The sequence below is a fragment of the Papaver somniferum genome, chromosome 4 (genome assembly GCF_003573695.1).
Source record: "Papaver somniferum cultivar HN1 chromosome 4, ASM357369v1, whole genome shotgun sequence".
Classification (NCBI taxonomy): Eukaryota; Viridiplantae; Streptophyta; class Magnoliopsida; order Ranunculales; family Papaveraceae; genus Papaver; species Papaver somniferum.
Genome location: NC_039361.1, coordinates 120,062,376 through 120,134,464, shown reverse-complemented (window position 1 = coordinate 120,134,464; position 72,089 = coordinate 120,062,376). Strand labels below are relative to the sequence as shown.

Genomic DNA, 72,089 nt, shown 5'->3' with positions numbered 1-72,089 from the left:
TCAAAAGAGATGATTTCTTTACTTAATTCCATAATGATTTTTTTTTGTTTGGTGTTAAGAGAAAGCCCAACAAATCCTAATTCCTTATCTCCAAAATGATTTTCTTTACTATTACTTTCGTTTGATATGCTATTTTTATCTCTGTTAAATTTGGTGTTTCACTGTTTTTACTCCTGCAAATTATTACACCCAACTGTATCGAGCGTACTGGCGCCAATGGCTGTTTTTATAACAGTTGACAAATTCCACAAATATTTGGGGATTTGACATTAAAATATAGTCTATTATGCTGAAATTCATTAATTATTATTCTGAGTATGATATCTAAATAATTCAAAACATTATGCAATTTACTGTGAACATGGCCATTCATATAGTTCGTATTGTGAACTAAAAATGTGTCTAAGATTAATGCCTATTCTAAGATCTGAGTTTCATCCGTTCCTTTGCCTATAGTAATAACCTTTACAGTAATTCGAATTACCTTTAAGTATTTAGAATAGTATATTTTTGAAAATCCAATGTATGTAGAAAGAAGTAAAGAAATTTATGGATTTATAAATCCCACTACCGAACTGATATATGTAATATATGGACAGAGTACAAGTTTTTGCCTTAATAGTAATGAATATTTTTTACAAGTGATAAAATGATAAGGAAAACCTACCTAAGGAAGAAGTGCTGCTGCATTTCATGTTGCCGTTAGGTACAAATTTTAAAGGTAGAGTTGATTAAAAGATCTGACATCACCATAAGTTTCTCAAGGTATTAATCTGTTGATGTGTTCACTCATGATATTCTATCTGGATTTTTGTTTTTAACTATGTAATTTTCTATTTTTTATTTTTTCAATTGTTGTTGTTGGTTTTGGTTTATTTTTTGCGAGAGAACTCAGAACCTCTCGACGAGGAAGGATGAAAAAAACTTGCAAATAGTTAACCATCTAGGGATTTCAGTATGATTAAGTCAGCTGATGTTGCTGGAAGAAAACTTCTGATGTAAGGAATGAACTCCGAGTTAAAAATGCAGAGTAAAAGCTTATACTATTTGAAGCCTTTCAAGTTTACTTTTTCTGCGAATGCTTTCGGAATTCTCGTCCAAAAATAACATCTCAATCTTTTAGTTTTATCGTTCTATCTCATAAAAGTTGTTTTTTTATGTGATTGTTATTTCTGGCCTTACTATGATGAGTTTGGATTGGGATCCACGAATCTACGATGAGGTTGGATGGATTGGTTGATTTGGCGTACGAGCCTTTTCCCCATATACATTATTGATACATGTCCATAATAACAAATAAATTTGAAAATGAGAGGGATTTAACCATCTCAATCGGGTACATAGGCATCTTGCAAGCAACCTACTTATCTCGAGTTCCATCAAACATGCCTGAAGCTTTTTCTACTGGAATATCCCTATAAAATTACAACCCAAATGATAAATAAACTTGGAAATATCGATCTTCGTACCTTTTACATATAATACATAGATGCTAGATGTTCGGAGGGAAAACAACAGAAAGCATGACCCGATGCATGGATGCAAAGATGAGTCTTTAGTTGGAATTATGAAGAAAAAGAGTATGAAAATGGTCCTACATGTTATTAGTCGTGATATATGTGGATCGGATAAAATTTCTTTTAAGAACGAGAGCGCATGTCAAGCACGTTGGCCGGAACCAACGAGGTTTAAATGTGGATGCTTTACTAGCATCATGATATGCAAAATTTCCGCTGAGCATCACATTAAATGAGCGCTGTCATGAATGACAAAAACAATTGTTCCATGTGTAACTAACGAAAGCACTCTCTTTGTGATAGCTATATTGGTTGCCATTTTAGTTGCCATGTTAACTTATAAAGGTTGTGCTTTATAAAGTCACTTCTTTTACTAAGTTTGTGCTCATAGTTTATAAACATACAAGCATTCGTGGAAGTGCCTAATTTGTTGAGAAAATGCTGCTGTAGGAGGAAGTTGATCTTTGAAGGTACTTGATGATGCCATAACGCTTTAACCGGACGGTTGGGCCAAATTCCACCAGATAATTCTCTTTAAGAAGCCAAAGGTAGAAATTTCTAACGCTGAAAATATTACATAATGAGGATTTCCAATAGACCAAAGGAGGAGATTCACTTAAAAAAGTGGGAGAATTGACAATAATCTAAAAGAGGTTCAGCTTCAGAATTTTCCAGAATTCTCTTTAAGTTCAGTTTCCAGTTATTCGAGTCTTCTTAATTAAGAAACAAAGTGCAAATTGAGCCATTGTTCGTTCCATGATAACAATTATTATTAATCTTAAACTGCATTTTATTCCAAAAACAATGATAACATGGAGAGACGATCAAAGTCCATTTCTAACAGACATAGCAAACAAAACAACTATAACTTCAACATAAACCAGAGTACGCAGAGCGTGGGACCAAAAAAAGTATATCCAGTTCAAAATGATTATTCTCCGCAAAAACTTAAGTTGGTTATTACTATGATTCCCTAATTCTTTTTTTGGCTCTCATAAACATAACTAATCAATAAACAATTAACATTCGGAAAAAAATACACGTGGTTATCTCAAAAAGTCATTACAAAAATCACAAGAAAAATCATAAAAATAAAAATATAGTAATTATGGAAGATTAATTATGTGGTTCGATTTTCAATGATAAATATAGGCCTGTCTCAAGAAACTTGAGATTGCTCTTTACTGATCAAACACGTATCACTCTGGTAACCAATGATGATGAAAACATTCTACTGCATAAATTTATTTTGCTGAGTTAGAGGATAATCCAATTAACTATGTAGATAATTTCTCACCATTATCTCTATATTTTGTTCTTACTTTTTATTCATTCTATTTGTTCTGTTCGATGATTTCCATGTGATATTATTATGAGGTTTGTGCAGAGACAAAAGAAACCAAAAGATCATTAAGTGGCCGAGGAAATCACTGCTCAATGGTCAATTTACCTTAATAAAAACCTAAAAACATAATCGATATTGAGGAATTTATAAAAAATCAAGCGTCTAAACAATATTTTTTTAAAGATATAATGTATCACGATCTCGATGATGCTTCTACTGAAGTAAACGCATATAATAATTGAATGGACTAAAAGAGACACGAGTATATAAAAACAAAAATATGAGGTCCAAAAATTTGGAGTATCACAAAATTTAGAAAAAGATAGAGCTGCATAATTTGGAATCAATTTATGAAGTTGGAATAAGTATTATAAGCTCCGCATTTTTCTTTAGTTTATTGTGTGTTTTGTTGCATTGGTTCTTTATTGATCTATTAGATATGCTTTGTCAAGGGTTATAACGCATTGATTATTTGTTTGTAATAAAATTAATTTAAAAACATGGATCAAATATTTGATCATCTTACAGTTCTCGGATGTACGTTCCCATATGCGTGGGTATCTTTGAAATAGTATGAAAATCACCGAAAAAAGTTTAAAGAGCAACAACTAAAAGCCCTTCTAGATATTGTGGTTTCGACTTTTAACGAAAAGTATAAACCTACTCTTTGAAATATAAAATTGCATTTCATCGGTAAAATATGCATCAATGCATCACCGTGGTTCTCAAAGGGAGTGAAAATATTCGCTCAGAAATTTAATTATACTGAACTAGAAGATATATCATTACACTATACCGATAATTATATTTTACTCTCATTTATATTTGGTTTTATTCTTTCTTTGTTATTTAAGTTTATTTTAATTCATCCTATGTTTGGTTGTTCGCATGTAATTCTTATTTAGGTTTGTGTAGAGAAAAGAAAAATCAAAAAATGACCATTAAACCAGAACACCACGGCAGGTGGGGAGGGCCGACCGAAAGAAAAATGAAACATCGCTGATTGCATAACGTGTTATACATCCTCTTTTTGTTGGAATTTTGAGGCATATACATCGTATTAGTAAATGCATAACCAAATTAATGCGCCTGAACCAAAATATGACTGTATAAACTGTTATGCATCCTTTATGGTGGCTCGATAATTCGTGATGCATCTTTTTTATTTTAATGATACTTTGAAGCATATACTACCTCCGTTTTAGAAAAAAAAACTCTCATAGTTTTATTCTTGCCTAAAAATAGGCCAAATTGAAAAAGTGAAAGTATCACTTTTCCTGATACTGGTTTAAAGTATCACTTTCATGACATGGGGTGAAAGTATCACTTTTCCTGATTGCACAATGGAGGGGTATTATTTACAAGTAAGGGAAAATAGGATATAAAGAATTATTTGAAAAGGCTTTACCAAAAAAGCCTCATTAAATCCAATCTTTTTATCAAGTTTCATATTTATGTTAGGTTCCATTTTACAAAAAAAAAATGGACATAAAAGGGACTCCCTCCCTTCGGGCCTTCCGGTCGGTAGGCTCAACTATACGGACCTGGATGACTGCTGTAATAATGAAATAATGGTATGATGCGGATCTGAATGACTGGTGTAATAATGAAATAATGGCTTGGTGGCCAAAATAATCAATAATATATAAAATAAATTTAAAAAAGCATTAATCACAAATTGCGTTATGTTTGAATGCGACTATGATGTTGGTTTGTGGAGATGGTTACACAGTGTTTTCAATTATCACTCGGTATCTAACTCGGTTAGTGAGATTATTTGTGAGAATTCTTCAGTATTATGGATTATCTCATATACGTAATTTTATTTATGTCGTGATAATAAGTGGGTTTTTGGTGTCATTGGTGGGCGCAAAACCAAGTGAAGTTTTAGGGGGTTATTATTTTTATTCAAAATTGTGTGGAAAAACTTAAACTCCTTATTTAGAGTCTGCTAATTTGGGATAATGCATGGTTTTATGGGATCTCGAGTCGATGAGCTATTAATCTTACGTTTTTTTTGGTGTCTTAACGAGAGCAAGGAGGGATCCGTGAATTATTTAGGTAAAGTGGAATCCTCCTTCGGAGAGATGGATTAAGTTTAATGTTGATGTGTCTTTCTTGGGTAATGCCCAGGAGATCAGGATGTGGAGTGCTTCTTCGTAATCATTTTGGTTCGATCATGGGATGCTTTGCTATGCATTTGGTTACGAATACAACAGTTACGACAAAGTTATGGGGTGCCATTCATGCTTTAAAAATTGTGCAAGAACATAATATCAGGCGTATTTGGTTTGAATCTGACTCCATAATGACTATTAAAAAGTACTCCCTCGGTATCACATATATATAGGTTGAGGGACCAATTTTTTTAGATTAAGAAATTTTTATTGATTTTATATATTTCTATACTTTTTTCGTTTTTACCCTTAATTATATTTCCAATGTTAGAATCATATACTCAATGTGATGATTTCCAAGCAAATAAATAGGGGTAATATAAGTAAAAAAGCGTTTTGAAATTTGGACTCCGCCTATATAGTGGTACAAGAAAAAAAATGGAAATTCAGCCTATATAATAAGTACGGAGGGAGTAAGATGTTAGTTTCATGAAGATTCAGGGTTCACTGGGAGAATTGCTTATGATTTCTCGAAATAGTTCATTTTAGGTTCTCTCATACTTACAGAGAAGGGAATGCTTGTGCGAATTTGATAGCCAAATGCTCACTACTGGTGGAACATGGCTCTGAATTTTTTAAAGAATGTAATGAAGGCAAACATACATTGGCATTTCAAATACAAGGAACCATCAAAATCAAAAATCACTACCATCAGAAAGAATGATTTACTAGATGGATATATCAAAACTATTGTCCATCAACATATTCTTGAAAATACCGGGTCTATAGACCGTATTATTCTCCAAGAAGTGACCTATAGGAATGAGAATCATGAATAAAAGGTTAAAGTGATTTGGGGTACTTAATTAGAGATTTGCTTTTATTTTTTCTTGGGAATGAGTTTGATCAAATAGGATTTTTAGAAATCACAAGCAATTCCAACTTTGTTATGGTTTTCCTTTTAGTAAATGTTATAGTTCTTATAATTTTGCTCTTATGCTACCGTTTTCAGGACAAAGAATAGATTATTTTACTTGAAATATTATTATGAAGTAGTTTTTCGTGTAATAGAAGATATTATGTACTCATGGACTGAATTGGCAAACAATGACGCATCTTAGAAGTCCTCCCACCGCAATGACCCTTAACTTATTAGTTTTGTCTAGAATATTCACAAACTGATCGTAGGTAATCAATCATCCCATCATCCTTTACGTGGGATAATTACCATATGAATTTAGATCTGTACTGCCGTAAATTTCAAGTACTAAATCAAGTAGTAAATTTCAATAGTTACATTTTAGATTAGGGTAAAATAAACGACGCATATGGTTTTGTAATATATTCTCTATATAAAAAGAGCATTAAATATTCCATAAGCAATAAACAGACCCGTGCATCGTACGGGTGAGAAACTAGTCTATCAAACAAGATCGATCCATTGTTGATATGAAAATCGAAATTAAAAAGTTATTAACCAAATCGAGGATGCATTATGCATCCAGGTACAACCTGGCCAAAACCTATTTCTTATAGTAATATGCAATATGCACCCTGGTGCAACCTGACCAAAATTTATTTCCTACAAGAATATACATTAATAGCATTATGCACCACGGTGCAACCTGGCCAAAATTTATTTCATATAAAGAATATACACTATGCATCCAGGTACAACCTGGCCAGAATATTTTTCCTAAAAAAAATGCATTAAGCACTCGGGTGCATCTTTTGTATTTAGACGAGTAAAAGACCTTATTTGTTTTTCTAATAAAATGCCTTAGTGGGTGCTATAAAAAATAAAATAATAATTATAATAATAAAATAATAACAAAAACGGGCACCTAGCTCAGCTGGTCATCCCCATTTCCCAAAGTTTCATGCGTTCCAGGAGGTCCCAGGTTCGAGTTCCCAATGGCAATATTGCAGGAATTAACATGGAAGGTAGTGTTAGCTTTCCCCCCTTGTGACACGATCTCAACCCCCTCCCGCTTCGGCTCCCTTGACTAGGTTACCCATGAGGCTCGCTGGTAGGTTAGCACGTCAACCTGTTCAATTAATGTCGTAGTATGTCGTTGGAGCTTAGCTTGTTAGGCTTCCAACTTGTTTCATGTAATAATCCTTATCCAATAATATAATAATAATAATAATAATAATCGTAGGAGGTCCCAGGTTCGAGTCCTCGACGGCGCAATATTGCATAATTTGACATGGAAGGTAGAGTTAGCTTGCCCCCCTTGCGACATAATCGGTTCCCCTATCCGCTTCGGCTCCCTTGGATGGTTCCTCATAAGGCTCGCTGGTAGGCTAGCACGGAAACCTGTTAAAGTAATGTGGTAGTGCGTTGTTGGAGCTTAGCTTGTTAGGCTTCCAACTAGTTTCATGTAATAATCGTTATCCAATAATATCAAATTATAAAAAGTATGGGTATAATAATAATAATAATAATAATAATAATAATAATAAATATGCTGAAATATGTTCGACTCATGGATATAGCCTAGATGTTCTGGCATTTTAAACCTTGGGAGAATTAGGGGATGATGTTATAGAATTCTTGAAGAGGTTGAAGAACTGCATGGCGAATCACAATGTTAACAACCAACTAGGCAGTTCTCTCTTCCATCAACTAGGTATTATTATTCAAAAAGGCATAGGAGTGCAACTTGTTGCGCGACTCCCAGCCAAGTCTTTGTAAATATAACTCTTGGTTTTATTAATAAATGCCTCAATGGCTCATTTTCATAATAATAATAATAGTTTATAAAAATAAAATAATAATAATAGAACGGGCCCTAGCTCAGCTGGTAATCCCCGTTCCCCAAAGATTTGATGCGCTCCAGGAGGTCCCAGGTCCGAGTCCCCGATGACGCAATATTGCAGAATTTGACATGGAAGATAGAATTAGCTTGCCCCCTTGCGACATAATCGACCCCCTATCCACTTCGGCTTGCTGGTAGGCTAGCACGGCAACCTGTTAAAGTAATGTGGTAGTGCGTTGTTGGAGCTTAGCTTGTTAGACTTTCAACTAGTTTCATGTAATAATCGTTATCCAATAATCATAATACTTTTAAAAATAATAATAATAATAATAATAATCGTTATCAGGGAAAAGGTACCTTCTCGCTTTTCTTTTTCTGCGCGTGAAGCTACTGTTTGGCAATGTAATAGATATGATCATGCTATGGATTTCCTTAAGGCAATACCTATTCCTGGGCTTAACCAGGCAGTTGGTTCCAGGCAGTTTAGCTCGGTCTTACAATATCGTTTAGCTATACCCCTTTTTGAGGAAGGTAATAAATGTACCTGTTGTGGCAAACTCATGGATATCTTTGGCGATCACGCTATCCATTGTGCTAGTGAGGTCGGGCTTAAATTCAGACATGATTTAGTAAAAGATATTCTGTCATACATGTGTTACAGAGCTGGTGTTGCGGCTAGAAAAGAGGTTTCTTTGGGCGTCATCAATAATAAGGATTTTCGGCCAGCGGACATCATGGTTTATAATTGGGTAGATGGGAAGGATGTTTGTCTCGACGTCATTGGGGTCTCTCCGTTTACCAGTGCTAAAACACGCAACTTCATACCAGGTCATGCCATTTCTGCAGCAATTACTCGCAAGAACACTAAATACTTAGTGGTTTCACTTCTCTCGGGTATGGGTTCGGTGTTTTGGCTTTCTCCACTTTTGGTGAGCTTAGTACGGATTTCTTAACTTTCCTGAAGAGATTAAGGAATTGCATGGCAGGACATGATGCCAACTTCAAGATAGGCAATTCTCTTTTTCATAGGTTAGGGATCGTTATTCAAAAAGGTGTTGGTGCCCAACTTGTTGCTAGGCTACCCACCATCTCTTGTAATATTTTGATTTTAATTAATAATAATAATATTATTATTATGGTGGTCTGGGTATTCTTACTATGACAGATACTATGCAGTACTGTTACCTTGCATCTCAGGCACAGACCCAGCATTTGCAGAATTCTATTTTGAGGCTGCATGCTACAACCGACTTATGCCTTGGTTTCCATACTACTTTACAGAGTTTCACACAAGCTTGTGAGATCCCCCTCTCTGATTTCAACATTAATGATGCCGCCCCTCATTACATGAAGTCATTGGTTGTTATCTACTTTGGAGCTATCAGGGAAAAGGTACTTACTCGCTTTTCTTTTTCTACACGTGAAGCTACTGTTTGGCAATGTAATAGATCTGATCATGCTATGGATTTCCTTAAGGCAATACCTATTCCTGGGCTCAACCAGGCAGTTGGTTCCAGGCAGTTTAGCTCGGTCTTACAATATCGTTTAGCTATACCCCTTTTTGAGGAAGGTAATAAATGTACCTGTTGTGGCAAACTCATGGATATCTTTGGAGACCACGCTATCCATTGTGCTAGCGAGGTCGGGCTTAAATTCAGACATGATTTAGTAAAAGATATTCTGGCAGACATGTGTTACAGAGCTGGGGTTGTGGCTAGAAAAGAGGTTTCTTTGGGCGTCATCAATAATAAGGATTTTCGGCCAGCGGACATCATGGTTTATAATTGGATAGATGGTAAGGATGTTTGTTTCGATGTCACTGGGGTCTCTCCGTTTACCAGTGCTAAGTCACGCCACTTCGTACCAGGTCACGCCATTTATGCAGCAATTACTCGTAAGAACACTAAATACTTAGATGTTTGCACTTCTCTCGGATATGGATTCGGTGTTTTGGCTTTCTCCACTTTTGGCGAGCTTAGTATGGATTTATTAACTTTCCTGAAGAGATTAAGGAATTGCATGGTAGGACATGATGCCAACTTTAAGATAGGCAATTCTCTTTTTCATAGGCTAGGAATTGTTATTCAGAAAGGTGTTGGTGCCCAACTTGTTGCTAGACTACCCACCATCTCTTGTAATATTGATTTTGATTAATAAATGCCTTAGTGGCTCCCTTTTATAATAAAAAATAAAGAATAAAAAATAAAAAATAAAAAAATAAAATAAAATAAAAAAAATATAATAATAATAAGAATAAGAATTAGTTTGCCCATTGTGACATAATCTCATCCCCATCCGCTTCAGCTCCCTTGACTAGGTTACCCATAAGGCTCGCTGATAGACTAACACATCAACCTGTTCAATTAATGTAGTAGTATGTTGTTGGAGCTTAGCTTGTTAGGTTTCCAACCAGTTAATGTAATACTCTTTATCCATTAAAAAAATGATAATAAGAGAACAACCTGGATTTATTTCCAACATGCAACAAAGGATACATAAAGTGGATATTGAAAAGTTATTAGGATACTCATAAGGTATCACCAAATCCAATGGCTTCTCCATTATAAACCAGACAAATATCATAATTTTTTCGACCAAACGGTCTTGGATTAATCAAGAATTCTATTATTGGCCTTAATTTTTTTTGGAATTTAGGGGCTTTATAGGATATCTAACATCCTTAGGTGGATAAGGGGGACCTAATTCATATGAAAAACCCAAATTTACCCTTTGATCATTATTATACCTAAAATCAAAACTAAATTAAATTTCAAAACCATAAGTAATTCACCAACCCATTTTCTTCTTCTTCTTCTCAAAATCGAACAACAAAACCTATGTTAAAAAAAGTTCAAATTTTTTGATCAAATCTTCATCGATTTTCAAAAATGTTTATTAAGGTTGATTCTCAATATGACAAGATCCAGACGATTTGGATTGAATCCATCATTGACTTGCACGAATTCTAATGTTTATAAAAGTTTTCAATCACAAATTTAAGATTTGGTGAATGAATCTGTCCAAGTGAATGTGTTCAAACACCAGAATTTGTTAAGAATCGAAAACCCACCATTTATTTAACATTAAATTGTCTTAACAGGTAAGATTGATAAATTTAGGATTTATGAAATCTGCTTGTGGGATGATAACGGCTAGGAGTTCTAGTCGACCAGGCCGAAAATGAGTGGCTACGGTTGGTACACTGTAGATGGGGAAAAACGATTTGCTGGTTTTTTAGGAAAGTGAAGAGACGACGGTTCGGGCGAGACTCCTCAACCGAGCAAACTGCTTAACCTCACACAGATTCACTGCATGAGAGTTCTTTGAGTTCGAGAGATCAATCTGTAGGACTCCGGCCTAAACCAAGTCAATGGCCGTTCCAGAGTCAATACGGTCACAAAGAAGGAGATGGGTTGATCTGTAGGAGGGAAGCTGAGAATTGTGGGATCAATGGTGATCAAGGATTGTAGATGTGTTGAAGGTTTCTGCAAATATGTGTAAATAAGTTTTTATCGAGAGGACTTGTGTATATACGAATGTTGTTCTTAGTCATTGATTCATAACCTATTTATATTGTCAGAATAGCGAACACATTGATCCCAGTAAGTGTGACAGTTTCATGAGTGAAAGAGTGGGAAAGTGGGAGATCGTGGTAAAACCAGTTCTGTGTCGTGTGGAAACTTGGTTTATCGTCCACCCACTACTTTGCTAACTCCCTCAACCGCTTGCACGACTTACTCACATTTCTCATCGTGTATGAACACACGTGTCGTAGGCCGCTATACCAACACCCTAACTGATATCCCCCATGTGACGTGATTGACGTCTCACGAACGTGGAGTCTGCAAAGCAGACGTGTATTTGATTAGTTAGTCGTTGACTTATTAGACATTGAGTCTAAGTTTTTTTGAATTGAGAATGAGAGACGAATGCTCAGTGATTCATGGATTGAACATATCAGACGTACAGTTCTTATGTTTATATTGCTCGTCTGAGCAAATGTTGTAAATTCTAGCAATTGAGCAAGTACTGCCCAATTCGATGAATTGCTGAATATTGATAGTTGGATCAATATTCAAGCAAGTATTGCTCGATTCGACGAATTACTGAATATTGATAGTTGGATCAATATTCGAGCAACTGAGCAAGTATTGCTCAATTCGACGAATTATTGGTAACGTGACCCAATAAAATATTAATTAAAATATTGGTAGCCTACGAAATATTATGTAATTAATCTGAATGTTGATTACTGGATCAACATAAAATTATTAGCATTTGAACTTGCTCAGAATCATAATTTGTGGAGCGTTTGTTCGAAACCCTACTTCTTGATCAATTGTTCGTCAATTGCTGAATTACTGAAAATAGTTCACTGAGTGAAGGAGGGACTGACCACATGGGATTATGGATGATCATGTGATTCCCAAGTGATCGAGTGAGCGTGCACCAAAGTCTTTGGTTGACCGGTTGGTGAAAGAATGATCAAATGCTGGTGTTGACCATTTATTAGAATAGTGCTCGTTTGAGCATTAGGTGATAAAACCTAATTATGGAGAAGTTAGGGACCGGACAAGGGAGCATAGAACCGACCCTTAGTGATGTGGGACCAGATGATGGTCGCTTGAGCAAATTCCAAGTTGGTTGGAAAAGTTTGAACCCAATATGAGCAATTGAGTAAATTATGTCAAAATCTTAAGAATGTGTGGGACCGACTCCTTGCAAGCCTTAGGGTCGGCCTTGGTCGGTCAAGGAATCATGCACGTGTCACCATTATGTTCGTGTCTCAGTCCTGAGAGTTTTGACACTTTCTGGTGTGCGTTTAAGCAATATCTTGAATTTTCAGAAGAGTTCGATCTTTGATTGAAATTCTTGATTTTTTGCTCGAATGAGCAAGTAGAACTTTGCTCGTTTGATCAACATCTTGAGAATATTAAAATAATAATAATATTTTGATATTTGGCGTGAGTACCCTAGTCGGTCATGTGACCATTTGACTTTTTGGCTTTTTCATGGTTTGGGCAATATTTGAAAATGAAGAAACCATGATTTTTGCTCAAACGGAGGAGTTTCATGAGATGAGGGAAATAATAATTATGAAAACAAGGGATTGCTAGGTGTGGGACCGTCCACGACTAGGGCATGGATGGCCGTCTAGGTAGCCTGGTCCCGAGACACCTTCCCTGTTTTATTATTTTTTTCATGAAACCGTGAAAATATGGAGAAACCGTGAGTTTTGCTCAAACAAGGAAAGTTGCTTGAATGAAGGAATTTTCATGAAAATAAATTAAATAAGAAAAATAAGGGAACAGGCATGGGGGACCGGCCACGGCGGCATGGCCGGCCGGTGGGCCCGGTCCCTAGGCACCTTTTTCTATTTTTTATTATTATTTTTTCCCTCCTGTTTTGTGTAGGATTCCTCATTTGTACATATTTTTGAATGCTCGTTCATGCATCAGGGTGCTCGTGCATGATTGTTGAGTACACTTGCACCATTTTATTGGGTCTTACTCGGTGATAGTCCAGATGCCCGATTATTGAGTAATTATTACTAATTCATGAAATTCAACGAAGAATGATTCATGAAACAGAGGAATAATTTTGAATTGTGCATCTATTACTAATCCATGAATTTAGCCGGGGAATTCTGGGAACGGGGTAATGAGATTAATTGGTTATCTATTACTAATCCAATGGAGTCAGCCGGGGATTCATGGAACGGAGTAATGATATATAATGGATTCATTGGCGAATGTCACGGTAGAATTAATCTATTGTAGAATCGATATATGAGATAGTTGAAGCATCATACTCGTTCTGAAAGGTGCATAGTCAGGGAACAACGTGCAGCGTTGTTAACGTCCTGAAGGTGTTTATAGCCCCCTCAACAAACAATTATGTAGGAGAGCCGCATGAATCTATAAACAGTCTCTCTACATAGTCAGGGAACAACGAGTGTCACCGACGTTCTGAAGGCGTTAAGTCCTCTCAACAAACAATTATGTAGGAGGACCGCCCAATCGTTCTTCTATGTAGAGGTGGGTCTCTATATGTAGTCAGGGAACAACGAGTATCGCCGATGTCCTGAAGGCGTTAAGCCCTCTCAACAAATAATTATGTAGGAGGACCGCCTAATTGTTATTCTACATAGAGGTCCTGAAGGCCTTTCGAGAAACATATTCATCTTGGCTCTGAGAGGGACTCGATCAGAGATCATGATACGGTTCACTGATCGTAAAATATGAATCATCACATGCGTTCCCGAAGCCGGGTCAGAAACATGAAGTATCATGATTTTACGATTTTGACCTTTGTAGAAAATCCACCACCAACATTAAGTCCACTGCTTAGTGAAGGACAGTCATGTTCCCCAGTAAGCATTAGATGGTGATTTTCCAGTCGACGGGATAAGCAGTTGAACTCGGTTGTACAAAGGTATTTTCAGAATCCTCGATTTGCTCCAATGGTGTCATGTACGAGCAAAGGCTCAGGTAAGGACCCTGACAGTATGATAGAGTGTCATCTCGTGAGCACGGAGAGATGAAACACTGCTGATTTGGACGATCGGGCATCATGTTTTGGTCGGTTTAGCGTTTGCGGTCCCGAGTCCAAAAAGGGAAATCCATGTTTTATTAGGTTTTGGAAATAAATTTGCTATAAAAGGGAAGAAGCCCTAAAAAAATTTAAAATTTTTCTAAGATTGACTGACCACCCTCTCCTTCATCTCTTCACGCCTGAACAGAGGAGGAGCTTTTTTGCCGGATTTCAGTCGCCGCGGACCGTCACCGACCACCATCCGGCCAAGTTCCGGCCAAGTTCCGGCCAGGTGAGTTCAATATTTTTTTTTTCTGTTATTCATAAGTTTTTCATAAGACAAAATTTCATATGTATGCATGAAGATGTAGGTTTCATGAAAAATTATTTTTAGCAAATGATCGTCCGTCCGGCCGTTTAGGAACCGAACAATAATCCCTAACATGAAAGAGATGTATATATTTTTAAATAGACATGGTCTATTTGAAGTAGAGAAAATTTTGTTTATAAGGTTTCATGAAAATCAAAATTTAAATTTTAAAAGTGTGAACTTTGACACTCATACCTTTAGGAACGTACGTTCGTAGTTAAAGTAATAAACAATAATCCTAAGATATTTTGATATAGACCTGCACTTCATGATAAAAGTTTGATTGTGCACTTTAAAAATTTTATTTGGAATATATGGACCTTTAAAAAAATAGAAAGGACTCTCGTTTCATAGACGAATGCTCGTTTGAGCAAAACAAAAGAATTTTTTTTTAACAATAACTCACGTAAAAGAGATTTTTTATTTTTATTTTTGAAAATTCCGTGAGTTATTTACTCAGGTCATTTTTTTTTATGTACGTGAGTTTAAAAAAGGATTTTGTTAAAGAAATCAAATTTTGATTTTTGAGTAATTGTTGAAAGCAAACAATGTTTCCATGAGTTTGTGATTTCATAGTGTATGTACACATGGTAAAATCAGTGAACGTTCACATGAAAAGATTATGTGAATTGCGAAAAATTTCGTGAAAAGCCAAGTGTCGACTTTAAATAATGAGTGTTGCTCATCTTTGCAGGTTTTTAAGGAGCGAGCAAGATTTTTGAAGTTTTACGTTCTTATCACTAAGTTCGTGAATCCGTAAATAGGTAAGAGTTGAGGATTACCATTTTTGTAGACGCTGATGTGAGCATCCTAATTATTCCGTTGTACTTTAATTCCCTTGTGTTAATGAAATTTGTTGATAAAATTTATTGTACGGATGTCACAACAACTTTCCAAAGATGACTGATTCCCATGGTAGTAGCACTTCTGAAGACGATGTTTCCAAAGAGGACTCTTCTGGAGAGGATGCTTCTACAGATGTATCTTATAGAAATGATGATTTTGGGGCTTCCAAGGAAAAAGAGGACGCTACTCAAACCAAGAAAATTCCAAATACTGAGGATAAATTCTTTGTGTTTCAGTATAAACCTGAAAAGCGTCCCTCGGGTTCCTCGTTTCGGCTGCTCATAAATCCCAGAAGTACTACTCATAACAAGTTGGTATCTCCTCAAGCAATAAATCGGTTCCGTTTGCAAGGGAAACACTACTTGGGATCACATGTAGAATTCAAACTTTCCCGAAAGCCTTTGACGAATTTTTCTGGATGGGCAAGACATATGCCGGGTTATAGCCGTGTAAGGAACATGCTGGATCGTGCACAGGTAACACGATCTATTCAAGCAGCCGAAGAATTAATCATTCATCATGATTTTGGAGGTATGGTGTCTTTGCTTACTTGTTGGTGCATTTTTACTCATACTTTCGTATGCGGATAGGGAGAATTCACCATCACTTTGGAAGATGTAGTCGCTTTATTGCATCTCCCGATTACTGGTAACTTCCCTGAAGAGCTCTCAGCAGAGGAGACTGTAATGTCTGAGGTATTGAAATCTACGATGCATGAATTCAACAAGTCACCCAAATTTTGTTATGCTCGATGGTTGAAGCATTGGTGGCCGAGAGTTAGAATTCCTGAAGAACTTATTGATGGTGCATTAACCATTGCTGCCTTCTTATGTTTGTGGCTCCCCAGATACGTTCTTGAGGATAGTGGACATTTGCTGAAGCCGTTTGTGATTCCTTTTGCCATAAAAATGGCTAAAGGTGAGAAACTTCCTATAGGTAGTATGTTTTCGGGTTCGTTGTTTTCTAATTTAGACTCCTTAGTTATAGACTCCACCGTCTCTAACGGTTTCATGAAGATTGAAACATATGCTAATACTATGTTCATTCAAGATTTTATGTGGGAGTACCTTGAGAATTATGATTCAATTCCTCATAGCGTCTTGCAAGGACCCAATGTTGATACTCGTCATGCTGTCCTCGAGAAAGATAATGCCAGGATTATGCGCTAGTCTACAAAGCATCCACAACAAAAGATACGCCTCACCAGTGTCTTATACAAAGAATTTGAGTTTAATTTTCGTCCCTGGGTATCGGTTCCTCCTCTCTTCTCACAATTGATCACTTTCAATACTGCTGAAGAAAATGCCATGTTGAAAACTGGCGACGGTTTGAGTGATGGAGAGAAATCTTTTATATTGAGTTGCACTCCTAGTTACTTAGTGTCAGTAATGCACGGAAAATTCCAGGTGGAAGAATATAACATTGATAGAGCAGCTCGACAAATGGGTCTCGATCAGTGTACTCCAAGTTATCGGATGAATAATCCATTAGTTGAGCATTTGAAGGCTCACTTAGATTGCACACACGTGGAAGGAAATGATTAACTGTTTCCTTGTTTCGACCGAGCTACTTATGTAACTCCAGGTTATATGGACTTCTGGCATCAACAACTGAAGCGATTGCATAAGTTTGTGATGGATGTCAAGTCTCTGGTACATGAGTTTCCTCCTCCTGACATGATTGTTGATCGACCAAGATTGAAACATCATTCTAGTGGTGATAAGAGAAAAACGCCTCCGGATTGTTCACAGGTAATTTTTCTCCTTATGATTTTGGTGAATGCATGATAACCACATCTTAATTATTTTATTGACTTTGATGTAGGATGGCCGTGTTGTGAGAACTTGAACTCATGTAGACTTCTCAGAATTTCAAAAAAGTCCCCAGGGTGGAGAAAACAGGAGCAGGACGTCTTATAGGATGATACCGAATAATGTGAAGTCCCCAGCCGCTTCTTTGGTGAGTTGTTAGCACTTCCCTTATCATCACGATTTTCTTGTCCGTGTAATTAGGATCCCAAAAGAGTACTATTAATTTGTTTCAGAATTTTGCTCCATCGGTTATTGACGGTCTTCATCTTGCCTCTATACGAACAATCCAGGAATCCAGTACCGGTGAAGAGGTTGATGTAAGTGTCCTCTTTTGTGCAAGCGATTATGGCATTTCCTTGAATGAAATAATGACAATTATTGTTGATGCATACAGGAGGAGATTGTCGTAGAAATCCAACACGGCCAGGCTGTTCATTCGTCTTCAAATAGTGGTGAGAAAGAGAACCTTCAAGAATTGAGACCGAATGGAGGTAATGGTGCTCCCAATGTTGATGCCGACCATATTAATCCTTCGAATGACTTGGAAACCCCTCAAGTAAGTATCCATCTCATATTATCTTCATAGAAGTATAATATTTCTGATTTTTGAATGAATTAATGAATGAGAATCCACATGAACGAATGAAATTTTTTAGTGAAATACGTCACCAGAAAATTCAGAACTCAATCTTTTAACAACAATACTATAAAATCTTCATCTGATGTCGGATTTTCGCGATTTACCCATGTATTCTTATGCCCAGGAAATTTCCAAGCTTTTGAAAAAAAATGATTTTTGAGTTTTGAGCACCTTTAGGGGACGAAATCAGTGAAACAATAAACTTCCAGGAGACTTTCAGAAAATTTTCAGCTGGCATGTAGTCCGATGTTTTGGCTACAACTCTTTACTCGTTTATCCAATTGATATTAAATGTTGATATGTGGTAGAAAACATCCATACGAATATAATGGTATATGACTCAACTTTAGATTCCTTATCAATTGCTCCCAGTTCGTCGTCTTATATAAGGCAATATAAAATCTCTTCAGATGAGCTTGTTGAAAAACGTGTTTTATGACTTCCACAGTATTTGCTCATGTCCTGGATGTATAATAAAGAACTTATATAGTGTTAGTTCACTTAGATGCTGGATTTTATGATTGCCTTTGGTTTCCATGCTTGAATTGCTCTAATCTCATGTAATCTTTGTATTAAGTACCAAATGCCGAAGTTGAGAATAATGGAGCGAATGACGATTCAAACCATATAGTGAATCGAGTTGATGATGTTACCATATCTGCACCTCAATGACATGAGAATATTAATTCTGAAATCGTCGAGGATAATGAAGCTCAAATCATCGTTACTCCAGAGATAGAAGCAACCGGACCCAGAATGGAAGAAATTGCCCAAGAAACTGCTCCCACAATTGCTGAAGCTGCTCCAATAATTGAGAATCGCATAATGGTACATGAATACCCTAATGCAAGGATTGTTTTTGATCCTCCATTCGGTGAGTCAATCCCATATCACACATCAGTTGATGGATTTAGCGTTCCCATAGGGTATGCTGATATGTATGAGAAATTATGGAAAATGTATGGTCACATTGTTGTCACCAAGGATCCGAAACGCAGTTACTTCTTGACAATGCAAGTAGGAACTATCTTACGTGCCATAGATGATATACGAACCAAGGAGAAAAGTACTGTTACTCAAGATGTACTCTTTGATTGGGAGTACAATTTGAAGAAATCTGAAGAACTCGGCTTTAACTTGAAGTGGCTTCGTCAGAGGATCATCATCATCAGGGATGCAGTAGAGAATAATATACCCTTCACCAGTGATGCTGTGGTGGAGAAAATGGATAAGATTGCTGAATTGACTGAAAAGATGGAGTTGGAGAAAGCGTCCTTGCAAGTCTTGGATAATGTAAAGAAGCAGAAATCTTACTTTGCCGGCTTCCTTTAGTTTTCCTTTCCATAATCTCTTGAACCTTGAACTTCTAATAGATGTGAGATTTTATTTTGGTTTTGACTTTTTGATTGGTTTTGAATAAGTGAGTAATTGAGGATTTTGGAACTGATAGAGATTTTCTTAAAATAAAATAACTTTGATAGATTGATGAATTCAAATACTGAATGCAAGAATTGCAAACTCTTGGAGGAATTGAAAATACATGTGAAAGCAAATCCTAAAATGAAAATGTTAGGTGTCTCGAGGGTTCATGCCTAGAACATAAAACACCATGGGAAGCTGAATGTTTTATGCGTCAAAAGCCTTTAGCCAATTCTCGTGAATCACTGGCACACTTGTCTTGCCTTTCATGTCAGCCAACTTGTAATATCCTCAAACTACTGACTTAGCAATCATAAAAGGACCTTCCCAGTTAGAGCTCCTCGTGGAATGGAGATTACGCTTAGTTTCCTTGAGAACTAAATCCCCTTCATGAAATTTGTTAGGCTTGGTTGCTCGTGCCCTGAATATCTTCTGTTGGTTCGTAATTCCTCATATATTGGGATTCCATGTTGGTGGAGCTTTCCAATCCTGCGGCACATGTGGAAACTCACGCAAGGGAGAGTATCTAGGATATTTATTATCGTGCTCGGTCATTATTCTAGCAATGACTGTGTCAGTAAGACACTGGATTCAGAGAGGTTCTGCGTCCAACCACTTGGTGAAATATTGTTGAGGCGAGACCAACCACTCATAACATTTGGTGATAGCTTGGTTTTGAGTAAAATTGAGTCCCCAGACCAGGGTAGCATATTTGAAAGTTGATAATATGGACGCATGAGGGGGAATAAGACTTGCCTGAGCACGAAATCTTTTGACGAAGTCATGTGCTCTCTCTTCAGGTTTTTGTGTAAGTACTATCAGGGCTTGAACTTTCTCTAGATGCTCGAATGATGGAGTGTCCTCTATTTCTTCTGAGTCGGAGATTTCTTCTGAGTCGGAGCTTTCTTCAACAGAGAAATGTGCAATTGAAGATGTTGGAGTTACCTTTTCAGTATGAATCCATGTTCATCCAAGGATCATATCATATCCTAGATCCTCCCTAATTATGTGTAATTTGGTTTCTGCCCAGGTTGAGCCAGTTTTTATCTTGATAATGATGTAACCATAAACATCCTCGGAGATTCCTTCATGATCTCTGAATGAGACAAGAGCATGAGTGGCTTCTTGTCGGGTGATGCCTGCAGCTCTGAGAGTTTTCAAATGGATGATATTAACAGCAGTGCCAACATCGACCAACGCTCGCTTGAATTCATTTCCTTTCAGGTGCACCTGGTGAGAAGTCCCCAATCGTACATATCTTTGTCAGTGACTGGAGGTTCATGGAGCACTTATGATATAGATAGACGTTTCCCAGACACTATATGGTTCAAATCCGTGAACATGTCCCCTGTTTGAGCTTTTGACAGATAAAGCAATTCGGAGACATGCTCGATCAATGATTGAACTGCTTCTTTGACTGGCTGTTCAGAGAGTGTAAAGTTTCTGATAGGGAGAGGATTCTTGTGTACTCCTTCATTCTCAGTTTTCCTGAATCATCCTTTTCCTTGAATATGCATTTCAGAGTTCTGCAATCACTGTTCAGATGACTAACATACCTATGAAAGTGACAATAACGCGGATTCTCTACTTCCTCGTCTGTCGGCTCTCTCCTGACGGGAGGTAATTTGATCGCACCATCTTGGATCCAGACTTCCAATAAATCGATCACCTCTTCAATAGGGAAAGGAAAGACTGGTACTTCCTGATCATCCTGCTGACGCTGAGCCGACGCTTGTGCGTTTCGAGTTTGGTTGTCCTTCCTTGGTGCTTTCGTAGACGTTGGAGAAGCATTCTTATGTTGCTGCGCATCAGCTTTCCTTTTGCTCCCTTCAGCAACATTCATGGAAGGTTGAACATTGTACTATTTGTTGATCAGGCGCCTGGTGCTGTTTCGAGTATCTCGCGGCTCCTCGGCTTTGACAGTTTTTGTTCTTTCTAGTAAGGCTGGAGCGGTAGTTGCTGATCGCTTAGCTGCTTCATGGATCTCTGAAAAAGTCTGGAACCGGAGATTTTCCAGCAAGGCTTTGTAAACTGGGATCATCAATTGATGCATAAGTCCACCAACTGTTGTTCAGTAACATTAGGGTCAATACAATCCAAAGCTTGGATTCTGAACCTTTTCACATATTCATTCGGATGTTCAATATTCATCTGAGCCATTCTTCCTAAGTCAGAGAGAGTAACCTGCTTAGAGACAAAGAAATATTTCATATAGAAGGCATTAACCATTTCTCCCCAACTAATGATGCTCCCAGGTGCAATGTTGTTGTACCAGGTTTATGCTCAGCCGGTCAGAGATTTAGAGAAATCCTACAGACGGGCGACATGGTTATGTTCGTGCTCTCCTAGTGCCTTCAAAAATCGAAAAACGTGTTCTCGATTGTTTCCTGTTCCGTTGTACAGTGTGAACGTTGAAGAAGTATAACCTTTCGTGAGAGGGATCCTTTGTGTAGCAGCAGGATATGGAGGTTGATCACGATGGACAGATGGTGTCTTGTCTTTTCCTCGAGCCTCCATGAAGCGTTACAGATCTTCATGAGTGATGAAACCTGCAGACTCCTTCTCAGGTTGTTTTTCTGCAACTTTGCAAGCTTCATCATCATCCACCACATGGATTGGTGAAATTTCAGGGTCTGTTTCTTTGGCTTTTACTTTCTCAGACCCTTTCTTAGTTTTCTTAGAGATTTTGTTGGTGAGATTTTTAAGATAATTGCATAGTTCCTTCTGAGTAGTGGCCATATCAGTTTGATTTTTGGCGAGAACTTCCTGGACCTTCATGAGATCAACTATGGTGGGCGGATTTTCTATGACTTCCTCGGGATGCCGACCGAAGAGAGAATGATTTTCAATGTTGGTTTGAGGAGGAGTAGTATCACCATCATTGTTGGAAGCAGGAATGGTTTCTGGAATACAAACATCGTTATTGTTATTGTTGCTAGTGCTAGCGTCATTTTCATTTGTAACTAACCAAAACCTAAGACCAGCCATTTTGTGAAAATGTGAGATTGAAACCGTGAGATTAATCTCCCACTGTGGTTTCCAATCTGTAGATGGAGAAAAACGATTTGCTGGTTTTTTAGAAAAGTAAAGAGACGACGGTTCGGGCGAGACTCCTCAACCTAGCATACTGCTTAATCTCACACAGATGCACTGCACGGGAGTGCTTTGAGTTCGAGAGATCAATTTTTAGGACTCCGGCCTAAACCAAGTCAATGGTCATTCCAGAGTCAATTCGTTCACAAAGAAGGAGATCGGTTGATCTGTAGGAGGGAAGCTGAGAATTGTGGGATCAATGGTGATCAAGGATTGTAGATGTGTTGAAGTTTTATGCAAATATGTTTAAATAAGTTTTTATCTAGAGGACTTGTGTATACGAATGTTGTTCTTAGTCATCGATTCAGAACCTATTTATATTGTCAGAATAGCGAACACATTGATCCCAGTAAGTATGGTGGTTTCACGAGTGAAAGAGTGGAAAAGTGGGAGGTCGTGGTAAAACCAGTTCCGTGTCGTGTGCAGACTTAGTTGATCGTCCACAGACTACTTTGCTAACTCCCTCAACCGCTTTCAGAAATTACTCACATTTCTCATCGTAGATGAACACACGTGCTGTAGGCCGCTAGACCAAAACCCTAACTGATATCCCCCATGTGACGTGATTGAAATCTCACGAACGTAGAGTCTACAAAACAGACGTGTATTTGATTAGTCAGTCATTGACTTATTAGACAATCAGTGTAAGTTTTGTTGAATTGAGCATGAGTGATGAATGCTCGGTGATTCATGGATTGAACATGTCAGACGTACAGTTCTTATGTTGATATTGCTCGTCTGAGCAAATGTTGTAAATTCGAGCAACTGTGAGCAAGTACTGCCCAACTCGACGAATTATTGAATATTGATAGTTGGATCAATATTCTAGCAAGTATTTCTCTATTCGACGAATTACTGAATATTGACAAATTACTGAATATCGATAGTTAGATCAATATTCGAGTAACTGAGCAGGTATTGCTAAATTCGACGAATTATTGGTAACGTGACCCAACAAAATATTAATTAAAATATTGGTAGCTTACCAAATATTATGTAATTAATCTGAATGTTGATTAATGGATCAACATAAAATTATTAGCGTTTGACCTTGCTCAGAATGATAATTTGTGGAGCATTTGTTCGAAACCTTAATTTTTGATCAATTGTTCGTCAATTGATGAATTGCTGAAAATAGGTCACTGAGTGAAGAAGGGACCGAACGCATGGGATGATGGACGATCATGTGATACCCAAGTGCTAGAGTGAGCATGCACTAGAGTCCTTAGTTGACCGGTTGGTGAAAGAATGATCAAATGCTGGTGTTGACCATTTATTAGAATAGTTCTCGTCTGAGCATTAGGTGATAAAACCTAATTATGGAGAAGCGAGGGACCGACTCCTTGCAAGCCTTAGGGCCGGCCTTGGTCGGTCAAGGAAGCATGTACATGTCACCATTATGCCGTGTCTCAGTCTTGAGAATTTTGAGACTTTCTGGTGTGCGTTTGAGCAATATCTTGAATTTTCAGAAGAGTTCAATCTTTGACTGAAATTCTTGATTTTTTGCTTGAATGAGCAAGTAGGACTTTGCTCGTTTGACCAACATCTTGAGAATATTAAAATAATAATATTTTAATATTTGGCGTGAGTAGCCTAGTCGGTCATGTGACCATTTGACTTTTTGGCTTTTTCATTGTTTGGGCAATATTTGAGAAAATATAAGGAAACCATGATTTTTGCTCAAACGGAGGAGTTTCATGAGATGAAGGAAATAATAGTTATGAAAACATGGGATTGCAAGGTGTATGACCGACCACGGCTAGGGCATGGTCGGCCGGCTAGGTTGCCCGGTCCCGCGACACCTTCCCTATTTTATTATTTTTCATGAAATCGTGAAAATATGGAGAAACCGTGAGTTTTGCTCAAACAAGGAAAGTTGCTTGAATGAAGGAGTTTTCGTGAATTCATGAAAATAGATAAAATAATAAAAATAAGGAAGAGGCGTGGGGGGGGGGGGGGGGGGGGGGGGGGGGGGGGGCGGCCGGCCGGTGGGCCCGGTCCCTAGGCGCCTCTTTTCTATTTTTTTATTATTATTCTCTCTGTCCTGTTTTGTGTAGGATTCCTCATTTGTACATATTTTCGAATGCTCGTTCGTGCATTTGGGTGCTCGTGCATCATTGTTGAGTACACTTGCACCATTTTATGGGGGCTTACTCGGTCATAGTCCAGATGCCCGATTGTTGAGTAATTATTACTATTTCATGAAATTCAACGGAGAATGAATATGAAACCGAGCAATAATTATGAATTGTGCATCTATTACTAATCCATGAATTCATCCGGGGAATTCAGGGAACGGGGTAATGAGATGAATTGGTTATCTATTACTAATCCATGGAGTCAGCCGGGGATTCATGGAACTGAGTAATGAGATATAATAGATTATTTTCTAGGAATTCGGTGGCGAATGTCACGGTAGAATTAATCTATTGTAGAATCGAGATATGAGATAGTTGAAGCATCATACTCGTTCTGAAAGGTGCATAGTCAGGGAACAACGTGCAGCGTTGTTAACGTCCTGAAGGCGTTTATCCCCCTCAATAAACAATTATGTAGGAGAGTCGTGTAAATCTATACATAGTCTCTGTACAAAGTCAGGGAACAACGAGTGTTGCCGACGTCCTGAAGGCGTTAAGCCCTCTCAACAAACAATTATGTAAGAGGACCGCCTAATCGTTCTTCTATATAGAGGTGGGTCTCTCTATGTAGTCAGGGAACAACGAGTATCGCCGACGTCCTGAAGGTGTTAAGCCCTCTCAACAAAAAATTATGTAGGAGGACCGCCCAATTGTTATTCTACATAGAGGTCACGATGAAATGTTTAGCATCGAACGCTCAACTAGTGGGAGGCCTTTCGAGAAACGTATTCATCAGGGCTCTGATAGAAATTCGATCATAGATCGTGAAACTGTTCACGGATCATAAAATATGAATCGTCACATGCGTTCCTGAAGCCGGGTCAGAAACATGCAGTATCATGATTTTACGATTTTGACCTTTGTCGAAAATCCACCATCAACAGATATAAAGAACTCCCATCCATGAAGTACCTTCCACGGTTGGGTCTTTCCTAGCCTTAAGTTGTTCTGTATCGGCAAAAAAACTTTAAAATTTAATTTCTTAACCTCATCTATGAATTCATCACCGTAATGTTAGGGTCCCATCCCGTAATTAACATTTACGGCTTGGTCTTGCAGTTCTTTTAGCCGTTTAATGCTATTGCGATTGGGTTGGAAAGTACTTCCCAGCCATTAATCTTGACAATGGCTGGGTTTTTTTTATCAGTTCCTAACCGTGAGTGTCTAGATTATTGAAAGGGAAAAGGAAAAGGCATACATAATTCGTAGCATTTCATTGAAACTGAAAGGGAATACATATTTCAGAGCATAAAATCTAAAGAAAAGATCATTACATTAAGGGTCTTAATAATAGTGATTGAAATCAACATAAGAACTTTCTTCCAAGACACTATAGCGACCGTGAATGTCAAACTTCTTTCCATGGACATCCTCATAATTGGCTTCGGCCATCTTCCACTGAAAAACAAAGCAATTTAAATTTTATGATATGAAAAATAGTACTTGATGGACGAATTATTGAAAAACTTACTCTTTGAGCACGCGGAATATCGGGATTGTTTTCCATTACGACTTTCATTTCCTCTTTGAAATCTACCAATTATGGAAAAAGCTGGTCGAATCTTTTCTTAATGAGTTTCATCGATCTTCCATTACGACTTCTGTCTAACGCCACAAAAACAATATGCACACGGTTCCAAAATAATCAGAATCTCCATCTATGTAAATGAGTACATTTTCGTGAATCGTGATACTTTTCTACCGTCAGCCACGCTCTAATGATTGCAACATCTTCCTTGGTGGAGTAGCGAGTAGCCATGTTTTTCTTTTTTGTTAAAACAATTAGAGGTTGAAAGTTTGTGAGAGTTTTTGCACAAATTCAAGATGGAGAATGGTCATTTTGTAGCAAAGAATGACCCAACGACTAGTTTTTTTTGTCGTTCCTCAAAATACTCAATATAATAACTCATTTCTCTAAAAAGTCAATGCAATAACTCAAGGCAGTCCCAGATTTACGACCAGAAAGCATCAAAATACCAAGCCGTTTTGGCATTCCCGGCTAGGTTTTAACCCTGACTGTGTCATAATGCTTAGGTTGCGGCTGCGACCTATTTAAATCGGCTGGGAATGTTTAGCATTACGGATTAGTAAGGGTTAAAAACCAGAGGCTTATTAATACGGCCTGGTCATTCCATTAATCCTAGCCGTAAATCTGGGATTTCAAATGTTTGACCTAGAAAGTTCATAATTACGGCTTGGTTTTTCCAATATTTATAGTCGTAAATTGCTAACTGAAAAGAGTTAATGCATTGATTTTTTTCGAGGAACGGCTAGTTTTTGAAAAAACTAGACGTTGGATCATTCTTTGTTATAAAATGACCCTCCTCCACCTTGAATTTTTGCAAAAACTCTCACAAAATTTGAACCTCTAATTGTTGTAACAAAAAAGAAGAAAAATGGCTTCCCGATACACTACCAAAGAAGATATTGCAATCGTAAGAGCGTCACTCACGGTGAGAAAGCATGACGAAGATCAAGGCATTAACTTGGGTGAAAGTGATGATTCTCAATGGAACCGTGTATTTATGGTCTTTGTTGCCATATATTGTAATGAAAATACAAGATCAATTAACCAAATAAAGGAAAAGTTCGAAGAGATCTAACTAGAAATGAAAGTTTTAAGGGTGCAATTGGAACGGGTGAAAGCGATGAGTCCCGAAATGTCCTTTTCCGATAGAGTGAGTATGTGCAAAGGTTTTTTATCAAGTAAGTTTTGAATAATATACTAAAAAATCATCTTGATTTAGTTTTTTTAGGAAGCCTGGGAGCTTTTCCGATACAAAGTTATTCATCGCAAATAATTTGAGCATGAGAAATGCTATTGGATCACGAAAGAGTTTATTGAGATTTTCAACAAAGATTGACTATTTAGTTGTATACTCAATATTTTCTTTTTTCCATTTGGTTATAACTATCGAATGTAATGCGGCCTAATTATATATTGATGAATGAAAAGTGAAAAATTTGATGGAATACCACAACAAAATATACAAAACCAACCAAAATTACGGCTAGGTAAACCAGCCATAAGTAAACGTAATTATGGGAATAACAACCAACGGCCAGAATATCCTGTCGTAACCTGTTAAATCCCATCTGAAAAAATAATTTCCAAACGGATATTTGGTTTATGGTTTGGAAACTATAAGAACCCAACCGATATTTGGTTTACGGTTTGGTCGTGGTCCGTTATCCAAACCGTAAATTTGAATTTTTCATTTTTTCTGGTCAAAACGACTAGGTCATTTGTGATTAAAACTTGGCCGAAAATACTTTAAAAAATTCAAACTATTCGTTTCTTCTTTTAAGAAATTGAACAAACATAAAACTCAATAGACCAAAATGGTTTTTCATTTATTGAATCGGAAAAGCATAATATTTCATTATATTGATAGGATAGATCATAACATTTGAAATAAATCCTTATTCGTACCGGTCAAAATAGGCAGTATTTTCCAAGATGTGATAACTGTCATTTTGTTCAAAATCTTTCCCATGAACTGTCTCATATTGGCTGTGAGCCGTCGACCACTATAGAAAAAAATATGTTATGTTAGATAGTGTTATTCAAAATACATTACGTTATGAAATAACTTATCAGAAAACTTACTCTTATAGCAGTCGACATAGTGGGATTGGCTTCCTTCATGGATTTCATTTCCTTTTTGAAAGCTTCGCATTCTTTAAGGACTTTCTCAAATCTTTCCTTAACGATTGCCAAAATTCTTCCATTGCGATTTCCTTTTGGTGCCACAAAACTATGAAAACGCGGTTCCAAAAAGAAAAAGATGTTTGATCTACGTCAATATATAGATCTTCATCATGTCTGACCGTCGCCCATGCTCTAACAATCGCAGAATCTTCAAAATAAGGGTAGGGAGTCACCAGAACGTATTTTCTTCTTTTTTGGATGGGAAATAGATGAGAATGAATATTAGAGCTTATAACTAGAATTTGGGTGAGGAAGATATGATAGAATGGTCTCCTTTTATAGGGTTTAATGACCTAACGACTACTCTCTCTCTTTTTTTTTTTTTGAAAACTAGTTGTTTAGGTCATCAACCATATTTGTGAAATTTAAAAAATACAATAAATGTATTAGTTGAGAGTGTTCAGGAGCAAAAACGGCTGGGCAAACCAGCTATGTATTTCATTTACAGTTAAGCCGTGATTGAGACACATGTGACTATGGATAAGTATTCGGTCAGGAGTTCATCTTAACCCAGCCATAAATATTGATTACGGTCAGGAGTTCTTAAATGTCGAACCGTATTTCGGGCCTGTTTTTACGTATTACGGATGAGACGACAACATTTTTCCAGCCGTAACCCGTAAAAATACTCAGATTTTTTCAACCGATTTGAATCAACCAAAAATATCTAATGGGGGTTGATTACAAGGTTTTCTAGACTAGTTTCAGGATAGGTTTCATCAGTTTTTCTTTAAGGTTTTCAAAAAAGTTCATCAAACTCATCCTTCTTCAAGAGAAAAAGAAAAGTTTTGATTCTCAAGAAATTAATCATTAAATTAGTCTAATTTATTGGCTAATCGTGATTAGTTTACTTAATCATCATAATTATCACTAATCAAATCGAGGATACATAAAGTATGTAAAATAGGAGGATAGGGGTTTATAAAAGTTACTAATAATGACCTAGTGAATCCCCCAAAAACCCATCTGGGGTGAAGCCGGGACAATAAAATTCTTATTCAACCTAACAGAACTAAACCATCCATAACTTACATGTACATCGTAAAGTATTACAGCCTTCTAGATAGACATAAAATATAAATATAAAAACAGAACCATTACTAAATCAAATTAAAACAAAATCGAGAAAACTTACATTAACTAGACTCCCTGTACTACAAAACAACGAACAATTAAAGTTTCCATCGAAAAGATCAGGAAAATCACTATCTTATCCTTTTTCTTATTGTCCACCGTCGTTGATCTAAATCTGATTTACCTCATCCACTCAAAAGCTATTGTTGCTTCTTCGCCTTATCCTGATCAGTTAGCAATTGAATTGGATCGATCTCACGGATCGCAAAAATTATGTTATTCGGTGGAGCTGCAGTGGATGACAATAGGAGATTCAATTATCGTGGAACCGAGGAGAAGACAATGAGACGTTAAACAAGGGCATTTTAGTCAGCTTAGTAGAAATTCTTTATAAAAGTTTGGGCAGATTTTAAAATTAGTAGATAATAGTGTTGTCCATTTCAGAATGCACACATTTTTGGTATGTAGGTAGAGCATTTTTAGGGGCACCTATCCTCAAAATATTAGCTTCAAATTCATCATTGTTTGTTTTTTACTGAAAACAATAGTGCCTAAAATGTGAGATAGTCTGATATAAAAAGCGTGATGGATCCTCCCTCCTTAAAGTTTATCTTAACCAAATATTAGTTCTATTTTAGCTTATGTGAGTTTTTGAAGAAAATTTAATAGAAGGACATTCAGTAGCCGAATTCTCCTTATAATTCTAGACGTGAAAGAGATCGTGATTCGTGAGCATACTTCTCCTTTTACTACTGCTTGTATATGGTAGGAGGAAAATTCAACGAGAGAATAAATAGATCGACCATATCATACTAGCATTCAATTTCATTGATTTCAATACCTTCTCTGCTTCCCTACTTACAGATCGACCATTTTTCTAATATTGTGACGGAAACAAGTCTGAAACGTCAATTTCTCGGTATATGCCAAAACTGCACAGGTTAATCTCTCGAACTCAAAGTACTTATACAATAAATTTATTTTAAGGGTTAAAACAGTTTGCTCTTACTTGCATCAGCCTACCTCTTCATTTTACCTTTTCCTTTGCAAATCGATTTAACCCCAAAACACAAGGACGCAAAACAGGAATGACAATCCTTTTCCCTCCAACCGGCAAAGGAATCTCAATGAAAACTCAAGAAATATAAATCTCCAAACAAACTTTAGCTTAACTCATACGTTTTTTAGATAGAGTTTGTTTATCAGACATAATAGATTTCCCTACAAAGCTAGCAATACCAATTAATCCTTTAATATTCCACATATGGATTGACACTTGAAAAAAATTCATCCAAAGGAATTGTCTTTAGTTTATCAATTTCCCACTCTAACAATAAAGGCCAAGACCTTACCATCAACAATTGATTTGCAATAAAAAAAATCGTGCTCAAGAGCAGAAACACGATTTTCATCATTAATAAATTTAAACACAAATAGACTCATCATGGTCATTTGAAAATCTCCTTTCAATTTCCAAACTCTCTCCACAGCTTTCTTCAACATCATAAAAGGCAATCGTCGACCAATAAAACAACCAATCACCATACCTTCACTTCTTAATATCACGATAAAAATACTACGGATCTAGTACTACCATAACTTTTTCCCCATTCACTATACTAGAAGAATGATGAACCATCGGATTATCAACAAATTACTGTAAGTGATCATTGTCAAATAAGGAAGCTCATCCCCAGGACCAGAAGACCTTCCACCAGAACACTCGATCATCACCAGCAGAACCCCACACGGATACCGTCAAACCAAACAAGACACTGACAGAAAAAAGACAAAACACACTATAAGAAACCATAAACTAGCCCACATCAATCATTAGAGAGGAAATACACAAAGAACTACTAGGAAAACAAAGAAAATTACGCTAAAAATCAAAAGAATCGCCTCCTAACACTCTTGTTTTTTTTTATAAGTGAACTTTTCTTAAACTTAGTGTCATTTTGGTGTCGTTTTCTCTTCCTTTTGTTTTGTTCATAAAAGAGGCAAGCCTCATAAATCGACATGTTCCTACACACTTCAAAAATTGAAAGAAACCAATAAAACCCCAACTAAAATTGCAGAAAATAACCAAAAAAACTACTGAAATCAAAATAAAGGTAAGAACTAAAATATGATACAATCTTAGTAGATCTAGAAGTAGTAAAAATATAAAAACTGAAATACGTTTTAAGAAGTGAAAGCTAACAAAATACGCGAGGAGGATCTTGAGATGGATTGCTCCGATCTGCTCCATGAAACAGGTTTACATGTTCTGCAAGGGAACTATTGTATGGAAATTAACAATGGAAAAAGTACTAGAATTTGGTTGATAACTGAATAATTGGTTTGGATATTAAACCAACTCTTCTCACCTTTCTTATATTCTAGTAAGTGAGCTAATTCTTCCATATTCTGCAGAATGGAACATTCCTTTACTGTCTACTCTCTTTACTTCTGATATTGTATATAGAGTGAAGTGCATGGTGATTTCCCATAATAGGGAAGATGAAGTGAAATGGAAGCATACTGAGGATGGTGTTTTTACAATTAAGAGTGCTTACAACAAGTTAGCAAAAAATAGAATCAGCAATCAAGCAGTTGTTAACACTGTGCCTAAAAAAATTTGGAAGGAACTTTAGAGAATGAATCTGCCTCATAGAGTAAAGATTTTCATTTGGAAGTGTCTGAAATTCATTGTTCCAACAAAGCTAAGATTGTTTCAGTATTATAGATATAGAGATACCGTATGTAGCATCTGCAATAATAAAGATGAATCTCTTTTCCATCCAATTATTACATGTGCTCATTCCAGAGCAGTCTGGGGATGGTTAATATTGACATTGATCAGATCAAATATCACTGTCCCTCAGTACAAGATTGGATTCTCTCATGGTTTAACAACAATAACAATGTTGGAGTTGAAGATTTGATTGAATGGAGGAATACACTTATGTTTGGGTGCTGGGTAATATGGGAAGAGAGATGTGAACATATCTTTCAGGACAAAACTCTTAACCCTATATCCACTGTCTCTAGAACTAATCATCATTTGAATAATTTCCATCTTTCCATGCATCATGTGCTTAAAGATATTACTGTTACTAACACTGGAATGCAGAAAACTAATTCTCAATATACATTATTTATAGATGCTTCTTTCAATCACCTTACTAATGAAACAGGCACCAGAATGGTGTTTTTTTCTAATACAGGTTGCTGTGAAGGAGTCAAAGGCACCTATGCAAGTCGAGTAATAGATGCAAAAGCAGGAGAAAGCATGGCTATACTAGAAGCTTTAAGATGGTGCAAAAGCTTAAAGTTGGACAACTTTCACCTGATTGCAGACACTGAAGTAGTTGTTAATTCCATTACCACTGATAATGTTCAGATCAGATGGGAAAACAATAAACTCTTACAAGAGATCAAACATATTCTTTCTGTTTTTAGTTCTTGGAAAATCTCTCATGCTAAAAGAGATAACAATAGTTTAGCAGACGGTATTTCCCGGAAAGTTAGATTAGATAAGCTGATAGTAGAGGAGTTTAAAGATTTTTCTCCTTGGATTGAAGTTTTTTTACCAAGGAATATTGCGCCTGAACCGCATTAATAAAATTACTTTTCTTATAAAAAAAGGGGTCTGTTAGAGCATCTCCAATACAAGGGATCAAGGTCTTAAAATAGCATGACACATGGGATTTAAGACCCTCTCCACCCAATTTTGATCTTCAATGCAAGGGTCAAGGTCATAATAAAATATGACATGTCTAAGTGTGGGTAAAGGAGAAAGTCCATATTATACTTTCTTCATAACCTTGGGTCTTTAAGGTCGGCTATTGTGGGGGTGGCTAACCCACTCATCGGCCATGCCAGGTGGCCTGGAAAACTGGTCGTGTCACTATAGGAACATAGTAAGCGATCGAGTCTTTATCGCTAGCGATCAAGAATAGATCGCTAGTGGTATAGTCTCGATTGTGCACGGTCGAAGCTCTATCGTGTATAAATAACACCATTCTTTTCAGTTTTCATTAACGCATATTTCTTCTTCTCTTCTCTATAGAGAGTAAACTAGTGATCTTTTGCTTAGTTATTTTAAAAATAAGTACCAAAACAACTAGACAACGAAAAAAATAGAAAAGACAAAAGGAAAATTGACTACGGCAATATGTGACATCGCCTGGGTCCAGGATAAAGAAAGAGAGTTTGAGAATGTTAGGCATCTAGTTGGTCCTTGTGTATTACCTACACATATACTAGCCATCCCAAGCGAGTTGGTTTACGTAAACTAAGAGGTGGGTGGTCAGATATAGACGAAGTGTTTGGGATCCTCCTTGAAGTTGTTCAGCACTCCGTGCGAAGATATCCTTGGCTGTTATATTTTATGAAAGGAAAAAACCACAGGATTCAAGTTGTGCGATTTATAGTAGAACGTTGGTGGAACACTGCAAATACGTTATTTTTCAACGATTTCGAATGTGGTATGTTTTATTTTTTCTATTCAATTGTTAGTTTCATTAATATTCGATTTTTAGTTTTAGGTACAGACTTTAATTATGACAATGTTGTTTCTAAGGTTTATACCATTAGATTTGTATATGTTGATGGGAATAAAATGTGATGGTGATTTACTTCAATTTAACCAATTAAAGTGGACATCGAAAGGAAGATGGAAATAACTACTTCCCATGTACTCAAATGATACTGGAGGAAAGGAAGCATACAAAGTATTACATTCATATATCCTAAGAGTGTTTGGGTTGAGTTTTTTTTTAAGAATTATGCTTCCAAAATGGGAGTTAACGGAGTTGAAGATTATCCTGAGCTTGAACTTACTTTTGTGTTATGGGTGCTATGACAAGTTATGTTCCCCAATGCTAGCTCAGTGGCATTAATTGGTTTTCTCGAATCTTTAGAAGATTTAACTAAAACGACAAATTGTGATTGGGGGTCTGCAATTTAAGCTATATGATGAGTGCCAAATATTGTATATATTTATCCCTTTTTGTTGGCATTTAACTCATCTTTTGTGCAGTAATTCTACATTTTATCTCATATTCTGTATTTTCATTGTTTTCAAGAATAAATATTTTTCTTACTTAATTTTGCATTTTTAGGTAATAAATAAAGTCTGGATGACTTGCGGAGCGTAAAAGAGCTGAAGAGTGGTGAAAAGCCGGAAAAAATTACGCAAGGAAGCCGCAAAGAATGGTGCGCACAAGACCAAAAAGCTAGGAATGGGCTCAAGAAGGAAGAATTATTCTTAAAGAAGATATGGGCTTGGCATACCCAAGGCCCAAAACCCTTACCCAAACCCATTTTCTATATCCATACCCGCTTCCATTCTCAGCCGTTAGATGGGATTACATCGAAATCCAATGGTCGCTTCAGTAGAGTGCATCAAAATCCGAGGTTCTTGTCAAACACCATAGTGCTTAAATTCCAAGCCTTCAGATTAGATTGCATTTGAATCCTACGGTCACAGCACCTAACCTCGATCTTCGCCGTTAACTTCGTTGTATCAAGACATCCGACGGTCGCTACCATCCTCTTCAGGGGTAGCCATCCGATTCACCTACCAGCTTCGCATCCAGTGACTCAGATTCGCCAACATCGAACTTTGATATCCCGCCTCACACACTAGCAACCTATACCTATTAACCTAAAAACATCGACCATTCTTCTGTTCTCTTCTCTTTCTTCTTCTCCCTCTTTCTCCCCTACCCCGACAGTTGCAGAACCACCACCACCTTCTCCACCTGCTCTGACTCCATCACCACCTCTACCTGTCTCAGATCATCCCTAAACTACCAACCCATCATCACCCCCTAACTATCTAGCCCCCTATTCCCTCAATCTCTCACGTTTCTTCCCTGAAACCCTAAGCGTGAGAGGTTGATGAAGTAGGTGACCTAGAGATGAAATTGAAGCATGGGAATTACGCAAGGGAAGCAGAAGAAGTATGGGTCGAAGATGGAATTGTCTCATCACAGTTGGTGAGGTAAAAATCCTAAACCCTAGTTCACAGTCAATTTGGGGAAAATCATAAAAACCCTGATTATTGTTGAGAAGAGTATAGAGAAGATAGAGTGGGTGAAATAGGGTAGGTAATTAAACCCAATTACTGTTTAATTTGGGAATTTGTGTGATTTTGGAAAACCCTAATTTTTGGGGAATTTGGGGATTGTCTGTAAGCTATAAATAGAGCTGGGTGTTGTGTGTTGCAAAACTTATGCCTGGATTAGCCAGAGCACCACCAAGAGGACTGGACTAGCCAGTTCCTCAATTGTTCATGTTCTGTTTATGTTCAATATTTGAATTCATGTTTCAATTATCTTGTATGATGTATGTTTGTGTTAGCATGTTAGTCATGAGCTAAGTCTCACTAGCTGAGGCTCAGATGAAGCTTTAGTGGACTGTTAGGTAGTGGAATGTTAGGTTAGAAGCCTTAGTTCACTGAATTGATTGAGCAATGGGAGAAATCAGTGCTCACTAGTGCTTGTGATTGATTGTACTGTCAAAAGACAGTCAATACTAGGAGCACATCAGTTGAGCAAGCTGATTTATCTTGCTATTCCCTTTTTGTATGCTTAGGATCTTAAGTTGGCCTTAACTGTCACTTAGTTCCATTAGGGATTCAACCTAGAACTACATTATTTGGCTCGGTCACAAGGGTGGATTCAAAGCCGTAGCTTAGCCCACAATTTGTTTTTACAGTCACTTATAAATTCAGTTCTGTTTTGCTTCCTGTTCAGTTTATCTCCTTACCTGTTTTGCTTGTTTAATTTCTTGCAATTTGTAGCGGTTGTGCACTGAAATCAGTGCACAAACTCCCCCCTGGCCTTGGCTTACAGCCTTGGTTCCTTGCTGTTTTTATTACATGTCATTTGCTTTGCTTTGTTAACTGTTTTCCCATCTTTCCCATCTGTCATATTGCGTTGCACCCATTGATAGCTTAGGAATGCTTCAATACACCCCAAGTCCCTGTGGAATGACCCTGTCTTGCACACATTACTATAATTTGACCCTTGCACACATTACTATAATTTGACCCTGTGCACCTGCAGGTATCACTGTAGGCATTTATTCATCTTTTGGCGCCGCTGCCGGGGACTTGGCTGCCGTGTTTTTGAAGTTTTTCTTGCTGTTCTTTGCATACTCATACCTGCTGTGTAGTTCTTGTAAGCATCTTCATATTAGTGTAATCATCTGCATCTTAGTATAAGCATTTTTTTTTGCATTTCTTGCTGTGAACTGCTGTGAACTGCAGCCCATTTGCACCTTTGTTGCTGGTTCTTCCTTGAACCTGGTGTTGCTGCTGCTGGTGCCAGAACTGCTGCCTGAAGTCCTGCTCTGTGCCTTGTGGTGCCTCTGAACTTGTGGTGCTGCTGCTGTGGAGCTGGTGCTGCACTACTGTTGCTAGAACTTGTGCTGCTGTGGTGCTCCTGCTGGTGCCAGGCCAAGTCTGCTGCAATCTCTGCTGAAGCTGCTGCATCTGGTGTAAGATAAAGCCCAACTGGGCTTGTGAAGTGAACTGATTTGAACCAAGCCCAACTGGGCTGTAAGCTGCTGAAGGAGAAGAAAGACCAAAGCCCAACTGGGCCTTGAGTGTTGAAGCCAAAGCTTAGGATGATCCAAAGCCCAACTGGGCTTTTGCAACCAAACTGAGCAGCTGGGCTGTGCTTCAAAGGTAAGCCTAAACCCATTAAGAGAACCCAACCTGTGGGCTTCCATTTTTAATCTGTGGGCTTGTAATAATTTTTTTAATTTTAATTTTATTTCTTTCTTTATTTGGGATTGTAATAATTTTAGTTTTATTTTTATTTTCTTTTTTTTGTGGGTTTGTAATAATTAGTTTTATTTTTATTTCTTTCTTTATTTGGGCTTGTAATTTAGTTGTTTGTTAGGCTTGTAGTTTCTTAATAGTGGGCTTGCTCTAAACTTAACTTTTTGGATTTTGGGCTTGCCTCTTTTGTGAACCAAACTTAACTAAATTTTGGGCCAAAAAAAAAAAAAATTAAAAATTAAAAAAATAAAAAAATAAAAAAATAAAAAAATATTTGCTCCTATTTTCGAAAACCAAATTTTTAATCCCATAAAAACCAAAGTTTTCAAAACCCATAAAAACCAAAATTTTCCCATAAAAAATCCAAAATTTTGAAAACCCTTTAAAACCAAATAGTGGGCTTTGTGTCTTTTCAATATGGGCCAACCTAATGCTCTCCATGAATACATGTATCCCACAATAAAAATTCCATTATCATGTATTGTCTTACCTCAAACCAATAACCCTTTTAAAATAAATGCAAGCATGATACAAATACTTCCTTTATTTCGAGGGTTCGATTCTGAGAACCCCTATACTCATGTAAGAGAGTTTGAACAAATTTGTCGGAATATGCAACCTGATCATATGTCCGAAGACTCTCTGAAATTGCGTTTGTTTACATTTTCTCTAAAGGAAAGGGCCAAAACATGGTTTTACGGTTTGAGACCACAATCAATCACCACTTGGGAACAACTCACTAATCAATTTTTCCAAAGATTTTTTCCACATCATAGGACCATCGCTATTCGTCAAAATATCAATTGTTTTGTCCAGTTGGATGAGGAAACTGTTTTTGACTATTTTGAACGTTTTAATGATTTGTTGAGCGAATGTCCACACCATGGATTTGAGAAGTGGAGACTTGTCGCTATCCTCTATGAGGGACTAGACTTTAAATCTCGAGCCATGGTTGAGTGTATGTGTAATGGTGAATTTCTTGATAAAACTGTGGATGATGCATGGAAATTTTTAGCTGAGATTGCAGAGAAAACCCGTCACTGGGAATCCATTAGGGAAACTGAGACACTGTCACATGATATAGGTGGTAATGAATTGAACTTTGGAAATAGCATGTCTAGTCCTTCTCATGTGTATGATATTGAATATGAACCTAATCTAGAGGAACATGAGTTGACTAATGACACCACAACTGCTAATAGGGACAAGTATGCATATTACTATGATGATGATGATGATGTTATGTTAGAAGAACATGTCTATGTTGAAAATGTTGTGGAACCTTTGGTTTCAAATACATTAGGCTTTTATGCCCCGAACTTCATGAATGATATTTCTTCTAATATTCCATATGCATGTGATGTTGATACTGATTTAGATATTGTGCAATTATCCTGTGAAGAGCATGACTTAGGTAAATCTTCTGTTGACACTAATGATCCTATGCATGAAAACATAGTTGATGTGTCTGATTCCATACTTAAGCCACAATATATTGCTTCTGTTGATGATAATTTGAATATATCGGATAACCATGATTCTGAATTAGGACTTGTGCAAATTTTTTGTGATGATGAGCATGCTACACATCTTGAGTGTGACTTAGATAATGCTGATGTGACTGATAATATTGGTACTCTTGATCTCATGCATGTGAGACGCTTAGATGTCACTTTCTTGCCTAAGTCACAATCTGATACCCTTGCATCCTACCTAGATTTAGTTTGTCACAATATTGTCAAACCAATTTTCATGAGAATACCTAATCTAGGCCTGGAACCGTGTGCCTCTCAAGTCCTCTTGGACTATTTTGCATCTAAATACAATACTTTCGAGGAGCCACAGTTAGGATATGCATGTTTGTCCGTCCCTAGCAAAGTTCACTTTGAGTTAGACCTTGTGCATGATGAACCCCCAAAACTGCGAGATTTTGTATCCAAAATTTTATCTGTTGAAAAATCCAGGTTTGGGGGTAGCTCATTTTGTTTCACAGCTTCACTTGCATGCCTATCATATTATTATTGTGTGAAGCTGTTGAAACCTCTACACTTCGTCTTTTGGGTTGATCCTCAACTCTTTAGATTGTTAGTGTATGGTGAATTTTTTGTATATAATCCAGTAGATAAAATTTCTTAAAAACCTTTTTGTCCCTTTTGTATATATTTTGCTAATCCAATATGATCTCGGCTGACATATGTTGGATTCTTGCCTTGAATAACGGAGTTCTAATATTGCTTTTGCCGAAATCGGGTATTCTCTTTCCTTTTTCTCTACTCAACATGATCCTCTTCATATGTTGTATATAATTTTGTTCATTTTGAAACATTGAGGACAATGTTTAGTTTAGGTTTGGGGGTGAAAAGTAGATACTTTGATAATATGCCATAATTGAAAACAAACTCCATCTTTTTGAAAAAATTGAAAAATTCCAAAAAAAAAAAAAAAAATTGAAAAAAAAAAAAAAAAAAAAAAAAAAAAAAAAAAAAATGGAGCTCATTTACCTTGAAATGTTGACTCTTGTGCAAATATGTAATTATTAGGAGTCTTAGTCTAGATATTTAGGCACCCTGATTCTAGCACAATTCACATAGTGATAAGAAACTTGCACGCGCACGATCTACCAATACATGTATAGCCTCGATCTTCAAGGTGTTTGATAGGAAGTTAGATTGCCAATCACTTTAGAATACTGAATGAGACTTTACTAACTTGTTCTTTGGTTGGCTGGGATAGAAGTTGGAGAATACGTTAAGAAAAGCAACCATAGAATTTGACCGGATGCATTCGATAAGGGCCACCTCTTGCTAAGAGTCATGTAATTATGTTTCTTTTTGTTCATGTATCAAAAGTGTCACTATGTTGTAAAGATCAAAGTTATTTCTTCATTAAAAAAAAAAATCAAAAAAATCAAAAAAAAAAAAATGGAGCTCATTTACCTTGAAATGTTGACTCTTGTGCAAATATGTAATTATTAGGAGTCTTAGTCTAGATATTTAGGCACCCTGATTCTAGCACAATTCACATAGTGATAAGAAACTTGCACGCGCACGATCTACCAATACATGTATAGCCTCGATCTTCAAGGTGTTTGATAGGAAGTTAGATTGCCAATCACTTTAGAATACTGAATGAGACTTACTACTTGTTCTTTGGTTGGCTGGGATAGAAGTTGGAGAATACGTTAAGAAAAGCAACCATAGAATTTGACCGGATGCATTCGATAAGGGCCACCTCTTGCTAAGAGTCATGTAATTATGTTTTTTTTTTGTTCATGTATCAAAAGTGTCACTATGTTGTAAAGATCAAAGTTATTTCTTCATTAAAAAAAAAAAAATCAAAAAAAATCAAAAAAAAAAAAAAAAAAAAATCAATCAAGTATTTATTTATTCCATGTTTTGTCATGTTAAAGACAATATTCTCTCTTGTTCCAAAAATAAAAGAGAGTAATCAATGTAAATAAGAGTCATGTAAAGAGTCATTTTTTTGTTGTAAATAGTCTTGTAATAAGCAAGGAGGGTGCAACCATCGATGTATAACGCGGGTAAACTGAAATATCACCAACTCATTGGGTGAACATTCACAATTCTCGTAAAGCCGGACAGCTAGCTTGGCTTAGAATTCGATTCTTAGCCTAAAAACTATCTCTTGGTGGTTAGTAGTCATAACTTCAGGTCATTCTAGAAACATGTGTAGATACACTTTACACTCTTATCACGTGTCTTTAGTTGTTATCAGTGCTAGGATTGTGCCTTTGATAGCTAGATTGACATCTCCATTTTGCTGTGAGCTTAAACTGACTTGCACATGTCACATTTGATGGAATCTGAGCTTATATTTTGACCTAGAACTTTGTAGGTACGTTCTAAGCAAACCTTCACGAGACTTCACTCGTCCACTAGGGACACTTAGTGGTTTAAAAGGCTTAGTGCATACGCTAAATGCATTCGAGAGACCAGCGACAGTGGTATAGTTAGGATTTCCTTAGTTTTGTTTTACTTGAGGACAAGTAAAATTCAGGTTTGGGGGTATTTGATGAGTGCCAAATATTGTATATATTTATCCATTTTTGTTGGCATTTAACTCATCTTTTGTGCAGTAATTCTACATTTTATCCCATATTCTGTATTTTCATTGTTTTCAAGAATAAATATTTTTCTTACTTAATTTTGCATTTTTAGGTAATAAATAAAGTCTGGATGACTTGCGGAGCGTAAAAGAGCTGAAGAGTGGTGAAAAGCCGGAAGAAATTACGCAAGGAAGCCGCAAAGAATGGTGCGCACAAGACCAAAAAGCTAGGAATGGGCTCAAGAAGGAAGAATTATTCTTAAAGAAGATATGGGCTTGGCATACCCAAGGCCCAAAACCCTTACCCAAACCCATTTTCTATATCCATACCCGCTTCCATTCTCAGCCGTTAGATGGGATTACATCGAAATCCAATGGTCGCTTCAGTAGAGTGCATCAAAATCCGAGGTTCTTGTCAAACACCATAGTGCTTAAATTCCAAGCCTTCAGATTAGATTGCATTTGAATCCTACGGTCGCTCCTATGCATGTGCATCAAATATCGATACTTCCGCTAAACATTACAGCACCTAACCTCGATCTTCGCCGTTAACTTCGTTGTATCAAGACATCCGACGGTCGCTACCATCCTCTTCAGGGGTAGCCATCCGATTCACCTACCAGCTTCGCATCCAGTGACTCAGATTCGCCAACATCGAACTTTGATATCCCGCCTCACACACTAGCAACCTATACCTATTAACCTAAAAACATCGACCATTCTTCTGTTCTCTTCTCTTTCTTCTTCTCCCTCTTTCTCCCCTACCCCGACAGTTGCAGAACCACCACCACCTTCTCCACCTGCTCTGACTCCATCACCACCTCTACCTGTCTCAGATCATCCCTAAACTACCAACCCATCATCACCCCCTAACTATCTAGCCCCCTATTTCCTCAATCTCTCACGTTTCTTCCCTGAAACCCTAAGCGTGAGAGGTTGATGAAGTAGGTGACCTAGAGATGAAATTGAAGCATGGGAATTACGCAAGGGAAGCAGAAGAAGTATGGGTCGAAGATGGAATTGTCTCATCACAGTTGGTGAGGTAAAAATCCTAAACCCTAGTTCACAGTCAATTTGGGGAAAATCATAAAAACCCTGATTATTGTTGAGAAGAGTATAGAGAAGATAGAGTGGGTGAAATAGGGTAGGTAATTAAACCCAATTACTGTTTAATTTGGGAATTTGTGTGATTTTGGAAAACCCTAATTTTTGGGGAATTTGGGGATTGTCTGTAAGCTATAAATAGAGCTGGGTGTTGTGTGTTGCAAAACTTATGCCTGGATTAGCCAGAGCACCACCAAGAGGACTGGACTAGCCAGTTCCTCAATTGTTCATGTTCTGTTTATGTTCAATATTTGAATTCATGTTTCAATTATCTTGTATGATGTATGTTTGTGTTAGCATGTTAGTCATGAGCTAAGTCTCACTAGATGAGGCTCAGATGAAGCTTTAGTGGACTGTTAGGTAGTGGAATGTTAGGTTAGAAGCCTTAGTTCACTGAATTGATTGAGCAATGGGAGAAATCAGTGCTCACTAGTGCTTGTGATTAATTGTACTGTCAAAAGACAGTCAATACTAGGAGCACATCAGTTGAGCAAGCTGATTATCTTGCTATTCCCTTTTTGTATGCTTAGGATCTTAAGTTGGCCTTAACTGTCACTTAGTTCCATTAGGGATTCAACCTAGAACTACATTATTTGGCTCGGTCACAAGGGTGGATTCAAAGCCGTAGCTTAGCCCACAATTTGTTTTTACAGTCACTTATAAATTCAGTTCAGTTTTGCTTCCTGTTCAGTTTATCTCCTTACCTGTTTTGCTTGTTTAATTTCTTGCAATTTGTAGCTGTTGTGCACTGAAATCAGTGCACAAACTCCCCCTGGCCTTGGCTTACAGCCTTGGTTCCTTGCTGTTTTTATTACATGTCATTTGCTTTGCTTTGTTAACTGTTTTCCCATCTTTCCCATCTGCCATATTGCTTTGCACCCATTGATAGCTTAGGAATGCTTCAATACACCCCAAGTCCCTGTGGAATGACCCTGTCTTGCACAAATTACTATAATTTGACCCTGTGCACTTGCAGGTATCACTGTAGGCATTTATTCATCTTATTTAAACATCTAAATTCGCCTACCACTATACTTAAATCTCGATGAATGCTCGTGTGTGAATAAAGATAGCTTAAATGGATGTTGGGTCGTATTGGAGGTAAGAACCACTCCCTTTCTATTATTTGATTAATTATCGAGTTATTAAACTTGCGAATGTACTAACACAACAATGTTCATCAATGATATTTTTAATATTGGTGGTATACTTACTTCAGGGTCTGCGAACCTGATCTTCACGAAAGCCGTATAATTTTTCCGGTCGTGTAAAAGCACAAAGCCGATAATTGGATTGGTCAAATAAATGATGGTCAAAATATCACTGTTGTTCAGAGCATGCAACAACTGTGCGGAATAAGTATAAACATGATCGTGATGCCGTATACTTCTATTGACGAGTACCATGAACCAATAACACAAAGAATGCTAGAGTTAAGCCTCAAGTGAGTTGTGTTTTACGGTGCTATTACGGGTCATGGTATTTGGTACTACGAAGAAAGACATATGTTTCAGATACAAGGCACAAAGGTAAAAGCAATCAACCCGTTTCCAACTTTAAATATTTCACAGCATGAGATTGGATAACGTTGATAAATAATGGACAATGTAGGGAAAAAGTTGAAGATATGATCCAAACCCCAGATGATGACTTTGATTACTATAGTTGGTTCCAAAAGATATGCAAGCTAAGTGTTAGAGCATGGCTCGGTTCAACCCACCAAGCATTGGTATGTCAAGGAATTAGAATACGAAGTATAACGCTTATTTTTTGAACTTTGTATATAAGACATTGACGTAATCATATGAATGCTATTGTGATTATGTGTATGGGTAAAGGTGAAGATTTTTATCCTAGGAAACAAAGTTTACATTTTTTTAAAGGAAGTACATTCATGAACTTGTTTTATGTATCGAAAGGGAAATCGCTACGCTTATTGGTATTGTTATTCATTGCATATCTTTGGATTATCAATATGTGTGACTTAGTAAAACCGATCATTATTTGTTATGTACCTTGGTAAAACTAATCACAGTGCCTGACTTATATATTGGTATGACTTTTATTAGTGTAACCGATCCTAAGTAATCACCTAAGATGGTATGATGGACTTTTGTAATTGGTGTGAACGATCCTAGTAATGGGTGTGACCGATCACAAAAGAATTGTGTAATCGATTCTTGTAATTGGCGTAACCGATCCTAGTAATTGGTGTAACCGATCCTAGTGACATGTGTAATACCATGAGAATATGGTAACCGGTCCTGGTAATTGATGTAACCGATCCTGGTAACTGATGTAACCGGTCCCAGTAGACATATCAAGGTAGAACCGATCCTTGTTTTTGGTAAAACGGTAAACCCATGATTATTAATTTGATATTTGATCAATCACATAGTTCTTGGAATACAGATGAACCAATTCTAAACTCGTTTGGAAGTGTGGTATAATCGATTCCAAGATTGTAAATATGAAAGAGGATTTATAAAGAAAAGATGTCGACATACTTTGAACATGCTCAGTAACTCTTATCTTTTATTGTTCAAAGATACTCCTTAATGACTAAAGGAGATCTCAGACCGAAATAAATTAAGAATCTTTTAATTAAAGTTGGTAGTTTTATATGCTTTAATTACCAGCAATTAAATGCATATCTCTAGAAAATAAAAATTTGTAATGTGCATTTACTAATTGGAAATTTTCTAGTGAGATTTCAGAAATATTGGACAAAGCATTTCCAGGAATTATGAAAACCGATTTGGGCATTTATTGCATATCTTGATAATATTCGGTTTTGGAATTTCCTTGGTGTCCAAACATCCTTGGTTTATAAATACCCAAGTTTGCATTTCGAGCAAACTATCCTAAGATCCAGACAAACTTCATCTTTTTGTTGTTTCTGGTGGAACCGTCTATTCGGAGAGGAAAGTACCCTAATTAGGCGAAATCTCTTACGACCGCTCATTTAAAGACTTCTGTGGGATCAAAAAGCGTCTATGAGCACCGTTGGTGGGAAACTGGATAATTGCAGTTTATTTTAGTTTTCGATTGATTTGATTGACTAACGGTTGTTGAACTTTGATTGCACCTAGTTTGTTTATTCTTGAGAATCTTCTCTTCTGATATAAGATTCACTCAAACTAGATCAAAGTATCGACGGGATCTTTAGAACTGCTTGTAGATCTAAAGAAACCTTGTGATAATCCATTGTTAACAGACTCCGTTCTGTGTGTGATTGACGTCTTGTAATAATCCATTGTTAAGAGACTCAAGTGGTGTTGTGCAGGTGTTTATTGAAGATTAAAGAATATTTGAAGACATAGAAGATTTCTTATTTGGTTTCTATATCTTCGGTGTGCACAAACCTTGATCGGCTGAGATCCAACTAAAATCGGATTTATTCGATTGATTAGTTGTGTAAGATCGGCATCACCTTATAGTTTCTTTGTTGATTCTATATTTATTGATTGCAAATCTAAACTCTGTTACTTCGGAAGTTGTTGGATAGATTGATCTGACCAGGCAAAGGAGTTTATTGGTTAAACGGAAGAGCCTTTGCATATGACTTGGGATATCTTCATCTGAAAGAATCAAGAGACTTGTTACCAAACAGATGTATTGTTCCTTTACTGTTTGAAATACAATCAAAAGGAATTGTTCCAGTGCGTGCACTTATTGAATGTCGGAAGCGCATGGATACTGAAGAAACTAGGTGAACTATAGGTTTAGTTGCTTGGTCTCAACTATACAAAGTTTGTTAGATTTTGTTTAGCGGCTTAATTCTGAGAGTATTCAATTCTGGATTAGGTCCCGGGGTTTTTCTGCATTTGCGGTTTCCTCGTTAACAAAACCTTGATGTGTATTTTACTTTTCTATTTCCACAATTATAATTGTTTTATTATAATTAGAAGTAAAATACAAAAACGTTAATTCCTAATATACTTGATAGTATAGAGTTTGGTTAAGTCCGAACCTATTATCAAGTATCATACTTCGTTGTTGTATTATCTCGATCTTGTATCCATAGTCAATCTTTCAAGTTATCTTGTTGTCGTATTGTCTCGATCTCGTATCCATAGGCGATCACACGAAGTGCGAACCGATTCGTAGTATTGTGTCGAATTTGTCCATATACAATCACTTTCGGTAGAGGACTTATAGGTGGATAAATAAAAGATTGTGGTGTATTTGGGTATCCTCGTCTTTTCACTAAGTATTGTTGTTCAACCACAAAACTTAGGTAGTGTTGATTTCCAGCAATGGAAAATTTTCCACTTATGGATCTTCCATACCAACCTCAACCACCGACGGGCAAAGCATATACGTATCCTAGTCAAATGGGTTCGTCAGATATGCCTCAAATATCTTGGAAAGTCCAGACTTTATCTTCCGTTGGAGATATTGTTATTGTTCCACTTAGTAATGAAGGTCTGCAGCAGAGGTATCCATATTACGGTATGGTGGCATCACCAAAAGAGTATCATAACTAGTTGAACACTTTAACTCTTCTTCTCGATGGATTCTGGAATTTTCACTTGAGAGAGATGCAGATGCAAAGGGACAATTTGACTTATGAAATGCCAGAGACTCCGGTAGGAACAAGTTCTCAAATGGGTATAGCTCGTGATGGCATGTTCCCTGGTAGTAGCACTCAAAGAAGTTGTGGAGGTCGTAAAAGTCGTCATTCAACTCCAAAATTTAGTAGAAAAGACTCAGGCAGTAGAAACAGGAGGAGATGTGGATATGACGGATATCCGGTTCCAGACTCCTAGTGGTTTCATGCCCCAAGGTCATGTACTTACTCCTGGTGGCTGCGAAAATATGGATGCATTTAGACAATCTGCAATGTATACCCCAACAACCACTTCAGCATTTCACCCATTTCAAGCACCTGCTCATCCAATTCAACCATCTCTGGTACCATATCAAGGTTATGAATCGCATGATGCTACTCAACCACCATCTCACACTCAAGATGGTGAATTTTCAGAGGATTAAACAGGTTTAGGGAAATATATATTTGGAAATTGTTAGTACTTTTCTCGAGTGAACTAATTACTTATCAAGGTTATGGTGATTATGAAGAGACTCAACCACCAAGTTACTCTCAAACCATCTCAATAACTGATATGTTAAACAACACTCTTGATCCAGAAAACGGGTGCATTTGGATCTTTAGTCGGGGAGGAAATGGTCAGGGAAATGGGTAGTTTATGAGTAGTTTATGGACGTAATTTAGTTTAATAAAAACTATCTTTTAGATTAATGTTCAAATCGAAACTAGTTTTACATTTCATTAAAAATTAACCTTAATTGCATAACACAATACTTAATGAAAATTGAATCCCTGCACGTGAACCTTGTAGAGTTCATAACATTCATCATGACTAAACCATCTTCTGTTGTCTTCAGCAAATTTGGTATGAGATCTAATTTTTAGTTCTTCAGTTGACAATCCAGGATGATCCCATTTTATCATCCACGTTATTTGCACATACTTTCTCACATCGTTATTGGTGAAACAATAACGGTTTTGAAGACACACATTTGTTCTTATTGAATTTACATGACTTAACGTCATAAACCTTTGAAACACAATGTCACATAAGTTAAAAGTCTCTAAATTAAAATCTCTATTGCTTGCAACTGAAATCCAACATCGAATTAGAGAAACATTTTTTTCTCCAGTGAAGGGAGCACTAGCCACTTCGGTTATGCGATCACTAGGCATGTCGAAATGAATTCGAGGTTCAGATGGTGCGAGTTGAAATGAGTTTGAAATTAGGTATTTATAGATGAGAGAAATTATATCTGTTGATGAGGAACTGATGAGCGGTGATGTTTTCAGCGAGCGATAGCTTGACCATTGCTGGCGCTGGAATGACCAACGAGCGATGTTGTGACCATCTAGCGATGGACACTTTATCGCTCGTTAGAGACTCCTTCATGTATGCTTAACTGTTATTCCTGATACATAGCCATATATGTTTGGAACTTTAGGAATAAATAACAAGGCTGCTAATAGGGGGTACCAATTTGCTTGGGGATGTACCACTCTAAAGGCAAAGGATGTTTTTCTCATATGTAATTGGTACACCCGCAAGCAAAATGGTACCCCATATTAGCGATTTTGATAAATAAGCCTTATTAAATTTGCTCTTTTTTGTTTATTAATGTATACAGGTCTGGGTTGCACGGATGCTGCATTTTTTGATCCGTGTACGATGCGCGTGGGACACGGGATGCGCGTTGGACGCTGACACGACGCGTGTCTGACGCACCAATATGCGCGTCTGCTGATTTGGGTTTGAAGCGTTTTTCTGTTTCATTTTCATTTAAACTTCTTCCATTATTTTTACTATTATTAACTAAATGAAGAAATGCAAACATTTAGATCAATTATTTAGGTCTTTATTAAGGTTTTGTAATTGGAAGTGACATCACGTATACCCTTAGTTAGAGATGTATTGTTGTAAGACTGCATTTTGATTGTGACATGTGTTTAATAGTGATGATTGCTTGACCTTCGGTGTGTGCATAAACAAACAATCTTTTTTTTTTCTTTTGAAATTTATACACATATAGCATCATTTTCTAATTTTTAGGATCGAAACATTTAACTTTATTGTAGAAATACATGATTGTTAATATAAATAATATAAATAAAACATGTGTCCACGTCCTAATTTTCTGGGCATAAAGTCGGTTCTGGTTATACAGCACGAGATATGTTTTAACTTCCCACGGAAGAGGTGGATAATTTTCTTCAGCATAAAGTCGGTTCCGGTTCTTCCCCATCTGATCGTGCGTCTCTTTTTCCTCTTATTCTCGTTTTTTACCCTGTGACTGGGAAGCACCGACACACGACACGGACACGGACACGACACGACACGGACACGAGGACCGGCAATTTCTCAAAATACTAGGACACGGACATGTATATATATAAATATTTTCATTAAATTATATATGTTTGTCCCCATTCCTAACATAAAAGATTAAGCATTTACCTGTCTAAATGTTCCAGCCTTCCAGGAGAACATAGATATCCATTATCAACAAAAGGTTATATAGATATTTACTAGTCTATATATACATATCAACAAAAAATTAGAAGGCTTTGCAAAAGGGAGTAAAGTCCTTTCCGCGACATTTACTAGTCTATATATATACATATCAACAAAAAATTAGAAGGCTTCGCAAAGGGGAGTGAAGTCCTTCCCGCAACAGCGCAACTTCATGAACCAAATACTAGCCCAAAAAACAAGGATCCTCCAAGTATGATGTGAATGCCGCTACATCCAGGATCCAGCTGTAGAAATTTAAAACAAAGAATTGGCATAAATGAAAGTTGCCAGAGTTTGTAAGAGTGCAGGGCTACTTGTAGAAGGTCAGTTTAAACACAAATTTCAGGGGGAATTCACATCATAAAACAAAGAATTGGCATGATAGTAACTAAAATTTTAGAATAAAACAGATCAAGGAGATGGACAGTTACCTGGTCACCAAAAAATAACGTCAACAGTCAAACCAGGGGGTATAGCTCCTCCACATTAGCTTCATTATCATCCAATATCATGCGTTCCATCTCTGGCTCATTAAGAGAAAGATCAGCAACTTCAAGTACACCAACAGTACCCTCCATAGTATCAAAAGAATCACCTCCAATGTCCCACATTCTTGTATCCCCTAGCAAGTATTCTGGGCTTCGTCTTGATAAGAGACGAAGATTAGTATGAACAAATACCAAATCTTCACCTCTTTGTGGAGTAATTTTATTTCTCTTCACAGAATTTATGAAACTATACGTACTCCAGTTTCTCTCACTACAAGAAGATGAACAAGGTTGGCCAAGCAACATGAGTGCTTTTTGCTGAAGTAAAGGAGCATACACCCCATAAGTAACCCACCACACATAAGGATTCATACTCCATCTATCATTTATGGTATTTGCATTTGCAAATTCTTCACGGCAAGATGAAAACTTAGCATACTCAATGTTAACTTCTCTTAACTCATCCGCATCGTAATACCTCTCGAAACACTTCAATCTTTGACCTGCAATCAAAAGATCTCTATGTGGTGGAACACGCCCTGGACGTTCATCAAGCCACTGACGACTATAATACCTATGTTGTTTCAATTATGATTTTAGTATAAATTTTTTTAACATTTAACTCAACTGACCAGAAAATATAAATAAGCGATTGCATATTTTACACTGTCATACATACCTTGGGTTCAATGAATGTGCCAAAGAGTGAAGCGGTGTGCTACTTTTACTCCAACGATCTGTTAAAATCCCGTCCACCACCATATGAAATGGTGAAATATCATATTCTTGTAAGCCCTCGTGGCGATGTATAATGCTCTTTACCTCATCTATCATTCGATCCCACCTTTCATAAACCAAGTGAAGACAAGGCTCGTCTGTGTCGCATAATCTAAGCATTTCTATGATAGGTTTTGTAAAATCAATAACATACTGCAAAGTGTTCCACCAATCATCATCCAACAACTTCTCTTTTATAAACAATGCTTGATTAGGATCATCATCTTTATATGATGACCATTGATTGCAAATTACCAAGTTACGGAGTCCTTGCTTCACATCTTTAAATCTTTGAAGCATTATAATACTAGAGGCAAAACGTGTCTCTGCAAGTGTGAATAATTTTAACTCCACATGTTCATTAAACATGGCTAATCTCATGGAATGTTTAGTGATGAAGTTTCTGATCAGTACCACCTCAGCAATAATTTCACTAATCCAAGCACACCCTTCATATACTAAAACATTAGTTCGAATATCTCTCGGATGACATATATTCTTTAAAGCAAGGTTTAGTGTGTGGACTACACATGGAGTCCAAAAAATGTGTTTAAACTGACCTTCTACAAGTAGCCCTGCACTCTTACAAACTGGTGCATTGTCCGTGATTACTTGCACAACATTCTGATGCCCAACTTCCGTAATTGTCTCAATGATCAACTTAGAAATGTACTCTTTGTCCTTCACTGACCCTTGAGTGTTGACTGCTTTAATAAACATTGCACCAGCCTCTGAAACAGCCATAAAGTTCATGAGGGGTCTTCGTTGTTCGTCGGTCCATCCATCGGTCACAATACTCACACCTTTTTCTTTCCAAGTGCTCTTAATTGGTTCTAGCTCTTTCTCAACATGTTCTCTTTCCTTCCGTAAAAGAGTTGTTCTTAGTTTATTATAACCCGGCGGAATATAACCTTGAATGCTTTTACTATCTGATGTAGCCAAATTAAATGCAACTTTATAATATGGACACCTAGCAAGATGGAACGGCAAGCCAGCTGCATAAAACAACCGTGCAATTATGCTATCCATTTCTTCACGTCTGGCAGCATTATACAATTTCTCTATTGGGCTCTCAACCCCTCTTTTCTTCTTCCTAGGATCTTCAACAAGTGATGAAGAATTTGACGCAAAAGAAGAACCACTACCTGATCCACATGTTGGCAGAGGCACACTTTTAAACTTAGATGCTTTTGCTCTGGCCTCAGCTTCATCACTCAATTGTTTCATTTCCTGAAGTTTATGTTCTCTGACCTTTGGACATATTCTAATTCCAGAGCCTGGAATCTTTAACAAATGTGCTTTCACTCTTGAATATGAACCCGAATATGGAACTTGACAGTGGTTACATACAAAATTCCAATTACCACCACCTTTAACTTTATCCTTCTTAGTCACATATCTCCATAGCGGAGTAGTGCTTAAAACCTCTTCGTTCATATCTGGCTATCTGCATCAAAATTAAAGAGATGATAGCCATCAAAATACAAGCAGAAAATTAAAAGATAAATTATAAGTATTATATATAAAGCTCAAATTCAATGAACGACCAAAAATGCCCCCAAAGGCCCCAAAAAAAACCCTAAAACCTACACAGTAGACAATACACATGATCCCCACCACTAAAATCAAAACAAAACCCAAATTCACCAAATACAGCAACAACCCAAATTCACAATAGATTGAAAATAGAACAAAAAATCAATAACTCAACAAAATCATGCAAATCAGAAGGAAGAAGGGAGAGTAAAAGAAAGAGAACATACCTTCAAATTCAATGTAAACAACTACGAGATAAAGCCATAACAACTAGAAAATGATTGTAAAAAACTAAATAAGTTGATTTTCGGATGATCAACTTAGATCTGAGAAGAGAAGAGTAAAGGTGAGGGAGACTGTGGGAAGGGGTATTCTTCTGAGTTCTGAGAGTAGAAGATAGACGAGAGAGAGAGATGAGTTTTGATAAATTTTTTTTTTTTTTTGGAATTTAAGATAGAGGGTAACATATGCGTCCGACGTGCGTCCGAGTGTGTCCGATGTGTGTCCAATGTGCGTCCAACGTGCGTCAAGTGAGGACACGGATTTTGATGCGTCCGACACGCGTCGTGTGGGCGTCGTGGCCGCGTCATGTGTCCATAGTGCGTCCGACACGGACACGGAAACGAATCTGATGTGTCCGTGCTTCACAGCCCTGTGAGCAAAAAAAACAAAGAAGAAACCATGACGATCTTCCTGAGAACCTTAGAAAACAAAACCCTAGCCCTAAACCTGAATCCAAATTCCACATCTTTGGAAACCCTACAACTCACAATCGAACAAAAATCAGGCACTCCAATAAATCTCCAACGTATCTTCTTATCTGGTCGTAGATTAATTGGAACTCAAAACTCCGAAAAAACCCTAATCAATTTAGGGATTCAATCAAACTCATATCTTTCACTCGAAATACCAGTATTAGGAGGAATGCAAGCACCAGTTGCACCAAAACCGCGACTCGAATTTCTGAGTTCAAAACCACCACCTAACTATGTAGCAGGTTTAGGTCGTGGTGCTACTGGGTTTACAACTAGGTCTGATATCGGTCCAGCTAGAACTGCACCAGATCTTCCAGGTAGTGCTAGTGGGGTTGCTATTGGTGCCCCACCTCAAAGCGGTGTTGGTCGTGGAAGAGGGAAAGGTGGGGAAGATGAAGGAGGAGCAGAAGATGATGAAGCTGAGGAAAAGGGTTATGATGAGAATCAACAATTTGATGAGTTTGAAGGGAACGATGTTGGGTTGTTTGCGACTGGTGAATACGATGAAGATGATAAAGAAGCGGATGCAGTATGGGAAGCTATTGATGAGAGAATGGATTCAAGAAGGAAAGACAGGAGAGAAGCTAGATTGAAAGAAGAGATTGAGAAATATAGAGCTTCGAATCCTAAAATTACAGAACAATTTGCTGATTTGAAGCGGAAATTGCATACGGTGTCCGCTCAAGAATGGGATAATATACCTGAGATTGGAGATTATTCTTCTGGGAGGAATAAGAAAAAGAGGTTTGAATCTTTTGTACCTGTTCCTGATACATTGTTAGAGAAAGCTAGACAGGAGCAACAAAATGTTACGGCGTTGGATCCGAAGAGTAGGGCAGCTGGTGGGACGGAGACTCCATGGGCGCAGACACCTGTAACGGATTTAACTGCAGTTGGTGAAGGCAGAGGTACTGTTTTGTCACTGAAATTAGACAGATTGTCTGATTCTGTGTCTGGGTTAACTGTTGTTGATCCAAAAGGTTATTTGACCGATTTAAAGAGCATGAAAATTACTAGTGACGCTGAGATTTCTGATATTAAGAAGGCTAGGTTGTTGCTTAAATCTGTTATACAAACAAATCCAAAACACCCACCAGGGTGGATTGCTGCGGCGAGACTCGAAGAAGTTGCAGGGAAAATACAAGCTGCTAGGCAATTGATACAGAAAGGTTGCGAAGAGTGTCCTAAGAGTGAAGATGTTTGGTTAGAAGCGTGTAGGCTCTCAAATCCAGATGAAGCTAAAGGTGTAATTGCTAGGGGTGTTAAGACGATTCCGAATTCTGTAAAGTTGTGGATGTTAGCTGCAAAACTAGAGCAAGATGTTGGAAATAAATGTAAGGTACTGAGGAAAGGACTCGAACACATCCCAGATTCTGTCAGGCTTTGGAAAGCAGTGGTGGAATTATCTAATGAAGAAGATGCAAGGTTATATCTTCAGAGAGCTGTTGAATGTTGTCCATTGCATATTGAACTTTGGCTTGCTCTTGCGAGGCTGGAGACGTATGATAACGCAAAGAAAGTTTTAAACAAGGCAAGGGAGAAACTGACCAAGGAACCGGCTATTTGGATCACTGCTGCGAAACTTGAAGAAGCAAATAGGAATACTGGTATGGTTGGGAAGATCATAGAGAGGGGAATACGTTCTTTACAAAAAGAAGGATTGGATATTGATAGAGAAGTTTGGATGAAGGAAGCTGAGGCGGCAGAACGAGCAGGGTCTGTTCTTACTTGCCAGGCTATTATTCGGAACACTATTGGGGTTGGGGTTGAAGAAGAAGATAGGAAAAGGACTTGGGTTGCGGATGCAGAGGAATGCAAGAAGAGAGGTTCAGTTGAAACTGCTAGAGCTATTTATGCGCACGCCCTTACAGTGTTTCTGATTAAGAAGAGTATTTGGCTTAAGGCAGCTCAACTAGAGAAGAGCCATGGAACTAGGGAATCACTGGATTCTCTTCTACGTAAAGCTGTAACCTATAGGCCTCAAGCTGAGGTTTTATGGCTTATGGGTGCCAAAGAAAAGTGGCTTGCAGGAGACGTTCCTGCTGCTAGAGCAATTCTTCAAGAGGCTTATGCTGCCATACCTAACTCGGAGGAGATTTGGCTTGCTGCATTCAAATTAGAATTTGAGAATCACGAACCGGAAAGAGCAAGAATGCTGCTTGCTAAAGCAAGAGAAAGAGGAGGTACAGAGAGAGTTTGGATGAAATCAGCCATTGTTGAGAGAGAATTAGGAAATGCTTCCGAGGAGAGAAAATTACTTGAGGAAGGCCTAAAACTCTTCCCATCATTTTTTAAATTGTGGTTGATGCTGGGGCAATTGGACGACAGACTTGGTCACTTGGAACAAGCTAAAGAGGCTTATGAGACTGGAATTAAACATTGCCCAAGCTGCATCCCTCTTTGGCTCTCTCTTGCTAGTTTGGAGGAGAAGATGAACGGGCTGAGCAAAGCTCGAGCAGTTCTCACAATGGGCAGGAAGAGAAATCCAAAAAGCCCTGAACTTTGGCTTGCTGCTGTTAGAGCTGAATCACGAAATGGCAACAAAAAGGAATCTGAGATTCTAATAGCCAAGGCATTGCAGGAGTGTCCAGCAAGTGGGATACTATGGGCAACATCAATTGAGATGGTCCCGCGCCCCCAGCGAAAAACTAAAAGTGCAGATGCTCTGAAACGATGCAATAATGACCCCCATGTCATTGCAGTGGTGGCTAAAATGTTTTGGCATGATAGGAAGGTCGACAAAGCTAGAAACTGGTTAAACAGAGCGGTGACTCTTGCCCCAGATACTGGTGACTTCTGGGCGATGTATTACAAGTTTGAACTCCAGCATGGAACTGAGGAGACCCAGAGGGATGTCTTGAAAAGATGCGTCGCTGCAGAGCCAAAGCATGGTGAGAGATGGCAGGCAATATCTAAAGCTGTAGAGAATTCCCACCTTCCTGTAGAAGCCATTTTAAAGAAAGCAGTAGTTGTTCTTGGAAAAGATGAGAATGCTTCTGAGAGTGGCAAAAACTAGAATTCATTGTAAGTTCATGTACTTTGAAAGCTTATCTTTTATGCTTCTATAAATTTGTGCTTGTTAGTCTAGTCAGAAGAAAGATATTTTATGCTTCTGTTACTATTTGGCTTCTCACATATATTTGTTGATTGTCAAACTGGTGTGCTTGTTAACCAGACAAGTTACCAGGCATTATTATTAGGATTTTTTTTATTCGGTAATGTCCTAAAGTTTATGATTGAGTTGAAACATAAAAAGTGTTAATCCGTAGCATTCTTTGTTCTTAATCGTTCTGAAATTTACGACTAAACTCTGTTGTTGCTTTCTGGTCTTTGAAATATCTGTTCTTGTTGTTGCTTTCTGGTCTTTGAAATATCTGTTTGCTTGTTTTTCTTGGACATCTAAACTCTGTTGTCCTGGTATCCAAGCTGTTTGGTTGCCCTCTATCTTGTTTCTGACCTCCAGGACACCATCCACCTGTATAAATTTGTACCAAAACAAAACTTAGAAGATTAATTAGGGGGGCCAGTTTTGATATCAAGGTTTTGGCATTTAATCTGGTATAATGATCTTCAAACATGCGAGAGACTATATTTGACTGCACTATACATGTGGAAGCATTTTCCGAATTCGGATTCTGAGCCCATGGAAATCCATTCTTCCGTGCGAGTATTTGTATATTAGGGGCAAATGTAATTTAAATGCAAAACAAAATTTAGAAGATAAATTAGGGGCAAATGTATTGAACACAAAATCACAAGCTTTGGTATTTAGTCTTGGAGTCCACGTGGAAGTATCTTCCAAAACTGGATTCCGAGCCCATAAATCCATTCTTCTTTACTGAAAGGTAAATCCGTGCACGTGTGCTAGGACAAAAATATTTCTGATGGTTACTAATGAAGAAGGTGAGACTAGTTTAGGAAATTCACCAAAGTGTTTTTATGTTTGCCACACTGCACCATTGCTGAGTCAGCCAATTGAAATTGGATGGAAAGGTAACGCGGACAGGTATCGTTAATTAAATTTTTCTAGGGAAGATAATCCAAATTAGCAATCTTTAAAGGGAGGAAATAAATACACCATTATATTAACTACAAACAATATACAGTACAAATAAGTTTATAAGTTCATTTTTATCGAAAACATTGGAAATAACACTTGATTTTAAAAGTCTTTGTTGTTGTTGGGGTGATATGTGCTGGAGTTTCTTTATTCGAGCTGAACAGGTTCAAGATAGCTCTTCCGTCGAGGTGCAGTGTGTGCCAGATTGAGGAGGAGTCTTTGGAACATGTTCTTTGGAGCTGTAGTGTTGCGAATCGGGCTTGGCAATGGCTGACAGGTATTTTCCATATTATTCCTCATTTTAACTTGCTTGCTGCTAACAAGGAAGCGAAAGGGCGTAGTAGAATGGTTAAAGACCTGTGGTTAGTCTCAATCTTGGTGCTGCGTTCGGAGCTGTGGTACCAAAGGAATAAGATGGTCTATGAAAAAAAGAAGCCTTGCTGGACTTTCTTCAAAAAACGTGTGTTTAACCTCATTCATGAGTACTCGGCTAGAATGACAGGATGTATGTTCAACAAGGTAGAAGATCTTGAGATTCTGAATTTTTTCAGAGTTAAATGTCGTAGGGTGAAGATGTTAGAGCCTGTTGAGTGTTTTTGGCAACCTCCTATGCACAATCAGCTCTTGTTGTGCTGTGACGGTGCCTCTAGAGGCAATCCAGGGGTGGCGGGAGCTGGTGTGGTGGCGAGAAATTCTGCTTGTGAAGTGGTTGGGGCGATGTGTGTTGGTCTTGGAATTATTTCCAATTACATGGCGGAGTTGTATATCATTCTGATTGGTTTAGAATGGGTAGTTCAATGGGGATATCGGGATGTTCTAGTGCAGACTGATTCATCAAGTGTCATAACAGCTTTGGAAGGGGATTCTATTCCTTGGTTTGCTAGACAGAGATGGTATGATGTAAAGGGCATGTTTGATTCTATAAATTTTGTGCACACGTACCGTGAAGCCAATTTCGCAGCTGACAAGATGACGAAGACTGGTTGCTTATTAGATAATGGAGTGAGACTCACTTTTGTTGGTCGTCCTGATTTGTTAAACTCAATAGAGTTCACATATGTTTCCTATTTTCGATTGAAATAGTATTTTGAGTTTTTGGGGTTGCTGTGACCTCTTTTCTCATGTACTATCTTGTAAATAACTCTTTTCTTTAATACAATTTTTTGACTTGTCAAAAAAAATCTTTTAGCTATACTTGATTTTTTTTGTGGTACTTTTTCCGGAGTCGTGGAGGCTTCATCCATTATGTTTTCCACACTCGAAGGAGAATCCTTGCTTACCTTATTAATTGTATTTGCCAATGCATTGCAGTCCGTAGTTGTGGACATGCTTGACGAGGTGTTTTCCCTTAACCATGTAAAAACCTTTAACAAAGCTTTTGATTCTACATGAAATGTCGAAGATAGATACCCACTCTGACCCCCCCCTGAGATGTGCATGAAGTTCTTATTGTCTACAGAGTAAAGGATAAAGCATGGCGCATTGAATAATCTTCTTTCTTAAAAGCAGCATCAATAAAAATTATCCAATCCGAATTTAAGTTTGACCATTTTGGTCAGGAAATATTTCTTCTATGAGCCATAATTGTCTTATGGGTATTTTTTGAGGATTATGATACATGAATTTCTTGATCTATTCCAAAAGGTTGGTCAGGTTTGGGTTGATTTTTGTCAAACGTTTCCTAACATCTATGTTTCCAAATGAACCATGAGATGGTCACAATTTTATCCAATAGTTGCATGAAATCTGGGTTCGTGATGGACTCTTTAACCAAGGTGTTTATGGAATCCGTACAAGTTCTTGTATTAACACCTTGTAAGGAGAATCCAAACCAAATAGCTCTTACAAATGAGCAAAATCGAATCAGATGTTGTACAGTGTCTTGCTCCTGGTGAGTTACACAATGGGAATTATGTAGTTACATCAGCATTATGTGCCCTGAGTCTTGAATAAGTTGGGAGAGCTTTCTGAGCTAATTTCCAGATGAATAATTTAATTCTCGATATTGCTTAAATCTTCCATATTTTTTACCGAGGGAATTCACTTGAGTTATCATTTCCTTGATACATGAGAAAATTGTAGATATTTTTCACCTTGAGGGATGATGTTGCTGTTAGACTTAATGTTGGTTTAACAACAAATCATGTCTGGCTTAAGTTAATTGCTAATTAGTTTATGATAATCCAGTTTAGTGTAATGTAGATTATGGTATGATTATTGCTTTAATCGTTTATGTAATCTTGTTTATGGTTAAACTAATCTTGCATGAGATGTCTAATGTAGCCATGAGGTGTCACTCCAACTCATGATGGAAAGGTTGGAGAGACATGTGGCAAGCATGACTAGGACTCTCTTCTAGCCTCACTTCTTTTAAATGAAAAATCTGTTTTATCCATCAATATAAGGTGAGGAAATAAAAGTAGATAAAAAGTCATGAAACCAAAAGGATATTGCTTTCTGTTTCCTCGTTGTTAATCTGTTTTAGGTATATGCTATATGTAGTGTTTCTAGCAATGTAAGGTGTTGTTTTGTGTTGTAAGATCATGTTTATACTAGGTTCAAGTTCTGATTTCAGCATGTTGTTGGCTTATATGATATTTAGTGCTAAGCATAAGTTAAAGGAGCTGAAATTCCAACATTCTACTTCTATTTCACTAGTTATTTCATGTTCTTCAACTAAACATATGCACAAATTCTGGTTTGGTTTAGTTACTTATGAAATTTGTTGCTGATAACATGAGGTATAATCTGATATAAGTTAAGATGACTACGTATCAAGATTAGCTATTGCATATTATGTTTAAGCATATGGTTTGAGTATGGATCACATGTTGTTTTGACTATTGGTAATTAAGACTGTATTGTTTTCTAACTGCACACAAGTGGTTATTATTCTGCTGATTGATTCATGATGATATCGTATGTGTTGCTTCTACTAATGTTAAGGGGTGATTGGATGAGTTGTGTGTTTAATATTGGTATCTAAAACATGTTGCTTGAAGCTGGTTTTGCACTATGTTTGCAAGGTCAGGTCATGATATCACGGGTAATGTTTTCCTTTCAAGTATATGATGTTTTAAGGCTTGGCATTCACATGTATAATTGAAGTTTACGAATCATCATTTGGTTGGTGAAAGAACATGTTTATGATATGTAATTTTTAGAATTTTCAAGAAGAAGCAGTTCTTGAGCTTCAAGGTTTATGTTTGTCGGGATAAAAAATTTAGATTCATGAATACCAGCGCAGTTAACATGATGAGCTCTGATTGGAACAGTTGTGTACTAACCTTTTAAGCATCCTTGATGGATTGATAGCAAAAAGCTTGAAATTAACAAATCCTATTAATGGGTTTGTACTGTTCAAGGTTGTTCAATCTCCCTGAGTTCATAAAGTTCCTGTATTTCTGCACAACCCAAAGTCCAGTAACGCCTTATTGACCGTATGGTCACCTATCATGCAGGTGATTGTGGGACAATCTGGGTATCTAAACTTAGGTGGAGTCTTATTTTGAATGATAGAACTCACCTGTTCAGCAAGAAAGGCACGCTTATGTACATTAAGCTTTCGCTTTATTGTGCACATATCTTTCAAGAACTTAGCGTAAGCAGGGATCTGCTTTATTGCTTCAAGAAATGGGATGTTGATGTTAACTCGTTTGAACATCTCTAACATCTCATTGTAATGGGTACCTTTCTTCTGCTGCACCAACCTTTGAGGAAATTGAGCAACATGAATATTAGCTGGCAAAGAAACATTAACATCAGTAGAGTTTTTAGATTTACAAACATGCTCAGAGTCATTTTCTACAATGGATGTTTTTTGTGGCGTTGTATGCAATGATGAGTCTGACTCAGACTCACTAGTATGTGGTACGCCTACATTGTTATCAACAATTTTACCACTACGAAGTGTGGTGACAGCATGTGCAGTCTCATTACAAGTAGATGTACTTGCCTGAAATGTCCCTTTCGGATTTTGCTGAGGTTGACTAGGGAGTTTACCCTTTTCCCTCTCATTTAGAGCATCACATATTTGGCCCAATTTAAGTTCTAGATTAGCAAACCTTTGGTCATTCAACTTCTGATATTGCAAAATATTTTGATTCATTTGGTTTACACCCTCATAAAAACTAGGCCTTTTCTCTACGGGGTACTGTGTGTGCGATTGTACTTGGGGGTTTCTAGGATATGAATATCCTTGTGTGTTTCCTGGATTTCCCCCTTGTACAGGGCCCTTGGACCATGAAAAGTTAGGGTGGTTTCTCCACCCTGGGTTATATGTCTGAGAATAGGGGTTATTCTCATGCTTTTGATACAAAACATTAGCTTGTTCAGGTCTGGACTCTTGAAATGCATGCAATTGTGGGCAGTTATCAACAAGATGATTAGAACTATTACACGCAGCACAAATAGAAACCTAAACTTGGTTGCAAGAAGTAGTTGCAGCAGATTTCACACTTTTCTCTAGTTCTAAAGCCTCAACTCTCCTAACCAATGATTCTATTTTAGCATTACCCTCAAAGTCAGACTCTATTTTATGAACATTACCCCTGATGGTTGACTTCCTAGGTGCTCTATCAGACTCCCATTGCTGAGTTTTCTCGGAAACTTCATGCAAGAAGGCCCACGACTCGTCGGCACTTTTATCTGTGAACTCACCATTGCACATAGATTCAACCAAGGTTCGAGTGGCGAAATCCAACCCTTCATATAGAATTGGTGATAGTCTCCACTGTTTGAAACCATGGTGAGGACATTGCAGTAACAAATCATTAAACCTTTCTAAATACTTGGACAATGTCTCACCATCTAGTTGAACAAAACTATTGATATCCTGACGAATGGTGGATGTTTTGTGATTTGGGAAGAACTTTTTGAAAAATTCTTTCGTAAGTTCATCCCAAGTTCTAATGGACCGAGGCCGCAAAGCATATAGCCAAGATTTGTTTTCCTTCAAAGAGAAAGGAAACAAATGCAATTTCATGGACTCTTCTGTCAACTGATTGAATCTGAGAGTCCCCAAAATCTCCTCAAAGTCTCTCACGTGATGGTAAGGCTTTTCAGCATCAACCCCTCGAAACACAGGGAATATGTGTATCGTGCTCGCCTTTAACTCAAAATGACCAGCAGTTTCTGGTGGAACAATGCAAGAGGGCTGGATTGTCCTCGTGGGGTACAAGTAATCTTTGATACTGCGGGGTTGGACTATCTCGTCACCCATTGTCTCAGGTTGGTCAGGTCTTTCCTCGACAGACACAGGAATTTCAACTACGTCCTCTCGCTGAATTCTAACTAGACGATTGGTCTGGTCTCGAAAAGTTACAATCATATCCCAGATGACATACCATCTAACATGTTATTACACCTAGTCAATTAAGCACAACATAATTCAAAAACTCATGATTTATGTGAATGAGTATCAAGATTATGCAAGCATAAATACAAATATCAAAAGTTCAGAGATTGTGACTTGAACAAAAAGGGTGAACGTTTCAGCAGGCAAACATGTTGTTCAGATCAATCACAGAATCATGTTATGGGTATCATGCGTTCCAAGTGTTTTGACAGGGCTATGTAAAGCAACTAGTTTTATCAGTCAAACATGATCTGTCATTCAAGAAAAGAATATAAAGGTTGAGGAATGATACCACCGGTATAATACCGGGTTTAGGCACAACCAACAATTTGTCTCGCTATCTTTTTCTCCTCACCTTTGGTTTACGCGACAGTATTGTAAGCACCTGACAGTACACAAAAATTTCAGTACCCAAAAGTATGCAAATACAGTAAGGAAACAATGAAAGTTACCACTGACAGTCAACAAAAATTAGAGTAGCAAGACAGAAACTGTGAACTACAGTGGCGTATTAACTGAAAAACTAAGCTATCTCTAGTTGAATGATCTGGACAAGACAGAATGGGAAAAAAAGATGCAAATACAAATAAACTGTAAATGGAAAATGAAAACAGAAGCAACGCAAGAATGCTTACTGGTATATTATAGGTGATGAGGTCTTTAATTAGTGTTGAACTAACAAAGCTACTTATTCATATGCTTAAACTATAGATGCTATTTGATACGAAAGAAAATTGTAAAATACAAGACAATGATGCAGTTACCCTAACTGAAACCACATGCAGTATATGAGAATGATTGAACGTTAAAATTACAGCTACAACTACAAAACTAAGATGTTACTAAGTTAACATCTACAGATTCTAAATCTAAGTGGTGCTAAAACATGTGATGAAAGCTAAAGTTACAGTACTGATAAACAAACTGTGCTACTTCTAGCACTACGGAGAACTGATGAAAAGTACACACAGATGGATCAAAACAACTAAGTTATAACAATGACATCAATGAACAGCTTAAAACAATATTTACAGACCCCTATATGCCTAAGTAACTGAAAATTGACAAACAAAATGCAGGAATTGAATAGTTACAAGTGACAAATTCTAATTATGCTATAACTGAGATGGTGAAAAATGCACAACTAAAATGCAAAATGCAACTAGTTACAAATGCTAATATCTTAAAGATGATGCAACTGACACTAATACTAAGATGCAGCTTATAAAAACAAATGTACTATATGAGAAGAGCCTACAGAATACAGTAACAGAAAGTTTAAAACATAGTAAGATGTACTTATAGACACATGGATGAAACAACTAAACAATACTTTACTATAATATGATTAGATGCAAACTACTAAGAAGCTACAGATTAATATATGTTTTAAACTGAGAAAGTCACAAATAAAATAAAAGTTAACGGAAACTAGACTACAATGCAATAAGAACATAATTGATCTAATGATGCGCTTATAGACAATTTTTACATGTGAGAATGCTCAACTGAAATATTACAGGGTGACGAAATGCAAGCCTACATGAAAGAAACTAAAATTATCCTATAGTATGCTCAACTACTGATGCAGTTCAGGTGATCTGAACGATTACAGATGCATAATATTATGAGATGCAAACTAACCAAATAAAAACGAGATGCAGTTATATAGCTAAAAGTAACACAGGGTTGCAGATTATAAACGAAAGAACTATATTACAAAGATGTGACCAGCTACAGATGAAACTGACTGATTAACAATAACTGAAACTACAAGATTGTAAAACACAGATGCAGCTAAAAATCCTAGATGTAGGTGATCATGACAGCAACACTGAGAGAACTTTAACTAGATACAAATACAAAATAACAGGATGCGAGATATGTAACAGATGGGTTACACTAGGCTACAACATAAGACAATGATGCAGATGATTAAAAAAACTTAAAAATACAACTAACAGCAACAACAAGATGCAATCTTCTAACATATATATACAAACAATATACTAAAAATTAGTACAAATCAACTACACCGCTACGGCAGCGGCGCCAAAAACTTGGTAGGACTAAAAACCTACAATATTATTAAATCGCAAGTGCACAGTATCAACAATGTAAACAGGGCAAATACGGGTCGAACCCACAGAGACTAGAGCATTGCAAAATTGAATCTAAAGCCCAACTAATACTAATTCAAATAATAAATAACAACAGGGGTTTGTGTGTTGGAATGACAAGATGTTGGCAAGGATCAAAGTAGAAAAGTGAAATGGAAATATGGATGCAAGGAGAGTTGAAAATAGTCAACTAAGAGGCACTAGGACAGTTGAGTCCACCAATTAACCTCTACTAGAAATTCAGCAACAGAAATTATTCTTTTCCCTTATAACGGATCAGCGGTGAAGATACGAGTCTTTCGCCTTTCCAAAGGGGTTTCACAGATGGATAGTTTAACGTCAACTAAAGCATTAATCCCTGGTATTAGATGTCTTCTTACAGCAAAACTAATCAAAGATTAAAGATATCAGTTAAACATAAGTTGATGCGACAATATACAGGTGTTCTAACAACCTAGGATACATGATATACTAGGTGAAAGTAGTACATTGCAGCTCAAAAGTTAAACATCTCTTAACTCAGTAAAGCACAACAAGAACAATAACGAAAACATGAATCATCTAGTAGTAATTTAAGGGCTTCATCTATGCCTAGCTAAGAATTTAGAACATATTGAGAACAAGAGACAAATAGAATTCAAATATAGATAATCTCATTGATGAAATTGAACTCTATTATCTTTCAAACTGATTTTTCAAGAACACTCAGCACCAATGAAATTACTTAAGAGTATTTTAAACCACTCTCACTGCATGCTTTCAATACATCATAAAAACCCCTATTTATATACAGATTTCTCCCCCACTTTTCAATCCCTATTCTCAACAGAAACACATTATGGTATTTGGGGATTTTGTTTCTCGAAAACTCACCACTATGTAATCATATTCATTCATGTACTACCACTGCCTTATCTTCACCCAATTGGCTGATTTTGTTGGTGTTGCAGAGAAGTTAGATTCAGCCCTAATTCACGCCACTAGCTTGATTGTCATAACACCCTATTTTCGTCGATTGCGCGCTGCTGTTGATGGTGTTTGCAGAGAGTAACAAAATTCAAAACAATTGCTTGCTATCCTGTCACTTTTGGAAAGAAAATAGCCGACCTAATTTTTGTATTTCATAGACTTGGGTTTTGATTGAAACAGATGAGGAGAGTAAGCAACTAGTCTGACAAAGGGAAAAAATGTTGATAGAGGTATGGGTGATGAGTTCTGAAAACTGACAGGGGGAGGGAGATGGTTGTCGATGAGATTTGGGTAGAGAGATAGGTTTTGACATTTGATGGTGTGTTGTCGGGGGTGAAGGAGAAAGTGGAATGAGGATTAGGGGTCTGTTTTTTTGGAATGAGGGTCTGGCTTTGGTATATGAGAATGAAGCTTGGGATAAACTTCTTTTATTTAACTCCCATCATGGGTATCATTTGGATTATGGCCCATTGATTTCTTCTTATTACATTTCTGGTTCACTAGCAGGTCCATTAGCTTCACAAGTCTGCTGGCACCTTGGATGCGTTCTTCACTATACGTGTTTTCCTAACATCGACTTAGTATCTAGCTTGACAGGGCATTGTAGCTCCACTTCCTGCATAACACATGTTCAGATCATTCTTTTCTCTCCCCTAGTAATACAAAACAAGAAATTAGTGACAATTACCACAAACTTCACTCGCAAACGAACAATTGATACAAAATATATAATTTGGCATAAGTATAGAGAATTCGTGAAAAAAAACGCCATAAACACCTACAAAATGATAAGAATGTATGAAATATTAGGTGCCCATCATTTATAGACAAGGAAGTTTGGACACCAAGGAATTTCCAAAACCGAAAATATTCTCAAGATACTCATTAAAGCACAGATTCGGTTTTCATAATTCCTGGAAATGCTCTGTCCAAAAATAACGATCGAAATCTCTCAGAAAATCTAATTAGTAAATGCACATTGCTAATTCTGTAATTTCCCTACAAAATGAAATTAATAACCTTAATTAAAAGATTCTTAACTTACTTATGTTTCGATCCTGGGATCCTCTTCCCTTAGCCGTTAAGGAATATTTTTGAACAATTAAAGAAATAAAAATTCACAGCACGTGTTCAGAGTTTGTCGACATCTTTACTTTGTAAGTTTTCTTTCACACTTACAACCTTGAAACCGATTTTCCACACTTCCAAACAGGTTTAGAATTGGTTCATCTGACTTTCAAGAACTATGTGATTGATCAAACCAACATTCAATCACAATCATGGGTTTACTATTCTACCAAAACAAGTTTTAGTTCTACCTCCATGTGAGTACTGTGCATAGTCACACTAGCTTTCCAAAAATTCGGTTGACTAGGTACTAAGATCGGTTTCCCATATATATATGGTATCTAACTTATATGAGTTGCACATGTCCATAGGATCGGTTCCCCTTTGCCTAAAAACGTGTTGCACATGTCCATAGGATCGGTTCCCCTTTCCTATTAATTGGTCAGACATATAAAATATGATCATACCACAGGTGATTACTTAAGATCGGTTTTACTAATGAAAGTTATACCAATATATAAGTCAGGCTTTTGTGAATAGTTCTACCAAGAATACAACAAGTTGTAAGCGGTTATACTCTATCACACATATTGGTTGTTCATAAGATATGCAATGAATAACAAAACCAATAACACCTGGCAATTTTCTTTTCAGTTCACAAACAAGTTTATGAACTTACTTTCTTAGAACACATGTAAACATTGTTCCCTATAATGAAATCCTCACCTCATACCCATACATAATCACAATATCATTCAAATTATTATGTCGATGTCTTACCTACAAAGTTTAATGGTTAATTAATAAATCTCGTATTGTATTCCTTAATACTATGTCTATCTAGAGTTCAAATATGCTTCGCATTTATGTTTTCAATATGCACGACTTGAAAGATACGTTAGGGAATGAAACAGTTCAAGTCAAATATCACTAACCTCAATTGGAAGGATGATTGTTGTCGTTGTAGCTCCTTGCTTCTTCACATCTTCAAGGCTTCGCAAAACTTGTAATGTCTCATATCTTAATACTTTCAAGCTAACCTATACGAAGTTGACTCTAGTACATAATCAAGCGACTCTTAACATGAGTTTTGATTCACTAAAATATAACAACCAAACTTGACATACCAACGCTTGGTGGGTTCAACCGATCAATGCTCTAACACCCTCAACGATGACATGCTTATTAGAGTCGTATCTAGATGGTAGCGATCTGAGAATTTTCATCACAATGTCCTTTTCAGGAATAGTCTTACCCAATGCAAAAGATGCATTAACAATTTCAGACACTCTGTGATTAACCTATCTTCATCTTCCATACGAAGGTTCCCTATTGGAATTAAGGTTTTGAAGCCTAGCTTCCTTTTCACTAGATTTACCTTCGAATACGGTTTCTAAGATATCCCACGCATATTTAGACCTAGTGCAATTAGACACACGGTGCTGAAGATTTGGGGTAATGGCATGTATAATAGCATTCAAAGCGTCAAAATTTTTCTTTGCAGCAAGTATCTCGCCAGGGATGTATTCACCAATGTCCTTGGGAACGTTTACATCTCCAACTGCCACAACGGGAGCGTTATAGCCATTAACTACATATACCCATGATTGAAAATCACGTGCTTGAAGAAAAGCTCGCATAGCAATTTTCCACCATAAGTAATTAGAGCCATCGAAGACTAGTGGTACGTTAATAGAGATAGCACCACTGTCCATAGAGTCGGATTGCTACAAACGCAGACTTGTAAGGTCTTCAAACGTGTTTGCCTGCTCTGATACCAATTGAAAAAGCGGGGGTACAACAACCACACCCAATATTTCGCTTAGCAATATGTATGGACAAACTCCAATATACTTTTAAGAGAATCAATAAGACTCAATCTATAAAAAGTATATCAAAGAGTTATATCTCTCTTTCTCGATTTAATTCTTACTCAAGCAAATAGAAATCTGCGAGTCTAATTGAATACAAGAGAAAACACTTGAACGGTACCAAAGACCAATGTTCAAGTATCAATCAATTTCAATCAACAACCAAAGGTCGGATTTCCAATTGATTGATATTTAATGCACAACCTGTGATATTTCAATTATAAAGAAAAACAATATAATCCGGAAATAGAAATAACACATACACCAGAATTTTGTTAACGAGGAAACCGCAAATGCAGAAAACCCCCGGGACCTAGTCCAAATTGAACACACACTGTATTAAACCGCTACAGACACTAGTCTACTACAAACTAACTTCGGTCTGGACTGTAGTTGAACCCCAATCAATCTCACACTGATCCAAGGTACAGTTGCGCTCCTTACGTCTCTGATCCCAGCAGGATACTACGCACTTGATTCCCTTAGATGATCTCACCCACAACCAAGAGTTGCTACGACCCAAAGTCGAAGACTTTAATAAACAAATCTGTGTCACACATAAAAGTTTATAGTAATAGATAAATCCGTCTCCCACAGAAATACCTACAAGTTTTGTTAACCCGGACTTATATTCCCGAAGAACAGCCTAGTATTATCAATCACCTCACAATAATCTTAATCGACGCGGCGAAAGAAGATATTGTGGAATCAAAAACGATGAGACGAAGATGTTTGCGACTACTTTAAATCTTGCCTATCGTAGATATCAATCTCAAGCCAATCTTTGCGATTGTACTCGTACGATAGAAACAACAAGATCAGATCACACAACTACGAGAAAGTAGTATCGGTCTGGCTTCACAATCCCAATGAAGTCTTTAAGTCGTTAACCTGGTTTTAGAGAAGAAACCAAAGGTTAAAGGAGAATCGACTCTAGCTTACACAACTAGTATCACACGTAAGGTGTGGGGATTATGTTTCCCAGTTGATAGAGTTCTCCCTTATATAGTCTTTCAAATCAGGGTTTGCAATCAATGTTAGCTTGGTAACAAAGCATTCAATATTCACTGTTAGATGAAAAACCTGATTAGATTCAAGCTAATATATTTCAACCGTTAGATCGAAAACCTAGCTTGTTACATATAAATAAAATGCACGTTTCTAGGTTTGTGTAACCGTACCCAGACATGTACATTTGTTGGTTCAACAATAGTTAACCAAATGGTTATCCATATGAGCACTTTCATATCAACCATATTCTTCTTTACCATAACTAGTTTAAATGACTCAAATGAACTAGTTAGAGAGTTGTTCAATTGCAAGGAAATATTATGTAACTACACAAGACACAATTGAAGCAAAAACGATTTGATTCACTTGGATTGGTTCATGAACTTTATATCCACGGTTTGCAATTAGCATTCCTTAGTTTGTATATATATATAAGTTCAAAAACAATCGTCTTTAGATATAACCAACTCAAGTTCGCGGAAGGAGTTCTCAAACTCCAGCAGATTTTCTCGGGTCGAGAACTTCCGCTAGTTCGCAAATTGGGTTCGCAGACTGAGTTCGCGGACTGAGTTCACGACTCTTGTTCTGGTTCTCTTGATCAACAAAGTTCGCAAACTTGGGTTCAAGGAATAAGGACTTATACATATATGTGTTTGCACAACAATTCTTATATCCATCATTGGTTATATAATCTAAACTCTCATTTCAATCATTGAAAGATACTTAGAGGACGTTATATAGTTGTTATTCACAAACTATTTTTAGTCAAAGCAATTTTCAAAGTGATTGAAACATAACATGACATAAGTCACTAGGTAAAGATGAACTTGGCTAAAGCAAAAGCTTACCAACACATATTTCGAGAAATAGATAGGCGAGATAAACTCGGCTCGAAATAGAAAATGTATATACTCAAAGTCCATATAGCAAAACGACTTTTGTCTCAAGATAGGAGATAGAGTAGATGGACTTTTGAGTGATAGATAAGTTCAAGTCTCCACATACCTTTTAGTCGATGAAGTTCCACCAGTTCCTTGAGTAGTTCTTCGTCTTGTATGATGATCCGCCATGGAGTTCTTGAGCTCAACTACAATTTCTATCATAGTCCGAGACTTAGCTATAGTAGACTAGAAATCAAGACTTATAGTTTTGATCACTAACATTGACAAACATGCTTGAGATAGAAACGCATGCGAGTTCGACCGAGCAATTCTCTAACATTGTCAACCTACCTTCTTTCTCCATATGATTTTATCTACTTCAATATCATTTAGTTTGGCAGTCACCAAGTCTGATATTGGAACGAATATGAAAATATATTGATTATAAAGGGTACTGAATTGTATGGTTAGAAGATCGTAACTGTTAACTCAATAGGAGGAGCTGGAAACCGCAGTTCCTGTGTGGATTTTATCTTGAAACTATATTGGACAGAAGATAACTCCGTAGATCCGGATCACATGAGAGTCTCATTTCCAATGTTACGACTCTTGGTATTACTGGAATATCATTCTCTTGGTACTAATACTGGATGAACTGCGGCTCTGGTTTGTAGAATACAAACACATGTGATTAGAAGAGCTTAATTATTTTGAGCAGCTCAAAGACTTGAAAGGAGGAAACACAATATAATACCTTCAAAATAGATTACTTTTTGTACTTAATCTATTCTGGGATGCTGGTATCGAAGTTGGTGTTCTCTGTCAAACAGTTTGTACTTGGTTGGTAGGAAATGTGGGAGCAGAAGTTCTTCCTCTGCTCAGGATATGCATATGGTTTATGGCAGTTGTTAGAGTCTGGGCAGTTAGAACGGGGTTCTAAAGTTGATGAAGTTGAATTCATCAAGCAAATCAGTGGGAGAAAAGTGTTGGTTGTAATGGCTTCAAGTTCAAGTATGGTTGTACCTTTGAGGTACAAATTTGATCTTAAGGTATATCGCTTGATTTTCAATTTTTGAAAATTGTGATTATAGATATTCTGTATGTTTCATTACTCGGCTAAGTATTGCTAAAGTGATACATTGAGAGTAATGAAAGTGTTCTAATGAAACTGAATTTTTGTGGTATAGTAATTTTGGAGAATGACCACAGAGAATCAATGCTTAAAATACTTCAATATAAGGCTTTGGATATGTGTGGATAGGCTGAGAAAGAGATGAAGATGCTTGTGGTTTAGACCACGGAGACTAGAAAGTGACAAAGATTTTTCATCAGTTTCGGTTAAAGAAAGGTTTGCTTCTGATTTATTTTAAATATTGCAAGTGCGAACCTGCCCAAAGGTGATTCACACCAGTGATATTTGAAATAAATCATGTTTTATACTTGGTTTAGTTTTCCCTCCTCTATTAAACCCAAAGGTTCGATAATCAAGTTTAAGGTGTGTCATTTTTTTTAATATACAGATTGAACTTAAGGTATAATCATTTGATTCCAGTTTTTGAAAGTTGTGATTAGATATACTGTACTTTCCGTTGCTCGACTAAGTGTCGCCAAAGCGATACTTTGAGAGTGTGAAAGGGTTTTTTAATGAGAATGAAGTTTTTCACTGGTTCAATAGTTTGGGAGGATTAGAGCATAAAACCTGTGCCAAATGCTTGGCAGCACAAAGTACTAGCTGTGTATGGCTAAGCTAGATACAGAAATGAAGGTGCTGCTGGTATAGACCACAAAATCGGAGAGGCAAATAAT

The 72,089-nt window shown here is 37.2% G+C and overlaps 4 protein-coding genes and 1 non-coding gene across 5 annotated transcripts; 2 read left to right on the top strand and 3 right to left on the bottom strand.

Moving 5' to 3' along the window:
• Window positions 1–37,941: 37,941 nt before the first annotated feature.
• Window positions 37,942–38,045, bottom strand: LOC113276833. Its single transcript, XR_003324621.1, has one exon. It is a non-coding gene; the product is annotated as a small nucleolar RNA R71 (small nucleolar RNA).
• Window positions 38,046–49,410: 11,365 nt separating this feature from the next.
• Window positions 49,411–51,982, bottom strand: LOC113274235. Its single transcript, XM_026523685.1, has 3 exons — window positions 50,559–51,982; window positions 49,823–50,453; window positions 49,411–49,636 (listed from the first exon to the last, which is right to left on the bottom strand). The coding sequence occupies exons 1-2, from the start codon at window positions 51,881–51,883 to the stop codon at window positions 49,850–49,852; spliced, it is 1,929 nt and encodes a 642-aa protein (XP_026379470.1). The 5' UTR covers window positions 51,884–51,982; the 3' UTR covers window positions 49,411–49,636; window positions 49,823–49,849.
• Window positions 51,983–52,849: 867 nt separating this feature from the next.
• LOC113276459 (protein STABILIZED1-like) lies at window positions 52,850–56,215 on the top strand. The gene has a single exon (XM_026526059.1). It carries the CDS (start codon window positions 52,874–52,876, stop codon window positions 55,961–55,963), a length of 3,090 nt encoding a protein of 1,029 aa, XP_026381844.1. The 5' UTR covers window positions 52,850–52,873; the 3' UTR covers window positions 55,964–56,215.
• Window positions 56,216–56,831: 616 nt separating this feature from the next.
• On the top strand, window positions 56,832–58,090 carry LOC113273059. The gene is made up of 2 exons (XM_026522829.1): window positions 56,832–56,953; window positions 57,172–58,090. The coding sequence occupies exons 1-2, from the start codon at window positions 56,832–56,834 to the stop codon at window positions 58,088–58,090; spliced, it is 1,041 nt and encodes a 346-aa protein (XP_026378614.1).
• Window positions 58,091–60,336: 2,246 nt separating this feature from the next.
• On the bottom strand, window positions 60,337–62,336 carry LOC113273058. Its single transcript, XM_026522828.1, has 4 exons — window positions 61,814–62,336; window positions 61,500–61,711; window positions 60,534–61,424; window positions 60,337–60,411 (listed from the first exon to the last, which is right to left on the bottom strand). The coding sequence occupies exons 1-4, from the start codon at window positions 62,334–62,336 to the stop codon at window positions 60,337–60,339; spliced, it is 1,701 nt and encodes a 566-aa protein (XP_026378613.1).
• Between the last annotated feature and the right edge of the window lie 9,753 nt (window positions 62,337–72,089).

Coding starts and splice junctions, on each gene's coding strand:
- LOC113276459 (XM_026526059.1), top strand. CDS start 52,874: ATGACGATCTTCCTGAGAACCTTAGAAAACAAAACCCTAGCCCTAAAC.
- LOC113273059 (XM_026522829.1), top strand. CDS start 56,832: ATGGTTACTAATGAAGAAGGTGAGACTAGTTTAGGAAATTCACCAAAG. Junction 56,954..57,171: donor TGGAAAGGTAACGCGGACAG/GTATCGTTAATT, acceptor CGAGCTGAACAG/GTTCAAGATAGCTCTTCCGT.
- LOC113273058 (XM_026522828.1), bottom strand. CDS start 62,336: ATGATTGTAACTTTTCGAGACCAGACCAATCGTCTAGTTAGAATTCAG. Junction 61,712..61,813: donor TAGTTTTGTTCAACTAGATG/GTGAGACATTGT, acceptor TTCTATATGAAG/GGTTGGATTTCGCCACTCGA. Junction 60,412..60,533: donor GTGCCTTTCTTGCTGAACAG/GTGAGTTCTATC, acceptor TGGGTTGTGCAG/AAATACAGGAACTTTATGAA.
- LOC113274235 (XM_026523685.1), bottom strand. CDS start 51,883: ATGAAACAATTGAGTGATGAAGCTGAGGCCAGAGCAAAAGCATCTAAG. Junction 50,454..50,558: donor GCACATTCATTGAACCCAAG/GTATGTATGACA, acceptor GAAACAACATAG/GTATTATAGTCGTCAGTGGC.